The sequence below is a fragment of the Polypterus senegalus genome, chromosome 1, assembly GCF_016835505.1.
Source record: "Polypterus senegalus isolate Bchr_013 chromosome 1, ASM1683550v1, whole genome shotgun sequence".
Taxonomy (NCBI): Eukaryota; Metazoa; Chordata; class Cladistia; order Polypteriformes; family Polypteridae; genus Polypterus; species Polypterus senegalus.
In genome coordinates, this window is record NC_053154.1 from 48,194,700 (window position 1) to 48,266,788 (window position 72,089).

The window sequence follows — 72,089 nt, forward strand, 5'->3', positions numbered from 1 at the left end:
CAAAAATAAAAATTAGAACCCCATTGAAATGAGAATTTCCTTATAATTTGTATACATGTGACACATTCATTACAGTATTAGCATTTATGCGTGTACTCAAAGGCTATAAAAATATACTACAGATCAAATTTAAACAATCAAAACTTACACTGCCTAAGCTTGTGTTGCTTAAGCGTAAATATATTGATTTCAGCAGATAAAAAAGCAGCAAAGTACATGCCATTTATAGAAAAACCCCCTCTCTTGGACTAATGTAAATTTAGGCAAGTGACAAACACTGGAATTATTAAAAAAAAATACTTTGAACAAAATTAAAACCTTGTTATTTTTTTAAAAACTTTTGATTTTTCTTATTAAAGGTAACATTTATTGTTACAAAGACAAGTCATATTTAGAAATAAGATTTTTGTGAACTTCCTGCAGGTAGGAGTAATGACATGTGTCACCAAGCCGCTGCAGATGATTCAAAATGGAGTGGGCATGTCTAGTGTTCATCCAGCTGAAGTGGGCACATGTCACTCTTCTTTTCAGATCACTGCGTCGAGTTTCTATGGTGGCACATATTAAGTTCAAATCTTGATGCTTGCCAACCAGGTAGCCAATGGGTCTGCACTGCACTGGAGACACTTGCGAGGTCCGATGCTCCTTTTTGCCCACTCGTGTCTTTTGGTGAACAATGTCGATGCCACCTACAGAGGACGTCATATTTCAATCCAGACTCTTCTCGTGTGAAGCTCCTCACTAGTGGAACGAGCTGCCCATCTCCACTCCTTCAATGTGTTTAAGACGTGTTTGAAGACTATTGCTTAGAGAATTTCTGTCAAACTGATATTAGCCATAGGTTTTGTAATCTAGGGACTGTGACTTGCTGCTATTTCGTCCTGAGCTTTTCACTTGTGAAGGTCAATTTTGTAACCTTGTCCTGTCACACTAGCTCCCCAACACTCTACCAGACTGATGTTACTCAATTATGTGGACCTATTTTACAGGTGACTTTGGAGGAAAGTGTCTGCTAAGCAAAGAAATGCAAATGAAAGTGAACTCAGCTTATGGTAAAGGTTAAGACTTTGGACTTGCAACCCTGATCTTGTGGATTTAAATTCTGCTACTCACACCAAGACTTTGTGCAAGTCATTTCACCTGCCTGGGCTTCATTTAGAGAAGCAAAAGAAATGTAACCAACTGTACCTCAAATGTTGTAAGCTAGCATGGAAAAAGGCATCAGTGAAATAAACACACTCATGGACACACTTATCGTGGACAAAATAGTAAAATGGAGTTTAGAAATCCAAGTTCATCACAATACACGTGAAAAAAAAAACAATTTTATTTTTCTCCCAAGGCTTGTGGAAAAATGTAAAAAGAACAAAAACCATTAGGTACCAGTGATGTATGACACCCAATAAAAGGCAATAAACATTAAAACACATTAATTGGGGTGTATCTAACTAAAAGAAAATGAATCACAGGCAATAAAAATGTTTATTTTAAGAAATATGTACAAAAATCAGAATTCCTTAAGCAGGTTTCTCAAGCTTTATTTCTGTTAGGCTAGTTTTGTACTGCCAATGAAAACTAAGCGAGGCAGGCACTGGTTACCTTAATTCTACATCTCCCGCAGTAATCATCTCCCAAATTTCTGTCATGATGTATAACAATTACCATTTCTTACACCATATTGCCATTTTCCTCCAAGGTATGAATTCAGGCAGTATAAACAAGACCAGTTCTTCACTCCTAAAAACGGCACAGCTCTCCACACTTCACAAAGACATACAGATACACTGCCAGTGTTTTATAGCATCAACTACACTACAGTAGACTGTGGAAGGGAAACCTCGATATTTTTAATAAAATAAAAAATATAAAGCTATTGTCAACACAACTGTCCTGAGAATCATATTACCATATAAATGTTAAATACTTGAAACTTGATGGTAATACAGTATATACGCTCTTTTTAAAACTAAAATTTTGCATCATATTTAAGCTTCAGAATTGATTTTATCCTTTGTAAATAAAAAAGATAACAATCTGTAAAAACATCACAGAATAATGCAAGGGTCAATTAAACACTGGATAATCAGACACCCACCTAAAAAACAGTGTCCTATTCCATGCACAGAGGCCAACCCATGATCAGTCAAAATCTCAGGGTGAAAATCTACAGTGGAGAGGAGTTTTGTAAAATACAGTCAATCAGTTTCTGGCCTAACACTCAAACATGATATTTTTATGTAAGGTTCTTCTGAAGATCTTTGGGTTTTAGCTTTTGCCATGCACATGACGCATGAAGAGTACAGTTCTTTATCTTGTTCTTTCATTAAGACATTTTCCAATACGTCATAGCGCCAGTGAGGATTCCAGCTACAAACAGTGCAACATTTTGCCAGTTCAGACTTTGAAAATAGCTTTGAACTGCTCCCTAAGAAAACACAAACAGTAGAAATATTAGATGTTATTTAAATACTTTAACATATTATTAAAAATAATAATAGGTAGAATGCAGCAGTCTCCATTTTCTTGATTAATAAATATCTAGGATCAGTGACAGCCCGAGATGGAAAACTAGATGCAGAGATAACCTGTACAGTGCAGTGTGGATGGAATAATTGGAAGAAGATATTAGGAGTGTTGTGTGATCAAAGAATGAATGCAAAGGTTAAAGGAAATGTTTTTAAGACAGTGGGAAGAGCAGCAATGACATATGATGCTGAGACATGGGCAGTAAAAAGGGCACAGGAGAAGAAGTCAGATGTGGCAGAAATGAGAATGTTGAGATGGATATGTGGAGTTACAAACAAGGACAAATTAAGAAATGAGATAATCGGAATTACAACAAAAGTAGTGGTGATATCTAAGAAAGTACAGGAAAGCAGATTAAAGTGTTTTGGACATATAATGAGGAGACACAACCAATATTTGGGGAAAAGGGTGATGGGAACAAATGTACACGGGAACAAAACGATGGGTGGATGGATGAAGTACAAGAAGATCTGAAGGAAAAGGGCTTGACTGGAGAGGAGGTGCAGGACTAAGCTGTTTGGAGAAGAACGATCAAGCACCTCAACCCCACACATAAGTAGGAAAAGGTGAAGAGGAAGAAGAAGTGTCTTGAGGAACCTACACTTGCAAAAAGTAAGAACCCAACCTTTACGGGATGTTTTCATCAAGGAGCAAACTCGTACAAACTCTCTCTTACACGCTTGCACATACAGTACATTTATTTATTTACTTAACCCATATCATCACATTGTGGGGATGGGTGGAAGGCAGGAACCAACCATGATTTGGGAATCAGGCCATGGCAGAACCGTCTCATGCATATGCCATCTTTCTCACTCAAAGTGTGACGCTGTAGAGAGACCAATTAATTTGGCCTACACATCTAAGATATGAGTGGAGACCCTTTTGGAAACCCACATAAAAACATGTGCAGATCATGAAAACATCACAAAGACACAAACAGATGGGAATCAGGTTCAAATCCCAAGAATTGTGAGCCTCTATTCTTAAAAAGAAGATCTACTAAAAACCACACATCATGGAAACAATTCTCTGCCATTTCTGTCATTTTACTCATAGCTTATATATTGTAAAAAGATCAATACTGCATGATAGTGGGACTTTTGATCACTCGTAATATGAACTGGGGTGAAAAAATAACTGGCCTCATCAGAAAAGCTCTGCAGTGGACGTATTTTTCTTTGTCATATTAAACTGTCTCAATCAGTGTTGGTACAGTTTTATAGAGCTGTTATTGAAAACATCCTCACTTTATCCATAACAGTCTGTTATAACAATGAATCTGCTGGATCCAAACATCAATTACAGCATGTTCTTCAGACAGCATAAAAGATTGTGGGCCTGAAACTGGACTCCATTGAGTTCCTGTGTACATCACCGGTCAGGAAATGTGCTGCAAATATAAGCAAAAACCTCACTCGCTTGGGCAGCCATCTCTGTGAATTAAAGCCATCAAGGAAATGTTACTGGTTACTAAAGGCAAGAACAACTAGACATAGAAACTGTTTCATTCTTATTCCAGTCACCCAGTCTCTGATTCATCTGTGTTTTTTCTGTTTATTTTATAAAGCCTTACTTGATATTGTGTATTACTGGGCTGGGGTACTAACTAATTCCTACATTAATATATTGCTTTATATTTGTGTTTTGTTAAATTATTCACTAATGTGCTATATAATGTTGTGATGGTGTCATGTATTGTGTATAGTACACAGCTTGAACTTACCTAATCCAAAATGCTTGAGACCAGAAGTATGTTGCGGTTCGGATATTTTCAGATTTTGGAATATTTGGATATACATAATGGTGATGAGACCCCAGTCAATACACAAAATTTATTTATGTTTCATATACATCTTATAACATCCAGCCTGAAGGTAATTTTAGGCAAAATTATTAATTAATTTGTGTATGAAACAAAGTTTGTGTACAGTGGCATTAGCAAAATACCGGTAAGGTGTTAGCTGTTAACCAACAAACAACGGCAAGCTTTCAGTCTCCCCCTACGATGTTATGTTTTGATTAAAATGTTACCGTAAATAAGTAAAAACAAAATAAGTAATGGATATGTGGGTCTGGCTGTGACAACAGTTGATAAATTGGCACCAACAGAGAATTTAGAGCTTGTGTTCCCTTTAGACACTTTTTCCCCCCCAGTGTGCTGCACAGCCTTCACGCTGCTCAACTGACCATTTCTAAGCAGCAGTTTGGAAGTGCTGAATTGCTGCAATTGTGCCTTTGGTAATTCACTCATGGCTTCTACTGTACATGTCATTTGTGTGTTTGTGCTTTACAACCCTCAGTACTTCACAGGGAATTGCAGAAATCAGTCGTAAGTGGCAAGTATCAGATGATGTGTTATTCATGTCCGCTCATCAGTTAAAATAAATAAATAAAAACTTTAAGGGAACTTTGGTCAAAGCCCCACTTGGGTAGACAAAGGTAACTAGTACAAATGCAGAAACGTCCAAAATAAAAATATGGGTTCCCTATTATTTAACTGAAAAGACAGCTTGAAGTAGCATCACAGCAGTCAGACGTCTGTTAAATAGGCAGCTTCATCAAGATCAGGTCTGCTTGAGAAAACAGGGCTAATACCATACTCTGGGCATTATAGGCACCCGGGCAAAACAGTGCATTGGGGCCACTAACCTACACAACCACTCAGCAAGTCACAACATACATAGATTAGCATGGGGACCACGGGCAAATACCCAGCGTGCCCATGTGTTAAAATGGCCCTGTACTCAGTCTGAGAAGAAAGAGCTCAACAGGTCCTGAACACACAGCATTGAAAACCTCAAAAAAGCCCAGACGCCTAAACAAACTGGTTCACTGGGAAATATTCATAAATATTGAGAAGAATAATACAGTGTAGCACTACAAAAAAAGATGGAAAGGCACTGTAAACTAGTGGGCCTATTAAGCTGGGAGTGGGAGCCCCTAGTAAAAAAAGCCACCAATCTCTTAACCTTGTAGCGCAACTGCCATGTGCACACAATTCAATTGATCTACTGCCAAAGCACTCTTGCCTTTTATATTTACAACAATAAAATAAGCAGAGATGTATGATTGAGCTAACCTGGTTGCTCATAACAAATTATTAATCTTTCATTCCATATTTGTGTTTATAATTTTCTAAAAATAGTGTAAGTAATTTTGATGAAGTACTATATGTCAATATACAGTACCTATGGCTAACACAGATTTAACGTGAACATTCTAAAGGTGACAGAAATGTAACTTTAGAATGTCCGAGAACAATCTATGGGTAATTATAAGCATTTGCCTGTTTCCATTTGTTGTTTGAACATAACTGACCACAAAATGTATGGGACACTCAGCGTAGCTTTGAAGTCAGCAAAACATTACTTCCTTTCAAATGTGTGTCTGCACAGTAAATCCACTGTACCCCCACATGCTATTAAAAGCTTCCGGATATACAGGAATACATATGCACAGAAAGCTAGGGGGGGAAATTTTTTGAGGGGCATTTTAGACACTTACCCATCCTCCTTGTTCTCTAACCCACCAGGAAATGCGGGTCCTAAAAAATCCTAAAGCCCAGTACATTACTCTTCTAACTATCTCTTTGCAATTTGAAGTTATGGCCTGTAAAAAAGTAGAAAAGCACAATTAAGTTGTTTGCGAGCTAATGCTATGTTTACCTCAAATAGGCATACTACTTACTTTGTTATAGGGTAAGAGGTAAAAGCATGAACCATTAGATTCAGTGAAAATCAAATTATGGTGACAAATGAAATAAGCGTATAGTTTTTTTTCCAATTGTTACCAAGCTTTTTTCAAAACTGAAGCCATGTTTTCAAAACCCTTCACACACAATGAGTTTAACTGTAGCCTATGATGGCTAAACTGTGGATCGGCTCTTATTGCTTTCACACAAAAGGCATTCAACAACTAAGGGCTTTAAACTTCACAGATTCTTTTCTCACTTGAAGTGCACCACCGACATATTCTCATGTATTTGGAGTCCACTTTCGAAAAAGCTTACATACAGGTTTTTAAACTGTTAACAACACATTCAGAACTGAATTGCTGCAGTTTGTTACATGAAAACAGTATGACAGTTACATCAGTTATAAGATTTTACCATAAAACCAACAGGCACAGCACAATGCACATTCCAGAGTGGTGTCAAAAAGAAGAGAATATTGCAGTAGTGCTATACGTGAATTACTGTGATCAAACCATTTGGACATGCATCGAGTTGTATTTTTCCTCTTTAGGACCCAATGATTACTTCCTGCAGAGTGAAAAGGGGTTCATGTTTTCTAATGCAGTTTTTGTAGACATACGATCATTGCCTGTCAAGTAGTTTTGAAGATCCATACTACAGTATATTATTCCTAATGTTGTCAATTGTTATTTAGGTCATTCTTCAGTGCGGGACCAAGTGGTTTTGCTGAAATGGAAACATGGTAGTGTTTTGGTGGCATAAGTGGATTCTAAGACATGGATTAACTAGTTTGGTGGTTGTAGTGCATTTTGGCGGTGGGATCCTATATTTGGTCATGTTGTCTGTTGATAATGCAAACTGTGTGTAGAGGTCTGAAAAAGTAACTTCAGTATTAATAAAAGCTTGTTAGCAATTGAAAAAAAAAAATCACTAAATAAAGACACAATTAAAAAATAAAGTTGATTTGTTTAAAGGATGCTGAAATAAACAATAGTAACGGGATATTATATTTCATAAATGAAACAGTCAAGTAAAGATTTCTAATTACCTTGCATATTAGTTTGTAAGCAAAATGAAAAAGGGCGACCACTCTGCCCCAGTTAATTCCATCTTCAAAAATTCTCTTGGCCACAACATTAAAAACTTCCCGTGCTGAGCTAAATTCAATGTGTTCAATAAGACTGTTGAGACAAGAAATTTAAAAAATGTTTTAATGGTAAATATCCATAAAAGACCACATATTTAACTGCACTGTAGCTGCTTTATACCCTAAATGAGATACACTGCAAATAAACCACTTAAAAGCTAAACTGTCCTCCTTTATTTTTTGTAATGCTCTTTTTTAAAAATAGGAAAATCAAACTGTTTTTCTGCTTTAAAATTGCAGATGAGCCAAAGTCTGGGGAAGGTTACAGAAAAATTTCTGCTGCTTTGAAGGTCCCAATGAGCACAGTGGCCTCCATCATCCGTAAGTGGAAGAAGTTTGAAACCACCAGGACTCTTCCTAGAGCTGGCCAGCCATCTAAACTGAGCGATCGGAGGAGAAGGGCCTTAGTCAGGGAGGTGACCAAGAACCCAATGGTCACTCTGCCAGAGGTTATCTGTGGAAAGAGAAGAATCTTCCAGAAGGACAACCATCTCTGCAGCAATCCACCAATCAGGCCTGTATGGTAGAGTGGCCAGACAGAAGCCACTCCTTAGTAAAAGGCACATGGCAGCCCGCCTGGAGTTTGCCAAAAGGCACCTGAAGGACTCTCAGACCATGAGAAACAAAATTCTCTGGTCTGATGAGACAAAGATTGAACTCTTTAGTGTGAATGCCAGGCGTCATGTTTGGAGGGAACCAGGCACCGCTCATCACCAGGCCAATACCATCCCTACAGTAAAGCATGGTGGTGGCAGCATCATGCTGTGGGGATGTTTTTCAGCAGCAGGAACTGGGAGACTAGTCAGGATAAAGGGAAAGATGAGTGCAGCAATGTACAGAGACATCCTGGATGAAAACCTGCTCCAGAGCACTCTTGACCTCAGACTGGGGTGACAGTTCATCTTTCAGCAGGACAACAACCCTAAGCACACAGACCCCAAAGTTGAAAGTCAATACTACCATCCACTGAATCACTGTACTGTCCTTAGATAATTAGTATGCAATTCAAAACAGAACCAAAATCTTGCACTTGCACAGTTAATTGCTGAAGTTCTTTATATGCAATGACACATATGGATTTGTCTTTTTTATTTTGGCCACTTACTACTCAAGTTCAGTGTTCCTGCTTAGTTCATCTCCAATTTGTATCAAACTTCGTACTATGTCCTTTACTTCGGGATTTGCGATTTCACTTTCAGATCCACCCAAATCTTCTGCACTGATGTTCACACCTGGACAATTGTCGTGCCTCATCGACTGTAAAATATATCTTTTATAGATGGGGGGAAAGCAAGAGACATTAACCATTTTAATTGTGTTGCTTTGAGCAAAAAATAGAACAATACACAACTTAAACGATATTTCTAATTTAGATGTTATGCTGCCTTCTTATATTGTAAATCATTTTATATTAAAAAAATATTACTTACCCAGTTATAAGAACTACCACACCAACACATTAAAAATTACATAACTAGTGTTTGTAATGGCATTTCTTCTCACCTAACTAAAGCTGAAATCATCGATTGAGGGTTGGGAATAAATTAGGAAATATTACAGGCCGTTTATTAAGTTACAGAACAAACTGGGAGAAATAAAACTGAAAAATGGAATGCATTTTAAAAAGGGTAATGCCTATGGTATAAATAGCAACAAAGGTGATCACCCCTCATACCTCAGTTGCTCATTACAAAGGTCAAATTTGCAGCATTGTATTACAGGACAAACACTCTGAGGTCCTTGTCTTTACCAGCACTAGTAATGTTGCTGGCAATATATCATTTGAAGTGCTGTGAAATAAAACAATAGGCACAATTTTGACTAGAAATCAGCAAGGAAAACCAAAATGTTTAACTTAAGTGGATGTTGTACATTGTAAACAATTAAGAATCTTGGTTCCAGAGGGAAATGCTAACAGATGTCTACCTGTAGTGTTTAATAAATCATTTTTCTAACCCTTCCAACTCATACATTACTATACACCAATGTGATTTTGCTAGTTTCTTTTACAAAACATCCATGCTTTCCAGTCTTGTTTCCCTCAGCTGTTAGCCTGTTTAGATGTTGCAAACGTCAGCTCTCTTTCCACCCCATCATGATCTCCTATAACTTCTCTGACTTTGTCCTTGTTGTAACTACTCCTTGACTTCAGAAACTGTATGTCATTTCCCTGCTATTTATCCCCCAACTAATGTCACTACTTGTTGTTATGCATGACAAAAGTCTTTTCACCCATTCATTTTACTCATGTTGTGCCATAATCAGAACTTCAACTGGTACTGTATGCACTGAAACTGCCAGTCTATGTCTAACATCAGCTTGTTGTGTCAGTTTTTAATTATTCATAATCATTTTCATCTTACAAACATTCCTTTCAGTTAAACAATAAGTTGGAGTTTTTTTTTTTCCATTTTCAATCAAAGGATTCTTTTTTTTTTTTTTTTTTTACAGTCATGGCATACATTAACTTCCCACAGGAAATTGTGTTCTTAAGCAGAGCATTTTTCATTACATTTTTAAAAATACCATAATACAGTCCAATTTATTGTGGTTTAGCAAGGCCTTGATGAGGCATCAGTCCAAATATGAAAACAAAAGACTTAAATTAACTTTATACCATGCTTTGAATTTTTGCAGTTGGGCAGAACAATCTCTGCAAAGCCAACATTGCCTTGTCCACTCAGTGAAGGATAGTGTCCACAATGTACACACTAGACTATATTATGCTTCTTTATTTTAATGTTGCTTCATTTTATCCTATACAGCACCATAATCACCTAAACAATTGATAAAATTACTTTGAACTGACTGGAATTTGCAAAACTTGGGCACAAGACAGTAACCAAGCCTGTATGTAAGGCTCATTCACCACAGGACCCACATATGGCCATTTTACATTTGATATCCAATATAATAGGCATATCTTTGGAATATCTACGGAAAGCCTCAGTGCTTTGGAGTGCTTGGAGAAAACCCACACAAACAAGAGGGGGAAATGTGTAAACTCCACACATATCACAACTGGACACATAATTCAAATTAATGATACTAGAGTATAACCACCCTCTGCTGTAGTAACTTATTTCTGGATTAATAAAAAAAATAAAATACCAGCTAAAATAAAACCTTGTAGTTTAAAATGCTGTTTGCTAAACATTCATTCTCCTAGAAATAAATCTGCTTTGTTGAATGATATTATATTAGGTACAAAATCAGATTTGTGGTGTCTTACTGAAACCTGGCTTAGTAAATCTGACACTTTTTCTTTAGCTTAGTCAGCACCAAATGGCTTTACATTCCTTCATAACTGAAAAGATACTGGTTGATGAGGTGGCCTTGCGATAATCCTGTGTGATGAACTGCAAAAAAATAAAAACCCTATGAGGCTCTTATTTTTGATATTAAAACAGATTGCAGTTGTACACTGCACAATTGTAGTACTAGTCTAAAGATAAACAGCAATGTCCATCTAATTTATTTATCTAATTGAACCAATTATAAAGTGACTCTGAAAGAAGCCTTGGATACTGTAGCTCCCCTTACAACAAAAGTGATTAAAGCATATAGAAACTCACACTGGTTTAATGAGCACTTGTAGTCTTAGATTGCTGAGAACTATAGCATCTTCTGAACTGCATGGACATACAGTTTTAAAAAGGTATAAAAAGCTATTTTCATGGCCCACTCTAATTACTTTTCTAAATTAATAGATGACAACAGAAATAATCCTTGTGAACTGTTTAGAACAGTAGCTATTCTAACAAATGGAAGTTCTTAACTGAAACGTAAAATATGCACCAACAAATATGAGCTGGGCAGATTTTGTTAACTTCTATAATGATACATTTTACAGTGTAAAATGACATTTCAGCATTATTTCATGGTTGACCAACAAAAGTGCGATAGACATATGCGCCCCGACAAAACCGCGATGGACAAATGAGCGCCAACAAACCCGCTAACTGGTTTTCGACAAATGCGCAAGAGAGGCCAAGAGAGTGGGACGCCCTTGCTGAAATTCTTCCTACCTATGCAGGGCGTGATATTAAGGACTATCTGAGTGCTGTGCTAATGGCACGTCTCATAATATTGACTTCTAAAATAAACATTATTATATATGCTTTAAACTAGTAATTCATATTTAATGAAACTTTCACGATTTTGTCGGCGCACATATGTCTATTGCGCAAATGTCGGGTCACATTATTTCATAATCAAATACTGCAATGGCAACTCAGGTCTTTCTCTATGCACACCACTTTACTAATTTTAAGTTAATAACAGAACAGGGAGTCATAACTTAAATTTCCAACATTAAACCTACTCCCTACCCCTTAGGCCCAGTCCCAACAAAACTAGAGAAAAGCTCAATGGCTGTTGTGGCAGCACACATTCTTAATATTATCAGTTCTTCTTTGTTGACTTGTGCAGTTCCTATTGCATTAAAAATTTCAGTTACCTGCCATTGTTTGGAGAAAAACCAAAAACATAATTCTAAGCTAGATCTACATACAATTACATACAGCATTAAATCGTCTCAGTGAATAAAAAGAATGGATGGATGAAAACTACTTGTCTTGAATACAGTAGCACAGAAATGTTAGCTATTGGAGTGAATAATGTAAATCACAACAACATTCTGTCACTTTTTAACTCAGTTGATCTTCATGATACTTTTACTGATTCAATCCACAACTTACACCAATATGTCTTTTACACCAGTATCCCTGGCGAAATCATGAAAATATTTGCAAATTGCACCAAACTCCACAAAATGCATTGAAGTCAATGGGGAAAAGAAGAACTCAGCAAGTTCAGATTGGGTAAAAATGGTGCAATGGTGTTTTAAATATCCCTGACGGCAAGAAAGTGTCTGCCAACTATGCTGGACAATTATTATGGCCAAAAATATGATCTAAGTCGTGAGGCAGCAAGGCCTACCACCGTGCCATCTTGCTTCAAACATCAAAAGAAACCAATGGAATGATAATCACAAACAAAATACAACAAATTGCCAAAAACTTCAATACATAACACATATATCTATCAATGCACTCATAGAGTCCCAGTCTTGTGGTACATATTAGCTGTGCAACGAATCAGTTCATTCCATTGTATGAAGTTGTAGCACTGGATGAAGTGGCTTGTCTTTTTTATTTCCCATTTTTATGCAGGTGTCTTGTATACAGTAACAAATCTTTAATTATTATTATTGTTATTTCACAATACCTCTTGTGTTTAAGTTGGAATTGCCCTTCAAGTCTTGTTCGGGATCATAGCTCCAGCACATTGCTAATAATGTAAGGGTGCTAAGGGTAAATTTCGCACAAACATTAGGAAGTTTTTCTTTACACAAAGAACGATAGACACTTGGAATGAGCTACCAAGTAGTGTGGTAGACAGTAAGACTTTAGGGACTTTCAAAACTCGACTTGATGTTTTCTTGGAGGAAACAAGTGGATAAGACTGGCGAGCTTTGTTGGGCTGAATGGCCTGTTCTCGTCTAGATTGTTCTAATGTTCTAATGTTCTAATGCATGCACAGCAGTCATGCGGCACTGCACATGGATCAGTGCTATATTTCTGGAAACAGTACACATAATATTCTCATCATAGTCAGCTAATCTTCCCCCCAAAGGAAAACACTGCTTTTTTTTTATATAAACACACTTTGGGTGTCTGGAGCCCAAAGCAGCATTGCACAAGCTTACAGGCATGAAAATTCTGAACATGGTTGCTACAGCTCTGTGATGTCTTGCTGGCCTCTCATGGGGCAATGGTGGAAAAAAGCTTGCCTACGTTGACTACAGGGTGAACTCCTTGGAAAAAACATTCAGCAAAGAAGGTCACCATCGAATACAGCAAATTTGCTGTGAGAAACGCTATAGTGAATTTCATCGATCATCACTATTACTTGTAAGCTAGAGAGTACTTTAAGATCTCAAGATGCTGGTCCACTAAAAACCCCAAGGATTAACAAAACAACAGTGGGAGGTTAAACTTTTTGTTACAGGGCCCCTAAGCTGTCTCATTCTCAGTCTCAGCTTTTAAATCCAGGATGAAGACTCACTACTTTGTCCAGCATACCATGATTAGCTGTGCATACTGCATTTGTGTTTCTTTGCCATCTTTAAAAAACATCAGCAATACAATAACCATGTACTGATACTAATACTCCACTTTTCTGTTTCTCTTCTTAGTATCTTACTGTGGTACTTCGTGTCACTGCTCTACTTCCAAGCTGTCCTTCTGCCCATGGAAAGACATCAGAGATAGCAGGAGCTTTGGAATTAAAGAATTAATGCTGTCATCAAATTTGATTTCCAAGGTCTCCAGGACTCTGTGTCTGTTTAAGTGTCATAACACATCATGGAGTCTGCAGAGGATTATTTTTCTCTAGAGATACTGCAAACTGGAATTTTTGTTTTCCTCTCCTTTACTGTTAACTGGCCATATTGCTAGGTTCCATTCATATGAATCACTTTCAAACAACTTTGTGTTCTTGTTTGGTTAAGCAAATTGTGTCTTTATGTGTACTCATTGTGTAATCAGTAATTTTTAAAAGTTGCACTTTACCTATGAACCAATTACAGTGAACCATCTCCCCAAAAATCTGCTCCTTGCCTTTTATTACTGTTCCATCGAGTGTGCTCACGTACGGACTGTGTGTGTGGTACGCCAGCTGCACTTCCTCAGAAAGGAAAGCACTCCACAGGGTCATCAGGACAGCAGAGAGAACAATTGGTTGTACCCTCCCCACTCTGGAACAAATGTACACCTCCCGATGCCGCAAAAAAGCAATAGGCATTTCACAGGATTCATCACATCCCAGTCATTGCCTCTTCCATCTTTCGCTATCGGGCAAGAGATTCAGAGCAATGAAAGCCAGGACAAACCGCCTTAAAAACAGCTATTATCCAAAAGCAATCATGGCCCTGAACTCAAATAAAACTGCTCCCTCTCATTCTCTCCCAATGTGCAATATAGACCTTAAGGCAACAAGTGCAATTTGCATATTTTGTAAAGTACTTTTATTACTATTCGGTTTATTATTATTTTCTCTCTTCTTGTCTTTTTAACTCTTATGCCTCACACTGAGTTGACTGCACCTTCAGTTTCGTTGTTCCTTTGTAAAACTGACAATGACAATAACGATCTATCTATATTCTGCTCATTCCGTGGTGAAGACAAGATTTCATCACAACTCTTTTTTTAAGAATAAATAACTTCTAAATAAATGCTGGGTTTAGACTTTATATTCTTTTATATGCTTTATATGTTCTTTACCAAACAAAATCTTTTTTGTGTAAACTGTTTGAAAATGAGGGAGTTCAATTCCAGTAAACCAGTACGACAGTATGTAGCGAGTCCTCCATCAAAGCCAGACAGGCTGAGGCAGAATAATAATAATAATATAGTCATGAACCCAGTAGAAAGAAAGTATATATCCATGGAGACAAACTTGTCAGAGTATTTCTAAAAAGCTTTGGTAACTTTCATACCTGGCAATTCAAAAGTCATAAATATAAAGGAGAACATGTGAGTAGATTAACAATGGAATTAATGCAAAAAGAAGGCCTGGCCATTTATTTAAAGACTGGTTAGAACAAAAACTGGTAACCATCCTGCCACTTTATAAGCTTCAGATTTACAAAGCTCAGGTTGAAACAAGTATCTGCGTGAACGTCTGCTTCAATAAATGGACTTTCAGCTTCAAATACAGATCCCAGTTTAAAGCAAATGGAAACTGAGATTATGTTTTAATTATGAAAGAAATCAATATGGTACACATCACTTATTATTTTAAAACAAGCTCTTCAACCCGAATACAAGGACACAGATGGAAATTTATTAAGGGTAGATTCCACACAAACATCTGTCTTTTAGTCTTTTAGAACTAACCTTGATGTTATTTTGGAAAAAAATGGGCAAATAGGATCAATGCTGGGTTTAGGGGAAGTGGAGCTTGTGGCTTGAACCAATGTTTGGGCCCTGCCTAGCTGTTCTGTAGGAACCACAGCAAAACTGGAAATTAATGAATAAATGTAAACATTAATAGGCACTACACGTGTACAGCAAGTAGTATGAAAGTATGCATTAGGTGTTTGAATAGCCACACACAAATTTACCAGATAATAATGACCACCAGTCTAATATGCTATTGCTCCTTCATGTGCTTCCAAAGCAGCTCCATACTGCTGAAACATGGATTCTTCAAGACCCCTGAAGCAGGGGTGTTTCAAAGCTTTAATGTCATCAGGGTCTTCAGCCCCCTTTATGGGGATCCCCTTAGTGGCGTTAAGGTCATTGATAAAGGTTTATAACAACGCAGACCGTGGGGTGTTTGGGGAGGGGACAGAAATGGTCCCTCTTAGGGGTTTCAAGTTCAGTTCAAGTTTAAATGACACACAAAAATGTCAGGGGCTTGGCACAGTATATCATGGGGCTTAAGCCTCTAAAGCTCCTCCCTCATGACACCACTTCTCTGAAATTTTCCTGGGGTATCTGGGAGAAGGACATCAGCAGCAGATCCTCTAACTCATGTAAACTGCAAGGTTATTTTTTCCCCCCCTAACACCCCACAGTTCATCGACTGGATTGAAATCTGGGGAATTTCGAGGCCAGGGTAACATCTTCAACTCTTCATCAATGTTCCTCAAATAAATCCTGAACAATTTGTGCAGTGTGACAGGGTGCATTATCTTGCTGAAAGATGCCACTTCCATTGGCTAATACTGTTGCCAAGAAGGAGTGTGTGATGATGCGGCTTCGCTCCAAGCTCCCATTCGACTTCCGGGAGCTCTTGAACCCAACACCATTGGTAATGTCAGCAAGATGAGCTGACAAATGAGGACAATTCTCAAATGAAGCCTGGGGATAGTGCAAAAAGTGCCAAGGTGCTTTTATTAAAACAAACAGTTGTGTCCAAACAAAGTGCGGTGCATCACAGTTTCAATAAATTATCCATAAAAACAGTGCAAAGGGGGATAAAAACAATAAATAAATGATTCTTAAAAATCTGAGGTTAAAAATGCAGTCTCACTCTTCACGATCTCAGCACACCTCTATCTCTCACTCTCCCCGGTTCACCCATAACTCGTGTAGTCGACGGAGACCCAACAGCCACGACTGTCTTGGCCTGAGACATTAGCGGAAACGCTATTTAGTCATGATCTGCTGTCCACAAGGAGTTTCAAATGAAGGTTTTACTAACCAGTGCCTTTTAATTTCAGACTTTTCAAATATATAATTGCAAAGAAAGCCAGCACTGACCCACTGACATCAGATCACATGTACACCCTGTAATTTGCTTTCAGTCTGTGTTGCCGGAACAGTCTCCGAGCATGTCTTTTGCTCTCAGTCTGGTCATAATTAGATCTAACTCTTATGAATACATTGAGATTCTGTAAGGAATCACCTGTATCTGATACATCCGTCTTGGACTGAATGGCGGCCTTGAAAGTTGACGGGGACTTGTTACCCCATGCATATTAGAAATGGCGTCATGGTTTGCCGTTTGTGTAAAATCTGTTTCACTTTCACTAAAACCAGAATTTAAAATGGTGCCACTGGCCATTTCTGAAGAACTCTCACTACTACAACATAATAAACCACTTTGTTCTTAATGCACTTTATATTCTAGCACCCTGTATACAGTTGTCCTGATGCCACAAACCTGCTCCTTGGGGATGACTGTGTGTGACGACTAGTAGTGGACGAGCTATCTCAAAAAAATGGTAATGGGATTAAAGACGAATCCATCATACACATCCTGTGTGAAGACTGCTTATTCTGAACATCTCACCTGATGTCTGGCTTAGTGAGATCCATACTGTGGCGGGCGGCTGTACCCAGCCGGGACGCCTAGAAGGGTTGAGAGAGGGACTATGCCTCCCCAGACCACAACAGGGCAGCCTCCCTGGTTGGTATGGGGGTCACGGGAATGCAGCATGGAAGCTCAACCGTATAGATAACTGAGAAGCCCTAGACGTCAGCACTTCTGTCACACCCGGAGGTGCTGGCGGAAGTATTAACAGGGACACCCTAGTGCTTCCAGGTGCTCGTGCGCCACTACCGCCACACCAGGAAGCTCATCAGGAGGCACCTGGAGCACATCCGGGTGGACATAAAAGGGGCTGCCTCCCTCCAGTCATTAGCCGGAGTCGGCTGGAAGTAGACGAAGCTCGGAGGAGAAGAGTGGAGGTGGTGAAGGAAGGACGGACTAGTGGAAGGCCCAGACTTGGGGGTGTGTAGTGAAGGGACACTGGGTTGTGTGCGAGACTGGAAACTTGTATATATTGTAAATAAACGTATGTGTGTTTGGAACATTGGTGTCCGCCTGTCTGTGCCATGGCTGGTCTTCCACAATACGTGATCTTAAGTTTCTTCTGTGTGTGATGACTAGTAGTGGATAAGCTATCTCGGCAACAATGGTAATGGGATTAAAGAAGAACCCATCAGCCAGAATATTTCTTGGAAAAACAAACAATTTGTACACATGCTGGTTAATTTCATGGCACCTGCAAGGGCCCCAGGCTGGAGTTCAGATTAGCCTGTTCATAAATCTAGTCATAAATAGGATAGGCGAGCTTTGCTGTGCTAAATGACCTGTGCTCAGCAAAACGGTTCTAATGATCAAGAATGTCAACATCTCTATGGTGGGGGTTGAATTCTGCTTTGTTAAGTTTTGTCTCTTTTTGAACCTGTTTTCTTTTTTTAAATTTAATATTTTTGTTTTCTTTTAGTATTTTTCTAGTTTGACTATGAAGTAATTTGTTTTGTAAGTTTAACTTGATTGTATGGAATGGTATTTTCCTCAAATAAAATAAAAAAAATGTCAACATGTGCAAATGCTGTACAATCTAATAGAAATTAAAATTAAAGAATTTGCCAAGTTGTTACAAAACTAAACTACTAAATTTTAGACCTGGCCAACTGTATCCATCCACATTTGTTGGTTCACCTTGTTGTCAGTTTTAGCAGCAGCCAACTTTCATCCTCACACGTCAGCTTGCATTACCAGATTTTATTACGCACAGGATGGCTCTCTGACTTTACCATTTGAAGCTTAAAGTACTCAGCAAATATTTTCATTGTATTTGTACATATTAGTCTAAGTAGATTTTTGGTGTAAAGCTCTATTTTTGAGCTTACAGGAAAAGACTTTCTTTTTTGTGCTCCTTTAATGCGATACAGCATTCTTCAACCACACAATCCTATTATTTGTAAGAACACTAGCCAGAGCTACAGGTTTATCTTGATTTTCAAGTTGGGCTCCCTTTTTCTGACCTGATGTGTAGCCTTCTTAAGGTAAAATGCTCATTTATACAACAGCTAGAAAAGTTTTCAAATATAATTTCATGATCCACTTTGATTAAGAGGAAAGTTAAGTAGTGTAATTGTTATCTGGCAATAGTTTAGACCTGAACATTTATGTTATGATTTCATACTGCAATTTAATGTTCTTCCCATATTATAAAAATCTTTAGGCTCACTTGACCGTCATAAATTTTTACAATTTCATTTATATGTCTAAGTTTGAATTTGCAAATTTAAAATACCACAAATGTTTATACAATCAGGCATAATTGAAGAATTAAAGTAAAATGAAACAATGAAAGTAGAAGATAATGCAACACAAACTGAAGAATAACTAAAAATTAAAAGTTTTAGTAAAATAACTCTCCAGAGAGTGGTGAAGTGTTACATAATTGTTAAAAATTTCACTGTACTTTGTACACATTACAACACTACTGCTACTACTACTAGTAGTAAAGGAATGCTGATAAAAAGCTCCTGTCAATGCTTTCCTAAATAGCGTGACAATGACACTGCTGTTGTTATGAGTGACTCACCTAAATAATTATGTCAAGCGAGATCTAAAAGGTATACATTGTCTGAGCCACATACACACACCCATGGATACATCAGCAAAACACTGGCAGATAATGATGTCAGCTAAAACCCGAACACCAGGTAAATATTCCATGAATTGTAAACCAAATGTCTAATAGATTTATTTTACTCTTGAAGTGCATGAGTATTACAATAAATGAAATCAAAGCAGGTACAAATGACAAAAAAATAAAAAACAGTAAAATACTCAACAGAGAACAACTTGACTGACCACCAGACAGGACAGCTTCCCTAGCTAATAACCAAAGTGACTCACTTTAACGAGTCATTTCTAAGGTCAGAGGTCATCCTAAAGAGACCCACATCTACTATATACTGCTGCTACATGGCAGGCCTAGGGAACAGTTCTGCTTACCTGCTTTCATGAAATGTGAGGCATTCCTGGCAATTCCCTGACGTATGGGCTATTACCAACAAGAACAAATTCAAATGTTCTCAAAGTATGCAAAAACAATGTGACATTCTTTTAGCAAACACTAATTTGGGTTATACATTATGACAATACTTTAAAATTTGACTCCTGAGCTCCAAATTATAACCCTAACCTGCCTCTTCACAGAAATAAAAGAACCAAGGCAGAAAATTTGAAATTTCAAACAAACACATTTGAATTATTTTTTCCAGCTCTTTAAATGAGCATTTGGTTCATCAATGCTTTTGGTCATTGACACGGTATTATAAACTTTGTATTGTAACAATTTGTTGAAGCTAGGTTAAGAAGGGAGGTGATGATTAGTGAACAGCAGATGATCTGTGGTGGCAAACCCTAACGCGAGCAGCCGAAAGAAGAAGACGACGTTTAATGCAATCTTGCAAAGTGAGAGGATGCCTGAGGAGTGGAGAAAAAGTGTACTGGTACCGATTTTTAAGAATAAGGGTGTTGTGTTTTCTTATTATTTTTTTTCCAGTAGTTAAACAAATACACTAATCAAACTTCCACCAGATTAACAACTCCAGATTGAACAACAACCACCACTGCTTGCACATACTACATACTGTATATTTACTGCCCTACTGAATGCACTCCTCCACTAAAGAAACTAGTGCCAAAAGTCTTGTACATTACATTTCCTCCCGACTTAAATTAACTTTGTACAGATAATACAAATGCAGAAATACATATAAAGATATATTAGGAAATAAACTTTACAAATCAAGCCTCTTAGGGGCTTTCTATACCCAACGGGGTAACGTCACTCAGTATCCTGTACAACTGGGGTTTTGATGTGTTCAGGTACAGTTGTCTCAGGTAATCTATACTGCTGTTCAGAGGCTACAGTATGAGCATAATGGGCTTTTCAGTTGCCTCTTTAGCTTTATCAGAGGGTTCACAGACAGCAGGCGTGATGGGTCTCACTTGTGTGTTTACTATATAGTCTGCATCCCACCTCCAGGGATTAAAGAGGAATCCACTGCACAAATCCTGTGTGAAGACTGCTTATTCTCAATATCTCGCATGATGTCTGGCTTAGTAAGTAAGCTCCATACATAATCTTAAGTTTCTTCTGAGAAACATCATAGCTGGAGTTTGTCCTGTGGTGGCATGTACTCCATTTCTGTACACAGATAAAGTAATCTATTTTGTGTAGAAGTGCAATTTTCTCATTATCCATTGCTTTAATTGCCCTTTGAATGAATCTTTCTTCTAGAACATTAGCAGCGGGATGATACGGGCACATTTAAAATGTCTAATACCATTTTTCTTCATAACCACATGAAAACTCTTCTGCCACAAATTATGGTCCATTATTAGTGCAGACTTGTTCAGGTAATTCATTCCTTGCAAAAATAGCTCTTGGCACAGAAACAGTTCTCTCAGAAGTAGCGGTTTTCATTGAAACTACTTCTGGCCATTTAGAATGGGCCTCCACTACAATTAAAAACATTAAATCTTTAAAGGGTCCTGCAAAGTCAACATGTACTCTTTGCCAAGGTGTCGAAGGCCATTCCCACAGGTGCAGGGATGACAAGGGTGGTGCATTTTATACTTTTTGACAACCAGAACATGTCTTTGTTAAATCCTGTTTGTTTATTGATTCCTGGTCACCACATATAGCTACAAGGCAGGCTTTTTATTTTAACAGTGCTTAAATGTCCCTCATGCAGTGCGTCAAACATTCTTTTATGCAGTTTAGCTGGTATGACAACTCTTGACCCACACATAAGGGTACTTTGACACACTGATAGTTGGTCTTTTCTCACTGCAAATGTGGGATACACGTCTGTTTGTGCTGGTCAGCCTTTTAGGGTAATCTCATACACTCATGAAAGAACTGGATCATTTAATGTTTGCCTTTGTATAAGTCACATCATGACAATCAGACTCCTGTGGTCCTCAGTAGCAAAGTGACAGCCCATCTATCTGCATTTCAATGTAACTTAGTCCCTTTATATTTAATATCATATTGATGTGCACCCAGAAAAAGCATGTCATCATTGAAACACCCTTTCTTACATTAAATATTGTGACTAGGGGTTGGTGATCAGTTATCAGAATAAGCCTTTGTCTATAAACGTAGTGGTGTAATATCTTTGCACCTCATATTAAACTAAGAGCTTCCCTATCAATTTGAGCATAATTGCTCTCAGCTGTTCTTAGTTAGCTAGATGCAAAGGCAATTGGTCTTCCTGAACCATCTGGGAATGGATGTAATAATGCAGTGGCAATTCCATATGAGAATGCATCACATGCCAATTTGATAGGTAAAGATGGATTGAAATGATTCAGCAATACATCTGATGTTATAAGTTTCTTTGTCTTTTGAAAAGCTTGTTTGTAGCTGCTGGTCCACTTCCACTCTGATCCAGTCTGTAGCAATCCATGTAGTGGGTTTACCACTGGGGACAGATTGGGAAGAAACTTGTGGTAACAGTTTATGAGACCAAGTTAAGAATAAAGCTGAGATACATTCTCAGGTTGTGGTGCTTTAAATACAGCCTCAGTTTTATCTTAAGACATATGTAGTCCATCTTTGTCAAGGACATGTCCACAGTAAGATATCTTGTTTTTGAAAAATTCACACTTATCCTTAATCGTTCTCAAACCATATTCATGTAAGCTGGTCAAAGCCTGCTGTAAATTATTTAAGAGGTCCTCATTATTCTTCCCTGTTACAATGACATCATCCAGATAACATTGTCTTCCTGGAATGCCTTGTAGCATTTGGTCCACGGCCTTCTGCCAAAGAGCTGGAGCTGAGGCTAGTCCAAAAAACACACGATTATACTGATAAAGCCCCTTGTGTGTATTGTTAAGCATTCCTTTGAGGTATCTTCCACTTCCATTTGAAGAAAAGCTTGAGGTAAATCAATTTTTGTAAAGTGTTCTCCACCTGCAAAACAGCCGGATATTGTATATCTTCAATACATGTTAGGGGATAATGTACTATATGTAGTACTGAATTTATGGTTACTTTACAGTCTCCACAAATGTGCACGTTTCCTTCTTTTCCTTTATTTATTACGGTTACAATGGTGTTGTGTATTGGTATTGTAATGCACCATTCACTTCACTCTGCCACTTTGTATATGAGAAAGTAAAAATGATTTCTCCTGTGCGAAGTATAGAGAAAGTATAGTAATCATGAAGAAATTCGACCTCGAAATTTTGAATCTTGATGTTATAGACCTCCCAGAGTCCAAAAACACAGTTTTTTTTTTTTTTAAATTGTGTGTGTGTGCGTGTGTGTAAACATGATACCTCAAAAACGCAACTAGATAGATGGATGAAATTCGGCATGTGGTTGTAACACCACAATTGTAGATCTATATTAACAATTGGGCCAAATGCATCACCTGGAATTGGTACTTTACATGAACACATACTCGATTTTTTTTTTTTTTATTATTCATGCAGCTGCAGAGTCCGATTTTTTCGGCTTAACTTTTATAATAATTGTTCAATATATTATTAATTTGATTTGATGTTGATGGCTCCTTAATGTAAATAATATAAAAAATATAATCATTGTCTTGCGGTTTACTTCTCAAATATCCATCCCTATATCTGAGTATACAAGAAAGTTTAGGGGAGACCACTCCCAGTTTTTGAAAATTAAATGGCACTGATCAAGAGACTGACTAGGTCATCATACAAGATCAGCATATTGTTGCTGACCAATCACTTTTACTTTAAAAACATTATTTAACAACGAAGCGATACAAAGGTAGGTAGGCGAACAGAGTCTGCCAAGTGATGAAAAACTAAACATGCTAATGGGTTTTTGCATCTATTCTATATTTATTAATTTATCTTTTTAAGTTCATATTCACAACTCAAAATACCTGATATTGTGAAAGTAATCAATTAGAAGAATTATATTTTAAAATATTTGTCACCCTTTTATCAATGTTTTTCACTCTTTCTCAAAATAGATAGTTGAAATATCATATTATTTTTGTTCTTAACATCAGCCTTATCATACATATTGCATACCTGGAATTTTTCCTGCCTTACATCCAAAACTGCTGCGGCAGGCTCCATGTTCCTGCGATCCTGCTCTGGATAAACAGGTTTAGATAATGTATATATTGTTCTTAATCTCAGATGCTGTCTGTCGTTTTATTCTGTACTCCCAATACCTGTTTTTGCTATGCTCATTATGGGTTTACGGTCCTTTATGATGGGGTATTCAAGTCTCACTGCCCCTAACCTTGACACTACATGCTTGTTTTTCTTTGGTTTCCCTCAATACAGCTAGGTGGGTTCTGCACACTGATTCAAGTCTAAGAGCCCTGTTCTTCCTAAGCCCCCATGATTTTCATGAGAAAATATTTTAAAAATTGTAAAATTGTTTATATTCAGTATCTAGTTTTGATTATTGGATTATTTGATTTTGATTATGCTTGTTTTTATATGACAAAAACAAAACCAGATAGTAAACCATGTAGTGTAGTAAGCTTCCACTAACATTAAACTCGTATCCAAATCTGTTAAGTGTACAGTTCTGATTGTGACACAAAACTAAACTCTGTAGGATCTCCAGTCCATAATTACTAAGACTAAAACTGAAACTAATAGATATAAAAATAAAATGGAAATGTCTTTGTGAAATAAAAACTAAACTAAAACCAAAAATACATGATGAAGGACAACTAAAACTAAACTGAATTTCCAAGAATGTTCAGAAACAATATAGAAATAAAAACTAATATAAAAAGGCAAAACTATAATAATCTTGCTGCCTAGCAAACACTTTGTTAATGTTGTTCCATGTCGTAGTTGTACTGCATCTTTTGCAGCAGTTTCCATTGCTACTGCGATGTTTAAAGCATACTCCAGTGTTAAATATTTTTCTGTTAAAAAAGTCTTTTTTTGTATGGTTTCACTATGCAATCCATATACAAGTTTGTCTCTTAATGCCTCCACTAGACTGGCTCCAAACTGGCAATGCTCTGAAAGTCTGTGCAATCCGGCCATGTATTCGGAAATGCTCTCACTGTTAAATTGATTCTGTTTGTGGAAGCAAAACCTTTTAGCAAGTACTAGTGGTGTGGGGTTTAAATGCTCTTGTAGAATTAATCTCCTTAAATGTTTTACCCGCAGGTTTGGTGGGAATTAACAAACTACGGAGTAATCTGTATGTCTTTGTGACCATCACAACCAGTAACCAGTTACAGGAAACTTTTTTTTCATTTGCTACTCTATTAGCTTCACAATACAATTCAACTCTTTTCACCAAAGTTGCCCAGTCCTGAATATTACTATCAAATTCAGCAAAGTTCCTGTTAACGACATTTTGCCTTGTTTCACTCTCAAATTAACTTGTTTTCAACAGGCTCACAGTTCACTTGACGTTGTTAGCATTCTCAAAGCTTCTTCGTTGCCATCCCCTTCTCCCTTCAATACTTTTTTATACTCCTTCACTAAAGAAAATAGTGCCAAAAATGTGTACATTACAAAGGGGGGTGTGTAGAATTGTAGTAACTACAGAGGAATAAAACTGATCAGCCACAGCATGAAGTTATGGGAAAGAGTAGTGGAAGCTAGGTTAAGAAGGGAGGTGATGATTAGTGAGCAGCAGGCGATTCACTGTTGTGACCCCTAACGAGAGCAATGGAAAGAAGAGGAAGATTGCACTTCCGTTATCATTTTCTATATGCATTAAGGAAAAGGTACTGGTGGGCCTCAGTGGCTGTAGGTTTTTGTTCCAACCCAGTTGCTTAATTACAAAACAATCCATGCCGATAACAGATCTTATTTAATACTAGGCTGACCCGCCTTTTAAGGCGACCGACTTTTAAGTTGACCACTTCTTAAGGCAATTCAATATGTAGATCAATTTGATATTTTATACAAACTCATTAATTTGGTTATATCGCATTTGAGCGGTATTACTTTAATACTCATAGTTTCTGTTATTTTTGTGATGAAATTTAAACTTTTTTTCTATATTGAGGTCGCCCTTTTGAACCCCCTTGATATTTACTACGCGGTGAGGCATTTGTACTTCATTAACATTAATTATTTCCAGAGACATAATTTTGTCTATTTTTCTAGCGCATCGTGCACAAAAGCAAGGGAACGATGGGAGCACCAGAACTCTGCTCACATCATGTCGCTTCGTACAGCAAGCTGCAAGTAGCAAGTCTGTGATAAGCGGAATACCGCTACGCTTTCCACTCACGGGACGGAAGGACAATCCCGACCACTTTTATATAGTAAGATAAGAAAGAAGAAGAATATATCGCACAGTCTGGAGTAGAAAATCATCTTTTACCTGGAAAAACAAAACTACAAATCCCATCGTGCATTGCAAAATGGACGGGCGTGTGTGAAACTCCGCGCCTGCATAGCATTCACGGGACGGAAGGACAATCCCGACCGCTTTTATATAGAAGGATCATTACTTGTCAGTGTTTTAACTCTACAATGTCCGGTTATTGTTAAATCGATTTCTTTCCTGTCTAATATTACCATCCAAATAATTTGAAGCCAAAAACGGATTAGCCACTGTGGCCCTCCAAGATTGGAGTGGGGCACCCCTGCAAACAGGCATGTAAACAGATTTTCTTAAATTGAACTAAATCACAAACAGAAGCACGTTCTTAAAATGTCAAAATGATACATGTGAAATAGAAAATGTTACTTTACATCCACAAAATATTCAAAATGGTCTTTATCACATGAATACATACCCACGCAAGACAACTTCAGCTTGTTCACTGACTTGATCATCACCTTTGAAAACAAAACAAATAAACACATTTAGAACAGACTTTGCCAGAAATGATTGCAGGCTTATTGGTGCAATTATTTCATTACAGATAACAGTTCACAATGAACATGAGAGTAAAAGGTTGTGTGGCCTTCTTATCATCACAAATAAGTGCAGGGGTTATTTATTTTTATTATCTGGGAAGTGTAATGGCACAGTTGCTACTGCTGCAGCTTCAGAAACCCATCGCTCTGGCCTCAAATCAAACACCCTAGTGTCAGCTGTGTGCAGTTTGCACATCCTCTCAATATCTACCCGAGTTCTTCCTTGAACATTTCAAAGAAGCTTGTGGAATGTCAGTTACTGATTGAAAGTTAGCCTCTTGTGAGCTTGACAGTGAATGAACCCTGTGATGGATTGGTGCTGCAGTAGTCTCCTGCCTTATGTCTGATATTACAGGGATAGATTCACCAGCATTTGACCCTGAAAAAAGAGTAAGAATTTATGTTATCCTATGTAGAGAAGATTAATCAGAGCCAAAACCAACTTCAATACCAAGCCTTTTTGAAAACTGTATTCTCTCATAACAATAGAATAACCAACAAATTAATGTAGGCAGAATCATAACACAGTAGTTAGCCGCTGCCTCTTCATTTATTTATCCATAGAGAGTTTGCATTTCCTTATGTCTATGAAGACATTCCCCGCAGGTATTCTGGTTTTCATCTCACATTCCCAAAGATGTTCTTTTCAAATTAATGATGTTGGACAAACTGGGCATTGGCTACTTTGCTATGCTTTCATGGCACACCAGTCCTGTTAAGAAAGCAGATTTAACAGGAATGCAGGCATCCAGCTGCACAAAACCCCCAACTTGCATTCCAAGCTAAGTGACTGAACTCTAGCCTGTACCAGGAATTCATCCGATAACAAAGGTGTCACTGCCACCTCTCCAGAGCTCTGCATTTCTCTTCAGCCAAAAGGTGCAAAATGGAGTCAAGCAAATACAAAGACCTATAATTCATGGGAAGACCACTAGGATGGACAGAAGAACCCACCTAATAAAAGACACTGATGTTGTAACTGGAAGTGCCTTTAATCCAAACAGGAGAAGGTTAAACCTTCCTTTAAAACCACATGCACCTTGTTTCTCAAAGTAAATTAGAGGAGACAAGAGAATGAACTTCTCTCATCTTGCCAGGGATTCTCTCTGGGCACCCTCCCTGGGATTCCTTTAGGGATGGGAAACTCCAGAATGACTAAAAAAATCTGAATCCTGATCTCTGAACTGAAAAGCTATGAGCCTCTTGTCTGAAGAGCTGGAGCCGACAAGCTATTCTTTTTCCAACAGCCGAGATCTACAGTAATCTGCAAAGATAAGCACAGAGTCCTGTCTGCTTAGGAACAGCTGTTGCTTCAAGAAGGGAACTTCAGCATCTAAACTCTTTTACCAGAATGAGTAAAGCCTTTTTCCTATGAAGTGACAAAAGACAGCAGAAGGCAAGCTGAGGAAACAACAGCACAGCACTGAGAAGGATCAGGCAGCAAAGAGAAAGAGTGCACTCCAACACATGAAGAATCCTTCACTTGAACCTGGAGCAACAACAAAGCAACAACTCCACACAATATCGGACATCATCCATAAAAACTTGGAATCGTAAATCTATTTATCTGTGTCAAGATAAAGTAGAACATAAGAAAGACACTATGTAAATAAAATGTATTATTTGTAATTCTAAATACCAGTAAACAACCAGCATACTGTATATGTTATATGTTTGTGTGTCTAGCATGTCTGCATCCAGTCTTACATGTCAATATATATGCATTTATCATAGGTCTTTAATTCTTATGTTTATCAATAAATTTTATTATTCTGTTAACAAGTGTGCCTCAATTCCCTTTATACAAGCCTAAAGGCTGGAGTCTAATGTCCTACAACAGAGAAAGGTAAAGATAAATAAAGTAGGAGCCTTGCCAAATTACAGTATCTGATTAATTACCAGCATTGCTGAAGGCAAAACTGATGATTAATTAACCAAGTTAAAACATCTTTTTCAAATCTTTATTATGGCATCCCACTGGGTGGCCATGTTACTGATTAATAATCTTCAAAAATTCCTAAAATGGATGATTCAAAACAGGCCCTGTGTGAGTAGGTCCTGTGATAAATGGTCTTGTGCCTTGCAACCAGTGCAACTGGGATAAGTTCCAACCACCCACAAGTTGAAACTGGATAGAGAATGGCATCATCCAAACTAATCTGGCAAAACCAAAATGTTGAAATTCTCTAGAGTATTATATGGATGCTCCCATCCTTCTGTTTATTGTGAAAGAGGCTTAAGCCATTTAGAGGCAATGCAGTTTTTCTTAGTACAAAGTGCCAGTGCCAAAAATGGATGAAAATAAATAAAAGTTTCAAGCAATAAGGCTACATTTCAGCCAGCTTAAGTACGATTTAATCCATTTCATGGTTATACTCCTAGTTTGTCAAAGAAGCTATATTTTTCAGTTTATTAGAAAACCAGCCAAATAACCAGTCGAGGACAGGTAACAGAATACATTTTAAAATATTAGATATTTCTTGCCTTACATGTACCTTCAGTGCCTTTCTTCGGTATCCTCGTTTATCAGAACCTTTCAAGACCGGCACTCAAAGGAGTTCTTATAAAGCCTGCTTCTCAGAATTAGTCATTATTTTCAAAGTACCTTTGCTGCCTGTTCGCTTTTATACTCCCCATTTTTGAAGGAGACTCTCACAGTGCCACCTAAATCTTTATTTCTCCTTGTGTGTCTTACACTTGCCCTTCCTTATTTGGTCACATCACCAAGGCCAAACTGACAACAACAACAACATTTATTTATATACCACATTTTCATACAAAAAAGAATGTAGCTCAAAGTGCTTTACAAAATGAAGAATAGAAAAATAGAAGACACAATAAAAAATAAAAATAAGTCAACATTAATTAACATAGAATAAGTAAGGTCCAATGGCCAGGGTGGACAGAAAAAAAAAAAAAACTCCAGAGGCTGGAGAAAAAAAATAAAATCTGTAGGGATTCCAGACCAAGAGACCGCCCAGTCCCCTCTGGGCAAAATCACCCAAGTGACCAATCACATTGCTTGGAGGAAGATCACACACACGCACACGCACACGCACACACACACACGCGCACTCGCCTTTGCATTTTATTATATAGTAGACAGATGATCCTCCGGTTAAATTTTTCAATACACCCCTGAGCATACAACAGTAGCAAATAGACTTTCTTTACAAATTGTATATCTGTACAATTATTCTTAAATGCACATTTTGATTATTATGATTTTTCTAAATGAGAAATACTTCTTCTTAATCACCACATATACTTATTTGTGCCCATATTACTTAATTTCATTGCAGAAAACAGTATTTAACAAATCGTACTACTGATGAATTAACAGATCAAGTAATTAAAAGATTTAATTAAATAAATGTTACAACACATTCTAATGGTGCACGTTACCAGAGTCCCTTAACGTTATAATTGTCATTATTGCCTCTCCCTTCCCCACTCACCTCCTACATGCCACTTAATGGTTTGCTTTCTCCAAAACAAGCAAGTATACAATATTTCAATAAAATTATTTAGTGCATACAGTAAGGAATTAAACACAGGCTAAATTAAACAAAGTCCATAAGGCTAATGACATCTGCAGTATATTGTGTGGATAGCTTTACAGAGATTTGTTTTTTAACAAAATGTACTTAGCATTTTATTTTCTAGTTCTGCCCCTTTTCTTTTATGTTGACTCATTTAATGTGTGTCCATACATTAAATGGATTTATTTCTTAGCCCATTTTATGTAAACCATGCTTCCTGTTTCTTTCATTTACAATTTCTTCAAGTTCTCTTTGTTATTGATTTTAATTGTTACTTAGTCCAGTGTTACTCACACCGGTTATTCAACAAACTGCTTATCAGAAAGTAACCCATTTTCTCATATTTATTCAGTCTGTTGCTTTTTTGTTCTCTTAATGTTACTTTATATGGTCTTACCTTATTATACTTATGTCACAACTGCCATAAAATGTATACATTCTATTATTTCCCATTTTCTTCCTCTTTTAATTTTCCCAAGACACTGCAAAAATGTTGATCTCCATTAAAGCTTCATAAGTTGAAAGTTACCAGGTTAAAGTGATATACATGAATAAGTTAATCAAATTCATCTGAATTTACTTGTAGCCAGAAATGTATCTATAGATATGCAACTAATGTTAAAGATGTCACTAAAACACAAAGTTTCATTTCATATTCGGACTCAGCCAGTGTCTGTATTACCAGTTAAAATTACTTTATATATTATTTTTGATTTCCAAAAAACACCCTATCATAGCATAGTTAAAGGAGTTTCAGGTGTTTTAAAAATGTAATAAGCCTTTATAAAGCTATCTGAACACCTTAATTTCTTAGTCTGAGCTGAATCATATCATTATTCAGGGAGCATTTTGAAGCCACACAGGGAGTGGAGAAGCCAAGGAAATTAAAATGAGATTTATAAGAAAAAAAAACAATAGAAGTGAACCATACTCTGTGTCCAGCTACTAAAGGGCAACTCAAGACTTCGGTCTTACTGGAGCTTTGTGCTTTACAGAAAACCTAACCATGGCTAGAATTCATTTACCTGGTATCCTGAGTTTCTGCATTATGTCACAACGGTACTACAGTCTCAAAACTCTCATACTGTATGACTTAGCTGACTCGGACAATTGGAATTTTCCTGATAAACACCATGCTATGTAAGCATTAATCAAGCTGCCACAACAATGTCTGAATATTCTCTCTCTTTTCTTGATTATACAGTTTTACAAAACACTTTTCAAAAACACTAAATGAATTGACATTTTAACTTGTTTACTGTAAAATGATAAAACAGCTCAACAACCACATTGGTCTTTCAGACATGGTTACTGTACTAACTAAACTCTCGTATGTACACTGGAAATTGTTCTCATAAATTCACTTATTCTTAGCATTTGACGGGTCCCATGGGCCAAGCCCAAAGTAAATCTTAACAGTCTAACAAAAGTGAAACCAACAGGTTGGTTTTACCAGAAATGATGATTTCATAGAAAAAATAAAACAAAAAAAATAAGGTAATTATTTTACTTGTAAATTTGTTAATCGAAAGGTGCCAGACCAATTTCACTACTATTCAGTTTAAATATTTCAAATAAATATAATTTTTGCAATGATGTAGGACACTTCAATATCTTAACCAACATGAATTTTGAAGAGCAGGAAATATAAAAATACATTATAATGGTTTACAAGAATAAAACTTCAAAATTATTAAGGGCAGGAAAAAAAACACTCCATCAGGCTTTTCTGCTTGCCTAAACAGACATTGGAAGAAGCCCCTGTCCTCGTCCTGTATATACTTGACGTGTCCGCATTGCTGCAAGGGTCCACGTAATATAAATGTTGTCAACAATCAGGGTGCACGGATTCTGACTTCGGAAAATGCATGCCTCCAGGATTTTGTGACCAAGCGGTCCTGTGTGTATTAACTGTGCACGTTCTAGAGAAGAAAATACGGGCTCACTAGAGAAACAGTTGCGTGAAAAAAAATGAGTCGCTACTTGCACCAACACAATCGAAAAGTACACAGACACAGCCAAATGTGCATAAATTCATGGACAGAAATCACACAGACAGGCAGAAATGAAAAGATCAGTGAGACCACTATGTAAAGGGAAAGAAAAAATTCAAGAGAATTTTACAACCACATACACTGAACGCTTGTACTAAAAACAGACGAGGGTGTGCACCTCTGTACATGACATCATCTGTGCTTTTACCCTCAGATAGCTGAAGAATCATACTACTACCCCATAAGCCATTTTTTTCTTCCATCTTAAATACAAATTGGCTGCCAAATAAACCTTACTGCCAGTTTACTTTATTTAATTGCATCCCTAATTATTTACAAATGCATTTACAGAAATCATAGTCATAGCTAAATGTCTACATATATGACCACAAGCTAGACAGAAGGATTAAAGAATAATAAATAATAATAATAATAACTAGCTAACCCGCGGCGTACCATAAGCCGCATGATCAGGCCGTTTTTTTAATGATCTCTAAGCACAGGTAGAAAATTAACATTGGAAAAATCAGTAATGTAACAAATCAGCAAGAAAAGCAACATTGTAACAATGCACGGAACGAACCAACACACGATCGTCCGTGACTGAAAACTGGCGGACCACCATCGCTCATGTGCCCACCTCCAACTCGTCACTTGAGTCTTTGTCATCTTTGCACAGTCCAGATGCATCTGTGACTCACGTAGACTTTCCGTGTTCCTGCAGGAGCATCTAAGAAGACGCATGTTTGTCGCGGATGCGAATTGCTATATGTAGCGTATAAAACAGTTTGCTATGGTGCATGCGGTCGTGCGTCATAACCGAAAACTCGGTTTTTAAAGACTGCTTACTTCATTGTGTTTTAACCTCAGTTGTAAAGAATTGTTTTAAGGATCCCATGGGATACCCCTCGCAAACTGTTTCACACGCTGCATATGGAGATTCACCTCCGGCGTGGCTCCTTCCTGCGTGCACCATAGGTGTCTTACTTGTTGGCGGCTTAGTGAATCCACGCCCCTTCCGGCGTTCTTTCCATGGTTGTCTTGCCTTAGTGAATATATATATATATATATATATATATATATATATATATATATATATATATATATATATATATATAATCTGGATTAATTTAGCACCTAGAGCATCAGCAGGTCTGACATTGTGTTCAGCAATACAGGGACGCCGCAGGGGACTGTACTTTCTCCAGTCCTGTTCAATCTATATACATCAGACTTCCAATATGACTCGGAGTCCTGCCACGTGCAAAAGTTCACTGAAGACGCTGCTATTGTGGGCTGCATCAGGAGTGGGCAGGAGGAGGAGTACAGGAAGCTAATCAAAGACTTTGTTTAAATGGTGCGACTCAAACCAATTACATCTTAACACCAGCAAGACCAAGGAGCTGGTGGTGGATTTTAGGAGGCCTAGGCCCCTCATGATCATCAGAGGTGACTGTGTGCAGCGGGTGCAGACCTATAAATATCTGGGTGTGCAGCTCGATGACAAATTGGACTGGACTGCCAATAGTGATGCTCTGTGTAAGAAAGGACAGAGCAGACTATACTTTCTGAGAAGCTTGGCATCCTTCAACATCTGCAGTAAGATGCTGCAGATGTTCTACCAGACGGTTGTGGCGAGTGCCCTCTTCTACACGATGGTGTGCTGGGGTGGCAGCATAAAGATGAAAGAGGCCTCACGCCTGGACAAACTTGTTAAGAAGGCAGGCTCTATTGTAGGAGTAAAGTTAGACAGTTTAACATCTGTGGCAGAGAGACAGGCATTAAGCAAACTCCTGTCAATCATGAAGAATCCACTGCATCCACTTAACAGTGTCATCTCCAGGCAGAGGAGCAGCTTCAGTGACAGACTTTTGTCACCGTCCTGCTCCACTGACAGACTGAGGAGATCGTTCCTCCCCCACACTATGCGACTCTTCAATTCCACCCGGGGGAGTAAATGCTAACATTACTCAAAGTTATTGTCTGCTTTTTTATTTTTTTTTTCATTTTTATTACTATTTAATTTAATATTGTTTCTTTGTATCAGTATACTGCTGCTGGATTATGTGAATTTCCCCTTGGGATTAATAAAGTATCTATCTATCTATCTATCTCACCTTTCACAAACCCAAGGTTGCTTCATCAAAGAGGAAAGTTTTGAGTTGAGATTTAAAGGTGGAGAAAGTCGAGCAATCTCTGAGAGACTGAAGAAGCGAGTTCCAGAGTTAAGGGGCCATAACACTGAAGGACCTGCCTCCCTAGACTCTAAAGTTAGAGATTAATTAACAGAAATCCAAAAAGTCCCTCACCAAGATCTAGAACAGTCTTTTTTGAGCACTAGTCCAGCAGAGTTTTATCTTTCTATACATCAAAACTTTGAGATGTTTAGCTCACATTAGAGCTTTATGAGAAGATATTTTTAATCTGACTACACGCAAGTTTTCACAAACTTATACAAAACCAACAAAGTTAAAAACATGTCATAGCAACTTAATACAATTCAGTGTCATAGTGTTGCCATGGTAGGAAATGAACCTATACGGTGGCCCAGATCTAATTACGCAATTTTCATTACGCTATAACTTATTAAGTTTATTACATAGAAAATCACCCGAAAAATCCTGGACCATCAAGAAGTGTGCGAACTGACAACATCAAGAATCGTCTTCGCGCTGAACTGGAATCGTTGCTGCAAAAATCAAAATCATCCAGACAATCTGGATCTGCATAAATTAGATCTGGACCACCCTGTACATGGAAAGCAAGACCAAAAAAAAAAAAAGATGCAGACTTTGCATTTTTAAAATGAAGCGCAAAGGCCAAACAAATATGCACAAATACCAAAATCCCTAAGCTTTCAATACTTTAAACAAGAGGTTTAAAAAGAAAAGGACATGCTGATCACAAACAGAAAATCGAAGGATTAAATTAAATATGTTTTATCATGTGTAAAGGCCATTGCTGGATTGTTTTATCTGGAAAGCGTACAATTCACAAATGTAAATATCCTAAAGAGAAAAAAAACACACAAAAGCAATATGATACCCAGCCTTTATAGTACACTCTCCATTATGAAGGCAACTTCAAACATGGGAACAGTTTCTTTTTTACTTTCTCGTATATAAAAGTATAGGGAAAGTATTGTATTCATCTAAAAATTCGATATTGAGATTTTGATAAATTGACATTTTAGACCTCCCCGACTTTCTCGTATACGAAGTATGGGGAAAGTATTGGAATACTTTAAAAAGTCCATTTAGAGATTTTGATGAATCTCGATGTTTTAGACCTCCCCGAGTCCAAAAATACCACTTCTGGAATTAGGTCTGTGTGCGTGTATGTAAACTCATGATAACCTGAGTACGCTTTCACTTAGGTCAACCAAATTTTGCATACAAGTACTAGGTATAAAACATACATTTCTATCAACGTTTGGGCTATTTCTGCTAACAGGAAGTGGTACTTGACCTTTTAATCATGCCGCTGAAGAGTCAGATTATAAAAATAATATAAAAATATAATCATTGTCTTGTGATTTACTCCTCAAATATCCACCCCCATATCTGAGCATACAAGAAAGTCTGGGGGAGACCACTCCCCATTTTTTTTAATTGCCAACATAACATTATCAAACCCACTTCATCCAGTTAAGCCTATCTGAGTAGCACTGGGAAAAAGGTAGAACTCAGCCCTGGATAAGACAGCAGGTCATCGTGGAGTCCACTCACTCACACACACACACACAGCCAAACTCACACTTATAAAGGGGCCAATTTGGAATTGTCAATTAACATAACATGCATGTGTTTGGGGCTGTTGAAGAAAAAAAAAAAAAAAGTATGCCTAGGAAAAACCTGCATAGATAAGGAGAACATGCCAACTCCAAACGGACAACGACCAAGTGCAGGATTTACACCCAAAATGCTTAATCAACACTTGACAATACTATCCATTGTGGTTTCATTTTTTTTTTTGTACTTCTAAGTAGCAGTTTGTGGATGTTTAAATCTTAGCACACATTTTGGACACGTTCTGGGCTTGATCTAACACAGCATTTTCTTGCTGCCAGTCTGACATTTGAGTTACTCTGAGCCTGTGATGGAACCTCTTCCCTAATATTACTTCTTGTTTACAGGTTTCTGTATTTTGAAGAAGACAAAAAAAAAAAAAATTGGTCAGGGGGAGTTTTATCTTTTAAAACATCAATGCAAATTTGTATTGTTTGTGAAACCACAAGACTGTACTTTCTGACAGGCTATTCTTTTACAAAAGGGCAGGTTACTTTTGTTGAGCAGACACTAATGATAAATTATTGTGTACTGGGGGGGTTGTGCTCCCCTTGATCCACAGTCCATGGGTATATTCCAACACAGTCAAAACTCTGGCCCTGAGATTTAGTTATAGCAAATTCTAAAACTATTGGAAATTGTTGTCCATGCAAAATGAATGGTAATCTACTTGCTGAAGTATCACCAGTATCTAACTTAACATGTAGAAAGAATGCGACCTTTCCTGCACAACCACCACTCATAATTTTGTCAGCAATTGAATGTTTATGCAGTTTTACAATCTGTAAGCATGTACCATTACATAGGCCTTAGGCCTTATTTGACGACTGATAACACACAACTGAAATACTACTGTTCTTCGTGGAATGGATGTATATAAGGTATTTTGTTTGTGCATTTGCTCATAAAATTGGTTGTATCTGACATGAGAGTATCATTGCTGTATTCTAATGAAGACAAAAAAATGATGTATAGATGTATACTATATGACGTACAGTTTTGAAGAAAAATGAGCATTGCATGAAATAAAAAAAAATCACATGAAAATGTCACAAGTTTTCCTAATCTTTTTATATAGAGAGAAGATTTGTCATTTGTCTTTATTTAGGAATACTTAAAAAGGATACAAAAAAAGTGTTTACTTAAGTTTTTTACAGCTTAAGAATAGGCAGCTTAAGTGACTAGATCAGAGTCCGAACATGGCGCTGTTGGCGGGATCAGGGGGCTATGCCAGTCCAATCAGACTGATAGGCCCAAACATTAATGATTTTTTAAGGAAGAACAAAAAAACACTTTTTCGTATAAATATGTACAAGCATACTTTTACATTCACACACAAAGAACTGAATAGGGGATTTTTCTTTTTCTTTTGACAGGCGCTCTTCTAGCGAGTCTGACAAAATCATACCAAGCAGTTATTTAGCGTGGAGAGTAACTCAGCATTGCCTTTGGCAGGAGGTTCTGCTTATGTCCAAAGTTACCAATGTGCAAACCCAGATTAAGATCCACCCTAAATGACTTATATTCATAACTGAGGGTTGATCAAACTTAACAATGCAGCACACGGACTCCGAATAGTTTAATGCAGGTCCGTCATAATAAATGGGCACAACTGGCACTAGCAGCCAGGTGCCCATGATGTTTCTGATGCCTATGTGTGTTTCCGTTTTGCTATCAAAACAGGGGCCCCAGCGCACTACTTTGCCCAGGGGCCTGTGATGCTATTAAGACAGTCCTGGGTCCCCCATGTCACCCTTGGTCATCCTGGTGTGTGGAGACAATTGTTTCATCTAACTAGGGGTGGTGAGGAGTGGGTGAAGCCTGACTAACATGAAGGCACCAAACAGAGCTGGCCCAAAACACATATGCCACGTTCAACCACTGTGGATGACATGGGCACAGACAATCCTAACCATATTGTGTTGAACAAATACCGACGGACCTCCTGCTGGACAAATTTTTACTTTGCATTGCTTTGCTGTGTGTGGGTGTGAGTTCTGCAGCCACCGCATTGTCTCTTTTTGCTTTATACAGATGAGCTGTCTGGCTTGGTGATGCACTATTCTGATGTTGAGGGTGTACTTTTATAGTCTGAATAATCAGATTAATACATATTAAGCCAAAAATGCATTTATTGTCCTGATTGATTATTATTTTGGTGGCCTTGGCTGTTAACTCAGTTGTATGACGTCTTGACTGAGAGCTCTGCTCTGTTGATGTGGCTCAAAGTGGCTCAGACCTCTCGTTACAAATCACCTAGCACTTAATTGATTACCACATCAGCATCTCCGCCAATGCTTTATTGAAATAGTAAAATAGGGTTTATTTTATTTAAAATTGAAAACTGACTAGTACCTGCCCCCAGAAATGCAAAGCCCACCTGAAGATTTGGTCTGGGCAACGGGTCTGTCAGGGTCGCAAAGGGAGCCACAGACATGGACTGAAGGGTCATGAGTGTTATTTAAAGTCTCAAGCCATAATCTCCAAACCACGCTGCCAGCCAGGATATGAAAAGTATTAATGTCTGTCATTACCATTTTCACTAATATCTGCTCTTCGGAATCCACTGCTTTTTTGAAACCTTTACAAAAATAAAAATCCTGACTCATACCAAACAATTCGAAAGGATTACACAGTTCAAGAAGATAAAGTCATGTAAGTATATGTTAGCTAGCCAAACAAAAGTCAAGAAGCACATTGAACATGGCAAAATTCTAGATAGTTTGCAGGTGTGAATTGGCTTTTGATTTCCACACCAGACAGGATGAAAAACACGGGCGAACTGTGTTCTTGACTTCGTGAATTTGTGCCATAAAATGGACTGTCACATTGGCACCTGTTATTTGAGCACCTCATGCCAGGAAAAGCTTTGTTGTTTCACTAACCTGCACTGGAAACATTATGTATCAAAAATAGATGAATGAAAAGAAAATATGACTCTGGCAAGGGAGAAAATCCAAATCCGTATACGTGGATATACCTGCCATCCAAAAATTGGATAAGAATACTGCTAAAGATTACAAATGTGCTCAGATGTTCCACAACCTATAAAACATTCAATAGAAATGTTTTTTTGTGCACAGATCTATACACAGTGACATAATGGCAAGTAATTTCTGCCTGTCTTATTGGTCCAGATGCTTTTCCAGAAAATGAAACTACATCCACCCTTTAATGTCATTTCTGGGAAGTACTGCCATTACAACAGAAACATTCCTGTGTCGGAGACAACTATACCGAATGTAGGCTATGTTTTTATTGACACAATTTCTACGAAATGTGTCAATACAAAATTGAAAAGAAGTCAAGGGTCTCCTGAAGTTTACAGTTGGTTACTGTTTTTAAGAAAAGAAAAATAAATGTCCGCAACTCACCTTCAGCACAAGAACATCCACACTCATCTTCCGGGGCTGAATATGCCATTCTACTCACTCGCTGACAAGCACGCCTTACGTTTACAGAGGCGAACTGTCAAACCTCAGGCGTGAAGGAATCCAATTGAATATCCAGCAAGTCCGTTTCACTTTGTATTCCGTCGACCAAACACACACATTGCTTTACTTTTCAATACCAAGAGGCCCGGATAGCACAGACACCATGGGAACCCAACTGGAATCTCATGAGCGGCGGCAGCGGCGTCGCCGTGGGCTGCTGGAGTGGGCGTGATCAAACTCACCTGGGCGCAGGTAAATTTCTCCACACTGCCGATTTTGACATCGATGATGTCGCAGGGCCCCGCCCTCGGTAATTACTACCGCATGACGCTCATCCCTCCTCCTCCACAAGGTAGCCTGCCCGACCTTTGTGCTCTTGGATATGCGACACCTTAAATAATGCGTACTGTAGGACTATTTGTAATAGTGGTAAACAATTTTAAAATGACGTAATGGAAATACGCACGATTTAAAAGACACGCATACAAAAAAGTTTTTTTTTTTTAAAGGTGAATGAAATTTTTAACGAAGAAGACAATGTCTCTCTTGCTTATTATCTCAGAGATGTACGTCGACTTGTAACTTAATATACCGCAATATTCATTAGCCGCAGGTTATATAGGAATACAAAGACATCGAAACAAAAGACCCGTTTAGTTTATCACCCACCTATTCTTTAAACGCTGAATAAAATCACCTGAGTGGTTAGCGCCCTTCCCGAAACATTTCCGTACTCGTCTGGTATACAGATGGAAGTCCAGGCACCCCCTCTTAAGGAGTTTTGCGCGAAATCTTACATGGAATAATCGAAGAGGCTGGATATGATATTTGAACTTTAAACAATGGGAACGGAGATGTCACTAAAGCGGTGTGATCGTCTATCTAGGCTATATAAATTTGAAGAGCTGTGATCAGGGGCAGAATCAAACAGGGTATGTTGACATGTAGACTAAATGTCCTTGCGATGGCAAGAAAATTATTAACAGCGTACGCTTGGGTAATACACTGACGTCGGAAGAATAACAACACTCTCTGAAACTTCTTGGCCAGGGTAAAAATACACCAGTCACTCAGTCTCCTTTTATTAAAAAAAATCGTTTACTTGCACATGCGCACCACCATGCACCAAAATCTCGCGGGCACTTAATCAGGGGGAACACCTCTTTCAATTGAGAGCATTTTACATTTATATGTCAACACCCCCACTTGCTCTTACATTGCTATGCATTTTTGACAACAGCCATCCATAAAAACAAAATAGACTTCTTAATTTACATACCGAATACAAATCCTTTGAACCTTTCCAATTTCATCTTTGTTACAGGTTTTGTCATAATATCAGCAACCATTTCTTCTGTTGGACAGTACTTCAGAGTAATTTTTCCATCATTTAACATTGCTCTGACAAAGTGGTACCTAATGTCCACATGTTTGCACGTCTGTCTGCTTACAGGGTTCTTTGCTAGGGCAATTGCACTCTGGTTATCCTCATAAATTTCCACTGGTTCATGCTGAATTTCTCCATGAATTCCCTTCAAGAGCTGGATGGGATGCATACCCTTCCAGTACTGTGGCAGTAAGTGCCATATACTCCGCTTCACATGTAGATAATGCCACAGTGGACTGTTTCTTTGTTTTCCATGAAATTAAAGCCCCCATTTTATTTAGACTGAAACAGTATCCAGTCATGCTGTGTCTATCATCTGCATCAGTTGCCCAATCTGCATCATTATAGGCTTGTAATTTTAATTTCTCTTCACATTTTCTATAACATATAGCATAATCAGCAGTTCCTTTCAAATATCGTAACTCGTGTTTTTCTGTCACCCACTGTTGGGTACTTGGTTTGGACAAGTACTGTGATAGCTTACTGATGACAAAACTTAAGTCTGGTCTAGTACATGTCATTAAACAGATCAAACTGCCAACTAGTTCTCTAAACCTTTTGGGATCAACTGACTTATCATACTCCTGGTTATAATCCAGCTTCTGCTCACATGGTGTTGCTCTTGTTTTACATTCTGTCAAGTCAAACCTTTCCAAAATTTTCTTAATATACCCCTCTTGGTCCATTTTTACAAAATCATCTCCTTGCTCAAAGTTTAGAGAAAAAAGTTAAGTCCTAAGAAATGTTTCAGTTTTCCCAGGTCTTTCATTCTTAACTTCGCTGTTAGCATTTCTTTTACCTTTTTCATTACCTTTTCATCACTTGCAGCTAGTATCAAATCCAAATAATGATTGCTATTTTGTCATATCCAGTTTCTTTGGTATACACACAATGATCAGCCAGGATTTTTTTTCTGATCCATTTTGACACAAGTGATCATGTAACATTTTGTACCAATTCCTGCCTGACTGTTTTAACCCATACAATGATTTCTCAAATTTGCATACTAATTTTTCTCCTTTCTCAGAATCAACCTCAAATCCTTCTGGCTGTTCCATATACACTTCACGGTCTATCAGTACACCTAACCCTAACCCATCTGATGTAACAACATACCATTCTGTGTACTTATTTGGATCAAAACTCTTATGCTTGTAATATTTGCAGTTGGAGAAAAAGTCTCTTTATAATCTATTCCTGCCACCTGATTGTACCCTTTAGCTACATACCTTGCTTTGTATGCCTCAGAACCATCAGGATTGTTCTCAATGGCATACACCCATCGACCTTCCACCGCATTTTTACCCTCAGTTAAGGTGGTTAACATGAAAGTGTTATTTTCTTTCGATGAGTTCATTTCTTCCTTCATTGCATTCTTCCACTCACTGGATTGATTGGAATTTACGGCTTCTGTAAATGTTTGTGGCACCTCACTTATAATATTGTAACTATAATCAATATTAACTGTTGTTTGGTCATTGTTACCTATATCAAATACATAATCATACAAGTACGCTGCCTTCCTATGCTCTCTGCTGGGACAGCATGTACCTGAATTGGTTTGTGAATTGTCTTGGTTATCTGCTCCAGTTTGATTTCCATGAACCTGAACTGGCTCTTCATCAGTAATGTCAGATAGATGATTCAAATTTTGTATAGATCTTTATAATGATAAAAAGCAAACAGATGTGAAATTTGAGAAAAATTACTCAACCGGAAGTAGTATTTTATTTAAACAACCATCCAAATTTTTGTATCATGGAAATATAAATGTGTACACAATATTAAAAACTGTATTCAGTATAACGCATATTCTTTCAATAACTATTATTCATTTTATTTTAATGTATATGTCATCAGTTTAACAATAACGTGTAAACATTGAACATGCCATGTACAGTAAATATAAAGATGTATTGGGAACAAGCTGCTACATCCCTGTCGTGTTCCAGGTAACACATTTAATATTATATATATTTTTTTATTTCCGCCATCATTATCATAATTAAATGTAGCTCAGTGCAGTTTTACCTATAGCAGTTTATTGAAACAAATACACTTTTTCAAATTTTTAGGTGACTATGACTCTTTTTACTTTGCACATAATCTAGGTAATGCATATGTAATCATGAAAAAATTCCACCACCATTTTTGACCTCCCTAAGTATGAAAATATCATTTTAATATAAAGTTTGATTATAAATAGGGATAAATGATTGTGTATCAATGTTATCCATTTGTTATGATGAGAAACAAAGAGATATGATATTTGAGAAATATTGCACAAGTGGAAGTGGTTCTGATGACCTTTTCCTCTACCTCAGTATGTGAGAAAGTCGAGGGAGTACACTCCCGATATATTTTTTTTAATTAATACTTTATTTATAAATCTTTCTACATTTTACATTTCCTTTGAGTGTGAGAATTTTATAGTTGGAACTGGAGACAGTTTCTTTGGAAAGTGATGCTCTTGCTCTATGCCCACACCTTTCAGGTCCTTACATAATGTAAGGGAAAATGAATAGATGACCAATTGTTTTAGCGGGTTTGGGGAGTGGGGCTAAGAACAATTTCTATGTATTACAGCCTCGTGCATTTCATTCTAAAGTGTGAGAATAGAGGTCTGATGTGTCACCTCCAGCATTTTTGAAAACCAAGAGTATATCCTTAAAAAAGTTTTTATTATTATTATTGCTAAAATTGGTGTTGTATTACTATATAGTGCCCTGGCATCCACTCCCACGTCCCTTCACTGTTGGGGCTTCACTCCTTGTACGATTTTCCAACTTGCAGACCATAATTGTGCTCTAATTTGTTTTGTGATTATTATGTAATCCTTGTTGCACATAGGCATAATATACATCAAATCTTATTTTTTATGGTCTTCAATCAGCTGTGTTCAACATATCATTAGACGACTGGACTGTTGTTATCATCATAATTCAAAATGAACTCTCAGATTCTCTTTCTGAAACCAGTATTATGGCACCAGAATAAAGCTGGTACCTGTCTTGTGTCTAATGCTGCTCCCTGAAGCCCTAAATAATTTTTTAAATATATTTATGTGTAAAGAACTATTATTAAATTGTCACATAACACCAGTGTTTATTCATATTGTAACATCTTTGGTCTGAACTTGAAAGGGACACATTCCTTAGATGACCAAGGACTGTTAAAAGAAACTGGCCATAAAAGCAGTTCCCAAGCATGGGCCATGGGGAGGTTGTATGCTGCAGATAGAGCACTTAGAGAAGCATTGCAGATACATTTCACGGTTGCTAAAGCCCATCAGTCTGTTGCCTGTGTAGCCTCCTTTGAGCCTTGGTTTTCGACCCTGGCTTTGGTTTGGCTCTTAGAACTGGGGTAAAATGTGGACCCTTGGTGAACAGAGTTGGTAGCGCTGGTGGAGTGTATGCAGAGCCACAGGGATGAAGCGGCTGGGAGTATATAAGCCTCCAGAATACTCGAATGGTGCTGAGGAGAAACTGATGAAGGATGTAGTCAGTTCAGCCTCATGAGAATCCAATAGTCCTTTGTGATAGCCTGCTACTACCATCTTGTTAACTTATTCATTTTCCACTGCTTATGGGAGTCTGGGTTGCAATGGTAGCAGTCTTAGCAGTGAGGCCCATACATGCCTTTCCCGAGCCACACTTACCAACCACTGTGAGATCCCACAGCGTTCCCAGACTATATGGGAATTATAATCCTCCCAGCGAGCACTGGGTCTTCCCCAGGGTCTCCTTCCAGCTGGTTGTGACCTTAAATCACTGCAGGGAGGAGTCCAGGAGGTATCCATATCAGATGCCTGAACCCCCATTAACTGGCTCCTCTCAATACAGATTGCCAGTGACTGCTCTGAGCCTGTCCCGGATATCTGTGCTTCTCACCCTGTGACTAAGAGACAGCCCAACCACCTTGTGGAGAAAGCTCATTTTGGTCATTTGTACCTGTGATTTCATCCTTTCAGTCATTACCCAAATCTCTTTACCATAGGTGAGGGTAGGGACACAGATCAACTAGTAGAACAAGAGATTTATCTTCTGGTTTAGCTCATTCTGCACCACTATGGAATGGTATAGTAACTGCATAACTACACTTGCCACCCTGATCTTCCATTCAATCTTGCCATCTCTGTTTCCCTCACTTGTGAACAAGACCCCAAGGTATTTAAACTCCACCTGAGGCAGTAACTCACCTCCCACTTGAAAAGGACAGTCCACCTTTTTCCTACTGAGGACCATGGTCTCAGATTGGGAGGTGCTGATTCTCATCCCTGCTGCTTCATCACATGGGTGCAAATCATCCTAATGCATGCTGGAGTACACAGCCCAATAAAGCTAACTGAGCCCCATCGTTTGCAAAAAGCATAGATGCAGTTCTGAGGCCAATGATCTGGACAGCATTCCTCCCCTGCTAAACCTTGATAACCTGTCCACGAAAATCACAAACAGGATAGAAGACAAAACTCAGAACTGGTGGTGTTCCATACCTATGGGGAATGGTGCTGATATTTTTCCAAATATACAAACACAGCTCTCAGGGGCTGGAACCCTGTACTCTTTCAGCATCCCCAAAGAATCCCCCAAGGGACACGGTCATACTTATTTTCTAAGTCCAAAAAATGTATGTAAACCAGTTGGGTGTACTCCTCCAGGATCCTCATGAAGGTAAAGAGCTGGTCCACATTGGTCATCCTGGACCTGAGGTTCCATGACTGGGCGGAGTCTCCTTTCCAATACCCTGCCATAAGCTTTCCCAGTCAGGCTGAGGATCCCCAATATGTTGGAGCAGACACTTCGGCTACCCTTAATAAAAATGGGGACCAACTGCCATTCCAGTTAACTACCTCAGGGACCTCCCTCAGGGAAATGGGCTGTAATCCCCCACACGCTTCTGGCTCTGCATCCTTCACAAAAAGCATGTCTGTTGGGTTTAGGAGCTCCTCAAAATGTCACTTCCATCATTAAACTACATCCTCAGTCTGTGTCAGCATTTCTCCACCCTTGCTGAGAACAGCCTTGGTGAAGACCTACATTCTCTTTCTAACTTGCTTGATGGTTTGCCAGAACCTGTAGTTCAATCAATTACAATTTTCCATGGTATCTTGAACTCCTCCCACAACCAAGATTTTTGCTTCCCTGACTGCTGAGGTCACAGCCTTTTTGGCTTGTCAGTACATCTCTGCTGCTTTGGGAGTCACCCATGCTAAACATACATGAAAGAACTCCTTCCTCAGACAGATGGCAACCCTCAGCACTGTTGTCCACCACTGATTTCTTAGACTGCCATCTTGAGAGGCACCTATGGCCTTCACGCCACAGCTCATGACAACCGCTTTCGACCGACTCGAACGGAAGCTAGCATGTTAGTGAGGAGGACTCTGCCTGGCTCCCCTCTCCTGACGTCCCCCTCCTCTCACCCCACAGTCTTTGTCTCAGATTAGTGCGAATAAATCGTTCGTGCAAGCGAACTGCAAAACTTAGTGTGATGAGAGAAGTCACAAAATCAACTGAAATGTTCAAGCAAATTATAGAAAAGCGGACAGACATGCAGACAGACAGACAGATGTTGGATTTTATATATATATATATATATATATATATATATATATATATATATATATATATATATATATATATATACTGCATGCAACCCAAACTTATTTATAATATTTTGAAATATAGTAAATAATTATTACGTTTGGAATCACTCAGAAATTTTCATGTTTTTGATTGAAACTGATACCTTTCTTTAACAGTACCACTAAAATGATTTAAAAATATTGACAAGATATTGTTAATTTTGCAAATGGCTATTTTTGCTTGAAATGACAAATTAATTTTTCACAATTAAATGCAAAGCACCTTTTTCGTAGCTACTACTACAGTGCCCTAATGGTAAACTCTCATAGCCCCTCCTTAATTAGTTATATTTAAATGCTAACTAGTTATTACAGAAACCTTTATAATTGTGTTAGTACAATTTAAACCTGTTTCTGTGTTCAATAAAGCAAATAAATTGTCTTTCCTTACATTGCAAGGCATTGGCACGCCCAAAATTCAGTTTTGGGTAAAGGAAACTGAAGAGTTTATACAATGGTGTCCGCTACTGCCTTTGAGGAAAGATGGTAAAACAGACCAAATCAGGATAGAAAAGAAGCAGAAGGCAGACATAAACTGCACAAGAGGCGACATATGTCAGAGTCTGCACTGAAAAACAAGCACCTTACAGGTCCTCAGTTGGCTGTTTCCTTAAACAGTACCCACCAAATACCTGTGTCTACTGAGTGTCTGCACAACAGCTTTAAGCATAAAATCATTATCTAACATGCTTAATTGAGACATGGTTATGGATAAAACCAATGTGATATCCTAGTTGTTGATTATATTTGCTGCGGTAGGTTGGCACCCTGCTCAGGGTTTGTTCCCTGCCTTGCGCCCTGTGTTGGCTGGGAATGGCTCCAGCAGACCCCCATGACCCTGTAGTTAGGATATAGCGGGTTGGATAATGGATGGATGGATGGATGGATAATTATATTTACCATACTCTACAAGTACAGGTTCATAACACGAAGAAAACCCCTGTATGTAATAACATATTCTGGCCTTTAAAAGATCCTCATGTTGGCGCAGCCTTCTACAATATTAAACAGCGGCTACGGTAAGCAAGTGTCAAATACGGCCTCCTGTATCCGGCAAAACTGAAAGTGGAATGGCAGGGTCATTTCTATGTTTTCGCTAGCAAGGAAGAAGCAGAAAATGAATTAAGAAAGCTGATCCCGGGACTATTCTGATACATAATTGTGAGTCATGGCGGTAAATGATAATGCTAGGATTAATAATCTACTGTCTGATCTATTTGTTTTAAAATACGGGTTTTTTATCAGCATATATTCTCATATATTCTTATTATTACTTACTTATTACTTATTATTACTTAGTATTACTAGGGCGCTAAATGTTTATGTTTTATTGTGGTTAATTACGTTTTCCTCCTTTTTTTTTTTTCTTTTTCTTTTCTAATTATTTCATGTGTACCCTAAACGAGACTGTTCAATATCATACCCTTGGTTTACTGTTATTGCTATTACTGCATTAAGACTTGTTATGCTTATTTTGGACACATCTTTAACACCATCACCTGGGTTTATTATCTAGGGGTATCATCTTAATGCACTAAAATTGCTGAAGATTATATATATACTGTATATATATATTAAGTGCAAAATTCTTTTTTTTTTTTTTCCTCTTTTAAAGACTATATTGGTAACAGATATCTCTATCTTTAACCTAAAGCCACTGCATGGGGCTTGATGTGCTTTGGACGTGCTCTGTCTCTGGGTATGTCAGAGGACTGGGACTGCTGAAGTGGGTTTTAGCCTCACCTGGGGAGGCAAAAGGGAGGGTGGGGGTTAAGGGGAAGAGAAAGAGAGCAGGCTTGATCTATACCTAATCTATCATCTCAATCTTTATAATTATAACTATCAACGTAATAATAAGCTGCATGGCAACAACTCTTGGGGAATAGGAAATTAAGACCTAAACTATTTCACTTCCAGTTAAGACTATAAAATGACATCAAAAACTCAGAATCAGTGTCTCCATGATGGGACAGTTAACTTCGTAAGCTGGAATGTTAAAGGCCTGAATCACGAATTAAAGAGAAAGAAAGTACTTTCTCACCTAACAGGTCTAAATGCTAAAATAGTATTTTTACAGGAAACCCACTTACTAAGTAAGGATCAGTTCCGCTGCAAAAGACTGGACTGGCCAAATGTTCCATTCTAGTTTTACAAAGAAAACTAGGGTGGGAATTCTCATACATAGAACAGTACCATTTGTAGCATCAGATGTAGTATTGGATCCTGAAGGGAGATATGTGATGGTCATGGGAGACTTATCTAACTGTAAAATGATTTTGATAAATGTTTATGCACCTAATGTTGATGATAAGGAATTTATACAAAATTTATTTGCATCCATTCCCAATCTGAACACTCATAAACTTATAATGGCTGGGGACTTTAATTGTGTTCTAAATCCACTTTTAGATAAGACTTCCTCCACAGGGGAACGCAACTAACACCGCAAAGATAATTACAAAGTTTATAACTCATCACAACTTATCAGATCCCTGGAGGTTTTTAAACCCAAATTCAAGAACATATTCTTTCTACTCACCAGTACATCATTGCTACTCAAGGATTGATTACTTCTTTATAGATAATAACTTCTTGCCTAAGATTAAATCTTGTAAATACGATGCTATTGTTATTTCAGACCATGCACCTATGATCTTGGAGCTGAAATTACTAAGCCCCATACACTCACCCCGCAGATGGCGCCTCAACCCGCTTCTATTAGCTGACGAGAATTGTACTGAATTTATATCCAAACAAATGAATTCTTTCTAGAGACAAATACATCCCCTGAGATCTCTGCAGGAATACTCTGGGAAACTCTTAAGGCCTTCTTAAGAGGACAGATTATCTCATATCTTTCCCACAGAAATAAATCCGAAGCGAAGAAAGTAGCAGAGATAAAAAGAAATTACTAAAATAGATGAAGAACATGCCAGACTACCAAGCGAGACTCTACATAAGAGGAGGCAGGCTCTACATTCAGAATTAAACCTCTTGACAACTAAAGAAACTGAACAACTAATTTACAAATCCAGACATCATTATTATGAACATGGAGAGAAAGCTAATAAGCTTTTAGCGCAACAAATTCACAAGCAAGATGTACGCAACGCAATCTCGGAATCACTAACACTAACGGAGATAAAATCATCGAACACAAAAATATAATGTACACTTTTAGAGACTACTATAAATCCCTATATACTACTGAGTTTAAAGAAGACAATATACAATCTAATGCATTTCTGGATACATTACAGATACCACAAATTGACGCTTTTAGTGTGGAGGAACTCGATAAACCTCTGTCATTATCAGAATTACTGGATGCTATAAAGTCACTCCAAGGTGGAAAAGCAGCAGGCCCTGACGGCTACCCTGCAGAGTTTTACAAGAAATTCTCCTCTCAGCTAGCTCCCCTCCTATTAGCAACATTTACAGAAGCCAGAGATAACCAATCTCTTCCACAAACCTTTCGCCAAGCACTAATCACTGTCTTTCCAAAACAAAATAAGGACTTATTACAATGTGCATCATACAGACCAATTTCACTTCTGAATAACGACGTTAAAATACTCTCTAAAATCATAGCTAGAAGGATGGAGAAAGTGCTCCCTAGTAATATCACAAGACCAAACTGGATTTATTAGGGGCCGACACTTATCTTCAAATCTTCGACACCTGTTTAATGTAATATACTCACCAACTAAATCAAACACCCCAGAAATATTATTATCATTGGATGCAGAAAAGCATTCGACATGATTGAATGGAAATACCTTTTACTATTTTGGAGAAGTTTGGGTTTGGCCCAACATTTGTGCATGGATTAAATTACGGTATACTAACCCAGAAGCTTCAGTTTGCATCAATAACATTTGCTCAGACTACTTTAAACTAGAACGTGGCACAAGACAAGGATGCCCTTTGTCACCACTGCTGTTTGCAATTGCCATTGAACCACTGGCAATACATTGTCGAAATACTGATCAGATAAAGGGGATTAGCAGAGAAGGACTGGAACAGAAAATCTCATTATATGCAGATGACATGGTACTGTATATATCGGACCCAGAAAATTCTGTGCCTGCAGTCTTAGCAGCACTCACAGAATTTCAAAAGCTCTCTGGTCTCAGAATTAATCTGAATAAAAGTGTACTCTTTCCGTGAATTCTCAAGCATATAATATTAGATTAGACACCCTACCTTTTATCATTGCAGAACAGTTTAAATACCTAGGGGTAAACATCACAAGTAAACATAAAGCTCTTATCAACAAAATTTTCGTCTGCATGGAAAAAATTAAACAAGACTTGCATAGATGGTCAACCCTTCATCTCACACTAGCTGGAAGAATTAACACTGTTAAGATGAATATTCTTCCTAAGCTCCTTTTTTTATTTCAAAACATACCAATATACATTAATAAATCGTTCTTTAAGCAATTAGATTCAACAATAACCTCATTTATTTGGAATTCTAAACATCCACGCATCAAAAGAGCGACCCTACAAAGACAAAAGGCAGAAGGCGGCATGGCTCTACCTAACTTCCAGTTTTATTACTGGGCGCAAATATACAGTGATAAGAACCTGGACACAAATAGAAGAACATACACAGGCATGGACCGCAATAGAAGTAAAATCCTGCAGTACTTCTTTGTATTCCTTGCTCTGTGCTCCAATAAACACACGTTATCGGCAATACACTAATAACCCAATTGTGCTCCACTCACTTAGAATCTGGAACCAATGTAGAAAGCATTTTAAGACGGAGAAGCTTCTTTCTGTGGCACCCTGCAAGAGAACCACCTCTTTCAACCTTCACAAACATATGCAGTTTTAATATCTGGAAAAATTTGGAATTAACTTGCTTAGAGATCTTTATATAGACAACGTCTTTGCATCCTATGAACAATTACATTCCAAATTTAACATTCCAGCTACAAATTTCTTTCACTATCTTCAAATCAGGAACTTTGTTAAACAGAACCTTCCAGATTTTCCTCATCTTGCACCCTCATCCACGCTGGAAAAATATTGCTCAATTTCAAGGAGTTAGACTCCATCTCTACAATATATAAAATCATTTTACAATCCCTTCCTTTCAAAGATCCAAGAGGACACTGGGAAAATGACCTCTCAATTAATATATCAGAAAAGGAGTGGAAAGTAGCAATGCAGAGAATTCACTCAAGCTCCATATGCGCAAAGCATACAATTATACAACTCAAAATTATATATCGAGCACATCTGTCTCGACTAAAACATGATCCAACCTGCGAATGTTGCAACCAAGCCCCAGCCTCACTGGGTCACATGTTCTGGGCCTGCACCAAATTAACATTATTCTGGACAAAAATTTTTAATTACCTCTCAGACAGCCTTGGACTCACAATCCCTCCTAACCCATTAACAGCTGTGTTTGGGGTTCTTCCAGAGGGTCTTAAAGTGGAGAAAGACAAACAAATTGTGATTGCATTCACTACACTGTTGGCACGCAGACTTATTCTGATAAACTGGAAGAACCCAAACTCTCCTCTTTTAAGTCAGTGGGAAACTGATGTGTTATATTATTTAAAATTGGAAAAATCAAATACTCAGTTAGAGGATCTGTACAGACTTTTTCAAAACATGGCAGGATCTAATCAGTAATATTTTAAAATAAGTTTATAAAGCACAGAGAATTTATTAATTTAGGTATTTTTACAAGCCTTAAATTTTACACCATTTGGCTTGCTCTCTCTCTCAGGGGTGGGGATCGATCTGTTCTTAACATAATTCTTTTTTTTTGTAAAAACTTGATTGCTATGTATTGATTTTAATAAAATTAATAAATAAAAATTTAAAAAAATAAATAAAAGATCCTCATGTTAAGAATTAATTTCAGAATCAGCATTACTATGGTTTTAGAAGACTGACAAACAGGGCTGATTTGAAATGCGTAATTCAAAAAAACAAAAAACAGGGACCATTCACACATTCAATCTTTCATACTATCACATAAGCTCTTTTGTGCTACCACTAAACAACTAATTTTTAAACAGTATAAGAAAAAGGAAATGATGCATTGAATGATATAAGATAGTAAGTGGTTACACATGCATGTAAATTCTGTCTTTTCTGGGGTCCAACGTAAAGGGTATTGTGAGGGAACAATTCTTGATTGTTCTTCTTGGTTAGTTTTAACATCATTGATAGAATATAAACACTTAGGACTTTAGCGAGTATACAACAAATTTATTTACAAAAGATATCACAGGAGCATACCATGCAAGATGTCAGTTGCTAACAATTCTTTGTTCAGACAATACTTTTATAGACATGAATACAAAAAGGCATCATTAGCATATAGCTGATAGCATGCAAATTATAGGCAAATACTTTAAAAGGAAGGATAGGATGACCCAAACATGAAGAATGGAATATATACAGGTCTACAGTGTTGAGGCTTAAGGTCAGAGGCATCTGCATACTTTAAACCAGATAAATAAATGTCAGTATAATGCACTTTTGTTATATTGGCAATCTTATGGAACTCGCTCAAGGATACATTATATGGTAAACCAGCTGCATTTTTTAGAATAATATTTGCTTATTTAACACAGTTAGAACAACCTTCAGAGCCTAAGAGTCCAAGATGCTAGTATTATGAAAAGACTTTTCCAACAGCATACAGGGGAAGTAATTGAGTGCTACACTGCAGCCTAACTGCTCCTTACTTCTACCTTCTACCAAGAAAACATCAATCAACCAGATGAACTGTGATGTCATCTAAGCTCTGCCTTTTCACCCACTTTTTCCAGTCAATCCAGTATTTAAAGTTGTGATACCAACTTACCATTTCCAGTTATAACTAACACAGGAGCGAGGCACCTACCTGTCCAAAGGATTGTACTCCCAACACTTTCTGATGTTTCCATTGATTTTATTTAACCGATCACAAGATGAAAATAATGATCAGGACGATAGTGGCTGGTGCTTCTGCCTTAAAGATCCAGCATTCTGCGTTCAAATCCCTTGTCTCACTGTAATTTCATGAGTGGGCCTTTTGATGGACTGGTGACCCATCCATGCCTGGCTCCCACCTTGTGCTCAATGATGTTAGGGTAGCCTCTTGAGCAATGTCACACTGAATTGGATTAAGCAGTTCTGGGAATTTTATGCCCTATCAGGAATTATTCAATGAAGTCAATAGTACAATACATCAAAACACCAAGAAGAAATTGTAAAAACATGTTTCAGCTTAAATGCAAAATGTCAATCAGTCTTTATTTTAAACAGTTTCTTTAAAAGGGAAAAAATGCTATTTCAAGATTTTTTTGTACTAGTACCATAAAAAAAGCACATTCTAATGTTTATTTCTATTAAGAGGAGTCATAAGAAGAGAATGACAGCAGTCCAACCAAGACATGTAAAAGGCATGGCGATGTGTTTATATAAACAGTTTCAAATAAAATCCCTCAATATGAGACATCCATCCAATCATTTTCTTAATCTGCTTAGAAGGGTCACAGGGCAGCTAGCGTCTATCCCAGCAATCACTGGGAGCAAAGGCAAGAATGACACCTGGACAGGGCGCCAGTCTATCAAAGGGAAAACACACAAACACACACCAATAGCAGTTGAGCATATTCTCTCATTTTCTGTCTTTCTTGGCATGTGCAGACTTGAGAAGGGTAATTGGGGATGTCAGCTTGCAGGAAGGCCTCACCTTAGATGGCTTCCTGTCTAAATGAATGAACACATAAAAGTGACGTTTCACTAACACTGGATGGCAATGTTAATGCTAAGTCATCACACCCATAGAGAATGTGTCAGAGCACAGCTGCTCATAAGCTGGAAACTGATATTGTTCACTGAGGTTTGAGAAAAACAAACAAACAAACAAACAATGATTACTGCATTATACGGCGTAACTCTTAAATGGCCTTTTAAATGAATGTGGTTAACTGCTATTCAGGAAGCTAAACCTTAATGTCAGGAAGTTGTGACTCATTATATGAGTCATCAGTGGATGAAGTACAGGAAGGGGTGTCCTCTTTTTTTAAAAAAAGTAGGTTCGCTCTTACAGTTAACAGTGCCTGATTAACCACCTGATCTATAAGAATTTAAAAACACCTCCTAGCTGTACAAGTGACTCCTGACTACCTTGTTACTCACCTAGTACCAGGCGTCTTGAGAACACTAGGCAGGTATGATGGCAAGAGTCCAGGGGACAAGCCCATCCCAGGAAGGCTGTAAATGAGGAAAGAAGGTCACCCTACTGATCATGACTTGTGGTGGTAGTCTATAAAATGAGGCAAGCATAGGCAAATGGCAGTACACCATCCTTCATGAGAGAAAAGAACTCCAAATTTGAGTCTTCTCTGAACATTCTGCAGTGGACGTAAACTGCATCTTCACTTGAAAGACATTAATTAATTAATTAATTAATTATTGTAACAAGAGGGAAGGGGCTCTTATAGAGAGACTGCGTTGTAACATTAAAAAGACAACTAATAAGAACCCAGCCATCGAACAAACTTTGTACAAATAAATAAAATATAAAAATGAATATAATACATATACAGTACCTTGTGATACAAAAAAAAGAGTTCCACAACTAAGAAAAAAGAGTTGGGGACTTTCCCCGTATAATGTCCAATGGACAATAAATACAAAAAGTTAAAATTCGTGATCAAAATACTTTACAGTACTTGATAAAGGTACATGACATGTTTTATACAGTTGAAAAATGGCTGACGGAAATGAGTTGGCAGGAGATGACATCTTAGCTGTAAGAGTCAGAAGCGGAAGTGACGATTGGAAGCCATCTTGGGAACTTGGAAATATGGAAAGTGATTCATATTTCTTCTTTTTGACTAGCGAAAGAGAGAGAGAGGGGCGTTATTACTGTATATCAACCCCTTGTCTCATGATATTTCACTCACCTCAGGGCTTGTTGACTGCCTCCTAAGCGCACGTGTGTGACAACCTATGTTGCTGAAAATACACAGTTAACAAAGAAGAGTCTTGACGTGGACGTTCTTTATTTACACCGCTAAGTGGAACCCCAATATACCATGCTCAAGGCAAATAATGGCGGGCTGAAGAACTCTAACAGAAAAGGTTCCTTTAATCAGCTAGCTTAATTTACATTACACATTTGAATATATATTAATTTTCACCAATCAGCTTTATATAAATGGTATAGTTCAGAAGCATACCCCTGAATTAATTATCATGTAAAGTCTCAAACTAGTTAAACGTATTAAAGTGTTAAGTATAAGAAATAAGACTTCTCACAATGAGACTATTATCAGAGAGCAAATCACAAAGTTATGTTATATATGATATCAGTTTCCAACTTAAAATATGCTGGTAAAAATAAAGTCAGGATGTCCTAGTTTAATAGGCAGGCAGTTTCAAACACATGTTTTTCTTACAACGTATTTCGTATAAAAAATAAACCAACAAGGTTAAGGTTAAGACCCTAATTGATAAATTGTGATAACTTTACAGCTCACATTTTAAGTGTGTGCATGTTTATTAATGAGAAACTAATTTAGAAAATTGATAGCAGTGAATTAATATTTGTACTGGTTGCTTTTTATGCTGAGAAACTTAAAAATTTGATCAGATGGCACAAAGTGGAACTATAAATATCATGGGTGAGTTCTGTCTGAGAAATATATTAAATCTTAACAATTTCCACTGCCTCGTCTTTGATGATAGATTCTTGTGAGATAGTGGCGTTTCTTCTGAAACCAATTATTAGTTCTTTAATTATTAACAGGTTGTTAAATGTTATACAAGACATTCATCACACCAGTTAATAAAGTCATATACCAATGGACCATTATGTATTTTGTTCTCGTTAACTAGGTTTACAATCATTATATCATTAGCAAATTTTCAGATGAACCTATTTTCAATTTTACTAAGAGAGTGTCTATAACGTATCTATCTATACCATTTTCAATGCCTCTTTCAACAGTGACTAAAAGTTATGAGGTTTGGTATAATGGTGTAATTTCAACGATAAAGTCATGGTCTATTATGACATATTATGAATATATTTAAAACATTGACGTTTCCTAAATAAAATGCATATGTGATCCCTATGATGTTGATTAAAATGGCGAATATTGTGCATGATAGACCACAGAATTGCTTGGCTTGAATTTTCTTCAGTTATCTTTTGACAGAGGTCTGGCTGCACCAGCAATTTGGCCAACCTTTTCTATGCCTTTAGCAATATGAATGACCTTGTCAATCACTTCTGCTATTGTAGAAGGAAAATTTTTTTTAGCATAAGAGAATAGGAAATTAACATATAGAGCCATTAAAAGTAATTAAAAGCTTCTAAAACATTAGATTAAGCATAAATTAGAATATTAAAGCAAATACGATAGGTCTAGCAAATAGTTAACTAAAAAATTTGTTATATTGCATTATTTTTTAGGCTTACATTAAAATTTCCAAAGTAAGAAAAGAACAGCTAATTGATACACCGAGACCAGCTTTGGACAGGATAAGAGTTTGAGAACACCTGTGAGTCAAGGCTAGGAAGAGATAAAGATGGCTCTGTGAGCAGCTGGGCTGATGAATCAGCAGAAAGGCAAGAAAAGGCTTTTGCTATAAGCAGGTTCACGCTGACCTAATGCGTGAAGAGAAAATCTTAGTAAATTCAGGCATACACAAAAATACTATAAGGATATATTAGCAATTAACTTTAGTGTAGAAATTAAGACAAATCAAGCATGCCAAGCAATGATCAGATGAAGGCACATACTATACTTCTTTTTAATTAAAGCTTAAGCTTCAGGTCACTATTGTAAAAAGTTTGGAAGGCTTAAGAGAGGAAACGATGAGAGGAAAACCCATATATGGAATTGAAGCCTTGGCCCGTGTGGTGTTAAGGGTCCACAGCTCACTGAGCACAGGCCATTTTTAATAAATAAACGATGTGCTCGCGGCTTAGTGAGGGGTAAAAACGATTGGAGAGAAAAAGGAGATGAGGAAAGAGGATGGAGGTTACAGAGAGGAAAAAGAGAAACGATCGGAGAGTGAAAGGAAAGGAGAGGACGGAGGTTATCGGGAGCAGTAGAGGAAGCAGGTCGGTGAGAGAGAGCCGCGAAGAGCGAGCGGACGGCGGCGAATGAGCCGTGGACAGCTGCGTGGAAGCTGGGTGTTAGGCCGACACCCAGGTGTTTGTGTTGATGTCGCTCCCGCTGAGCGATCAGGTAGCGGGATTGACCAGGGAAGGCGACTGGCCGCAGAGAGGCCATGGAAACGCAGCGGAAGTCGGGAGACTTGGTGCTGGAATCCCCAACGTGGGCGACCTGGCCGTTGGTTGGAAACCAAGTTCTCCGGGACTGGGATGAGTGCCATACGGCCAGGGATCGGGAGGTCTCCAGTCTCGTGCGTGTGTTTCAGGAGGGCAGCTGCAGAGAGCGTCTTGCCTGCTGCGATGCCCAAACGGGATTAGCAGGTGAGACGCTAACAGAAGAGCACCGAACTTGTTTGTTGTTTTAAGACTGCTTCCTGATCATTTTAACCTCTCGTTTTTAAGGATTGTTTTTTTCTATTTATTGGTTTTACTCCCACGTTCGTTTTATGGATTATTCATTTAATGAAGAACTGCACTATTTATTGGAACACTGTTTTTGATTTGTGGACTGTTTTAATAAAAGCACTTTTGCACTTTTTACCTTCCCCTTGCTCAGATGCTCAATTTGCCTCCATTGACTAGCTCACTCGGTAACATTATCGACGGTGTTGGGTTCAAGGGTTCCCAAACATCAAAGGGAGTGTGGAGCCAGAACCCACATCGTCATATTTGGTGGCAGCGGTGGGATGAGCTAGCAGTGGAGGCCAGAAGAGGAGACAGAGCAGCAAGCGGGATTGGTAACTGACTTTTGGAAGGACCCACGTACCCAAGCCGGAGGAGGACATTGTTAAGAGACTGAGCTTTTTAAGTACATTTATTTATTGCTGTCGTTTTTAATTGTCTTTTAAAGTTCTTATTCTTTTAATGTCCTGTTTTTATGAAGGGGGCTTGGGTTGGTTTGTTTTAGTGGGATTGTTTTAGTGCTTTTATTGGTTTTAGTGCAGTGTAGAGTGGCCGAGCTGTGGACCTGAGCTCCAGTTGCATTGGGTTGGCAGTGGTGTGGAGCCTTCCCATGCAACTGGAGTTTTATGGGGGGTGGAATGTGGTGTTAAGGGTCCACAGCTCACTGAGCACAGGCCATTTTTAATAAATAAACGATGTGCTCGCGGCTTAGTGAGGGGTAAAAATGATTGGAGAGAAAAAGGAGATGAGGAAAGAGGATGGAGGTTACAGGGAGGAAAAAGAAAAACGATCGGAGAGTGAAAGGAAAGGAGAGGACGGAGGTTATCGGGAGCAGTAGAGGAAGCAGGTCGGTGAGAGAGAGCCGCGAAGAGCGAGCGGACAGGCGGCGAATGAGCCGTGGACAGCTGCGTGGAAGCTGGGTGTTAGGCCGACACCCAGGTGTTTGTGTTGATGTCGCTCCGCTAGCGATCAGGTAGCGGGAGTGACCAGGGAAGGCGACTGGCCGCAGAGAGGCCATGGAAAGGCAGCGGAAGTCGGGAGACTTGGTGCTGGAATCCCCAACGTGGGCGACCTGGCCGTTGGTTGGAAACCAAGTTCTCCGGGACTGGGATGAGTGCCATACCGAAGCCAGGGATCGGGAGGTCTCCAGTCTCGTGTGTGTGTTTCAGGAGGGCAGCTGCAGAGAGCGTCTTGCCTGCTGCGATGCCCAAACGGGTTTAGCAGGTGAGACGCTAACAGAAGAGCACCGGACTTGTTTGTTGTTTTAAGACTGCTTCCTGATCATTTTAACCTCTCATTTTTAAGGATTGTTTTTTTCTATTTATTGGTTTTACTCCCACGTTCGTTTTATGGATTATTCATTTAATGAAGAACTGCACTATTTATTGGAACACTGTTTTTGATTTGTGGACTGTTTTAATAAAAGCACTTTTGCACTTTTTACCTTCCCCTTGCTCAGATGCTCAATTTGCCTCCATTGACTAGCTCACTCGGTAACATTATCAACGGTGTTGGGTTCAAGGGTTCCCAAACATCAAAGGGAGTGTGGAGCCAGAACCCACATCGTCATAGCCCGTTAGAGAAAATGGGAAAGGCATAGAAAGATAACACATTCCATAAGGGGGCCAGTAATAGGAATAGTAAGAAGATGATAAGGGTTCCCATGGAAACTCAAGGTACGGCGGACAGGAGTAGAAGGGAGTCAGAGAAGAGGTTGGGAGGAAACCATCCACCCAGTCTTAAACCAATCAAAATAAGCCAAACAGACACCAAGAGGAATAATGGACAGTAAAACCAGGTGCAGAATGAGCTAATTGAATGAGCCAAAATGATAAGAAATTGTTATTAAAACTTCAATTGCTGTAATGATCAGGGCTCAATCTCATTCGGCCGAAATGGGTTGAGTCCATTTTTTTGATTTATTGCAATAAAGCCTTAAAACTCTGTCTGTCTATCTCGAGTCCTAATAGCCTTTATTTTTTGGTAAAAAGCCTTCTGATGATGAATTTTTCACCATGACACTATCCACGTGTTCATACTTGTCTATGTCATGCTTGGTTTTCCACTAGCACAAGAGCCAAGCATATTTTCTTAAATAAGATCATTTTCCATGTACAAACCATGCTTATGACTTCACCTTAGACAGCTTCTTGTATTAATGAATGGGCACATAAAGCGATGTTTCACTAAGACTGGATTGCTGTGTTAATGCTAAGTTATCGCATACATAGAGAATCTGCCAGACACAGCTTCTAATAAGCAGGACACTGTTATTTGGTTACTGAGTTTTGAAAATAATGGAAATATATTAAAAGTAAATCAAGTTCCTTTTTATAGTAAGCTAAAACTCCCTTATGTTTCTACTTTTTGCTCCCTGCTCAAAGCCTGTGATGTGGAGTTTAAATATGACAACTAGGAGACACTGAATGCACAAAACACAATCTCAAATTGGGCATCATGGCTACAAAAAAAAAAACACGGGAAAACCCACTTTGGTGATAACTCATAACCACGGTGCATGTGGCAAGGTATTTAAACAAGTAAAAGGGCAAAGTAACCTATGTAGTAACCACTATGCCTCCTTGCCAGATGAGCTTGGAATTTTCTATGGTTGTCTTGAATCAAATAATCATCAAAATCAGCTCTGTTAGATGACCAGGATCTCAAGCTGTCCACATGTTGACCGAAGCGATCCTTAATGAGATCCCTGCCCATACATTCATGTGCTAATTAGCTGGCAGGCATCATCTGTGACATTTACAGGATGTTCCTGGATTAGGCTACAGTCCCCAAGTGCTTTAAAACAGTGATACTCAAAGTGTTTAGACCGAGGATGACTTTGCTAAAGTACTCTGACAGTCAATGGCTAGTGTAATTATGTTGTTGGATTTGAAATTCAAGATACCAAATTTCAGCACTTGATCTACTGTATAATAACCCTTTAGCCATAAAGATCGATTAGCATTAGGCAGCTTTTTATGCACTGATGCATGCATGACCAGAGGTGGGCCCTTCTGACTGAAATTAAAGTGAGTTTAGACGAGAGACCTGTGTAGTGACCAAGAATGTATGGAAAGACTGAGGTTGAAGAAGTGACCATTGCATGTAAGAGAGAGGGAGAGAAGGGGAGAGAAAATGAAATAGATATAACCACAACCAGTAGTCAGAAACAGAGCAAAAGTTAATAATAATAATACATTTTATTATATAGTGCCTTTCCTATTCTCAAGGCCCTTTACAGAGTCTCAGAAAGAAACAGCTGGTACTGTATATGTATATGTAACATTTGATACAAATGTTTCCTGAATAGAAAGACAGATACAGGATATACAAAGTATTAAATATAAAATAAACTGGGGTAAAATACTAAATTCAATACTAAAAGAAAAAGCCTTGCAAATAACATAATCTGTGATATAACATACACACACACACATAAATTATTCTGAGCATCTGGACTGAGAGGTAAACTAAAAGAAGGGGCAGAATGTCAGATTAAGTTAAATGCCTTCCTGATCAGATGAGTTTTAAGTTGTTTTTAAATGAATTCATGGAGTCAGCAGATCTAATTAATTCTGTGAGGTCATTCCAAAGTCTGGGTGCCATACAGCTAAAGGCTGTGTCACCCATAGAGTGCAGGTTAGTGTGGGGCACAACAGAAGCATCTTAGTGGGCGAGCAGAAGCATAGCAATGGAGAAAGTCACTGATGTAGTCTGGTGTGAGGCCATTTAAAGCTTTGTAGGTTAATAATAGAATTTAATATTCAATATTGTAAGACACGGGGAGCCAGTGAAGGCAAAACAGGGTGGGTGTGATGTGCTTGCAGCTTTTGCCATCTACGTGAAAGTTAGATAACATGCTCCAGAGTGGTAGTTTTAGAACCATTTCTCATGTAATACTGTAATATACTGAAAGTATATTGATTTAGCAGTGCCAGTGTCAGCTAAAAGACTTTACAGTTACATGTAATGCTTAGGTAAGTACATAACAGACTAACATATCTGAGTGATTTAAAAGTCACTTTACCTTGATGACTGTCATCTTGTGGACAACACTTGGTAGTCTATGGAAAACCAATGCTTTAAAACAACCATCAATGTATCCAGTGCCAAAGAAATCTACAGTCACATGTCTCAATGACTACACAATCCTCTATCATTCTGAAGAGCACTGAGTGATACGGTAGGTCATGGTCTATACCAAGTCCAGCATATCAGACTGTAATCACATAATTTTTTCCCAGTACACAAATAGATCTAAAGTGGACCCATTTACAACAGGAAGCAATGCTGCACTGTTTTATGACTTGCTCTCATCATTCAGTTCCATTATTCTTGGACTCCCTACAGGAAGACCTCTGACTTTCAGGCTCAGGGAAGGAATATCTAAGAGTACCCCGCAGTTGTATATTTGGCCTATTACTGCTTTCTTTGTTTTTTTACAATTGCACTGCTAAGTATAACACAGCATTAATTAGCCATGTGTATGGGACAAAATAAAAGAAAGCAGTTACATTTTTCACTAAATGGTCTACCTCAACCAGTGCCAATCAAAGCTCTTGAACTCCTAGATGGGGTGGATGGACATTGCCCCTCGTTGTCTATAGTTGGTAGTCGGTTTTATTAGACCTCTACAACCTGTGGGTGGCGGGAGCCCCCTTCAGTGTCCAGAGTGTGCACATATGACATATAACGGAGCCCTTTCTGTATATACCATAGACTTTAAAAAGCATGTGCCCTCTGGTGTACAGAATGTGCGCACTTCTGCTTTTATAAATGGTGCCCAGCAGGTAACAACACCCATTGAGTATCATCAGAGTTTGCCAAACTTTCCAACTTGGTGTCTGGAGTGTGCACTCCTTAACTTAAATAAATGGTGCCTCTCAGATGACTGTGGCTGCCTATATCACCTAATGGATTGACTGGCTCCAACTTTACCATCAGTAAAACTAAGGATAATGATAGTGGTGTACTTCATAATCTTATTGACATTAATAAGTCTGCTCTGAAAAGGTTAGTAATTTTAAAGTTCTTAGACTTCCACGTCTCTAATGATCTCCCATGATTGCTCAATACCTGGCTCTGCTTAAACTGTGATCTAGACACCATTATGTGAGCACCTGCACTACTAGTCAATTTTCATTGTTAATTTAATTGTATTGTCTTATTGTTTCTTAATCTGTCTCATAAATGTTACATGTTCATACCTGATATTTATTTATTGACAGTTTTTATTCTTCTTTTTAATAATCTGTACATAACGTATCATTCTTCCTTTTATTTTATTGTCACTACATGCTTTTGTAGCACTGTGATTACCTACAAATATTTTCCACGGTTTTGCAATATAAGATTATTTAGTAGTTTTTTGTCATTATTTATAATCAGGCTTTTCCATACTTTCTTCAGAGATAAAACAGCACCTTGTTCTTGCTACACCTTATTTTGCTTATATCTCTTTATGTGTCAGCATTTTTGGTCATTAAAGGAAGAAGGCATCACAGGAAGAAAGCATCTAATCGTTTGAGTGGAGTTCCGTATTGTAGTCTTATGTTCATTATTATCAGCCTTGGCTCACCTGTCAAGTCTAACCAAAAGTTTTTTAAATCTGATTGTAACCTTTGTAAAGTGAGTGGACACTAGGTGGCACTGTTGCCCCTCTTTTGTCCAACAGACAGATGTTAAAACACCAAGCAGTTGTTTTATTTTTCTTCTTCCTTCTTCCCAGTGCTCCAAAGCACCTTCACCATAATAAACCCAATAATCAAACACTAAACACAATACTCTTTCCCATGCACATCTCCCAGCAAGCGTTGTCCACCTCCTCCCGACTCAGGCTCCCTTGCTGGGTCTCCACCAGTCCTTTATATAGTCCTTGACCCGGAAGTGCTTCTGTTCTTCCACCCACGTGACTTGCTAGTACTTCTAGATCAAATGGAGAATTGGATTTTCCTTCAGCCCAGAAGTACTTTGGGACTCCCTTCCTCATGACCTGGGAGTACTTCCGGGCTATAAATACAGCACAATTCCTTCTGTTCCTTTACAGCTCCCCCTGGCAGCACCCAACAGGGCTGCACAACCAGACTCTGAGTTCCAGGATGCCCTGAAGGAATCCGGGGCACAGCCAGATCCCAGGGAAGGTGCCATCTAGCGTTTTGGGGGAGGCAGTGACCAGGAAAAGCTGCCTTCCCCTATCCTTCCATCACAGGGGCGTCCCAGCTGGGATGAGCTGTCGGCCATCTGCTACACCTTCCTAGTAACATGGTATCACTCACATACAGTGCTGGCAGTCTGAAGTATTTCTGCCAGCCAAAAAGTGAAATCATCTGTACTCCCATATTATCACTAACAAGCATGGGTTACAGATTTTCTCACACAAAAACACTTCAATATTATGCCTGACTTTTTTTTAGGCCTACATTTTCTATATAGGTACAGCTTCCAAATTTGACAGATCATCCATGTTTAACATTGTTTGCCACAGCTTTCTAAGAGTAATTAAGTCAAAAGCTTTTTTGCTATTTATGAAACATTCAAAACTCATTGTTGATTTTGTATCTGCTGCATCTGATTTCACGTAATTCCTACTGACCAAAAGCTTGCTCTTCACATAACTTGATGTCTACCGTAATTCATGACAATTCTAGAAAAATACAGATCTGAACATTACTGTCCAGTGACGCTTACACAATGGTTCTATAGTTAATACCTTATCTTAGATGACCTTTTATGATCATACTTGATGTTAGTCATCGCAAGTTCCTCTTTTCCTAATGGCAGGAAGAAATAAGGCCGAACTCTGTTGGCATTACATTTGTAATGTGTTTAACCAAGCATATTTGAACTTTTAAAAAAAATGAAAGGAAACACATCCTGCCACCTAATATGCGTGTAGCGGAAAAGAGAAATTTGATTAATTGGAGCAAGTCTTTATTTAACATTGTCACACACGTGCGCATGGGAGGCAGTTAAAGGGCTTGAGTAAGGGCAATTCCAAGTCAGACTGGGATATGGCGGAGTGCACTGATTGTTTTTCTCGCTTTCCTGCAGACCATCCATGGGAGATTCCACCTGGCCCTGTTGGCGTCACTTCTGGGTCCTATGGAGAAAGACCTTGTGAGCTCCGGCCCCTTTGATGTCACGTCCAGGCTCGAGCCTATGGCTGAAGGCCCTTATGAGCGCGACCTCTCTGACGTCACTTCCTGTCTTCCCCTTTAAAAGCCTCCACATTTTCCTTATTCCCTCAGTTCTGTTTTGGACTTGGTTTTGTGCACATCAGTGCTGTATAACATTTTGCGACTTTGCAGCCAGGATACCAAATATACGGGTGGCTGCCCCAAATCTTGCTGTGACTCTGTGTGGACTTTCGGACAACATATAACTTTTTCCTAGGTGATTTGCAAAAAACATGTTACATATCACACATCTGAGTGTCTAGTAAAGCTAATGGCAGTCAATGTGTGGTTATCTGTTCAAGCCTGCTGGGACTAATCTAGACAAGCAGGATCTGATCAGTTTTAGTATTCCCTTAACCCATTTGTACCTTGTAGGAACATCATTTTATTTGTCTTTGAAAATGTTAAATATTTTGCTGTTGTAATGGTGACTTCTTTGAGGTCCCTTCTTGTTAGTTTTCTTCACAGGTCCCAGTGTTTTGTATTTTGGATGTATTGTTGATAATTGCTGAACGCTTCACTGTTGTTGTTCTGATCTCTTAAGGTGTGAATGGCATTGTTTAAAGTTGGTGGGATGCTGTTTGAAATAAGCACATAATAGATTGATAAAATACTAATGTTTAATTATTTTTTTGTATTAGGAGTTATCAACTTGTTATTAGATATCATCAACTGAAGCAACACACAAATACAAAAAAGAAATGTTGGGGCACCAAATGGGTTTCCCCTTTTCAATTATTTTGTTTTGTAATTGAAATTAATTTAGACCACTTTGCAGAGGTCTGTTTTCACTTTTGACAGGTTGATTAATGTCAAAAAAAGCAAAATTAAATCCACTGTGATTCAATGTTGTATAACAATAAAATATGAAAACACCCAAGGGTTGAATACTTTATATAAGCACTGAATGTTTCCAAAAATGTCTTCTTTAATCATCACCAATTACCCAAACTTTTATAATGTAAATCAATAAGAATGTCACCAATAAATGTAGATCAAGCATGACAAAGGTAACCTGAAAAATTACAGTATAATATATTTAAATGAAAAAAACCCACACAAAATCATTACTTTCATCATTGTCATGCCTGGACAGCAGAGTTCTGTAGTGACAACTGTGTATGGCTGCAGTACAGTATATTATAGTATAGTATAGCATAGTAGAGTTTCAATGTCAGAGTAAGCTGGAGGGTGTCCCATCACCAAATTGTTGTATTCATGTCTGACGGGGGCGACCTGGAGGCCTTTTTCAGCCTGGGAGTGGGCACTTTTCAGTCTTCTGAGTGACAGCAACTGCTGTGGACAGCAGTGCTCAGGCATGTAATGTGGCTGAAAAGTGAGAGCCGGCGACCAGCAATGATATTCTTGACAGGTTTCAGGGTGGTGCAAAAGATGACTATGAAGTTATGCATGAGGCGATACCAGCCAAGCCAGCATATCTGGCATTGGCATCACTGGCAGAAAGACTCAAACTTTTGTGAGTCAGTGGCCAGCATGACCACTAAAAATGCTGTAGATTCTGAACATAATGTACATACTGAATGATGCCAATTAAGAGTGTTGACCTTCAACACCATCCAACCTCTGCTCCTTAGGGATAAGCTGACTGAGATGGGAGTAGATTCACACCTGGTGGCATGGATTGTGGACTATCTTACAGACAGACCTCAATATGTGCGTCTTGGGAACTGCAGGTCTGACATTGTGTGCAGCAATACAGGGGCACCGCAGGGGACTGTACTTTCTCCGGTCCTGTTCAGTCTATATACATCAGACTTCCAATATGACTCGGAGTCCTGCCACGTGCAAAAGTTCGCTGATGACACTGCTATTGTGGGCTGCATCAGGAGTGGGCAGGAGGAGGAGTACAGAAAGTTAATCAAAGACTTTGTTAAATGGTGCGATTCAAACCACTTACACCTTAACACCAGCAAGACCAAGGAGCTGGTGGTGGATTTTAGGAGGCCCAGGCCCCTCATGGACCCTGTGATCATCAGAGGTGACTGTGTGCAGAGGGTGCATACCTATAAATATCTGGGAGTGCAGCTGGATGACAAATTGGACTGGACTGCCAATACTGATGCTCTATGTAAGAAAGCTCAGAGCAGAATATACTTTCTGAGAAGGTTGGCATCCTTCAACATCTGCAGTAAGATGCTGCAGATGTTCTACCAGACGGTTGTGGCGAGTGCCCTCTTTTACGCCGGTGGTGTGCTGGGGTGGCAGCATAAAGATGAAAGACGCCTCACGCCTGGACAAACTTGTTAAGAAGGCAGGCTCCATTGTAGGATTAAAGTTGGACAGTTTAACATCTGTGGCAGAGCGACGGGCACTAAGCAAACTCCTGTCAATCATGAAGAATCCACTGCATCCACTTAACAGTGTCATCTCCAGACAGAGGAGTAGCTTCAGTGACAGACTTTTGTCACTGTCCTGTTCCACTGACAGACTGAGGAGATCGTTCCTCCCCCACACTATGCGACTCTTCAATTCCACCCGGGGGAGTAAATGCGAACATTAATTTTATTTTAATTCTTTTCATTTTTATTACTATTTAATTTAATATTGTTTCTTTGTATCAGTATACTGCTGCTGGATTATGTGAATTTTCCCTTGGGATTAATAAAGTATCTATCTATCTATCATTGTAATTGGAATGACAAGTGTTATTGCCCTGTACTGTACAAGAATACCAGATTTTGAGATGTTTTCATCTTTGTGCTCTGTTGGCAGGCTTGATGTCTCTGCTTTTTGACCAAGTTGGCTACGTAAAACGATCACAGATTAGACAGGTGTCACTGCAGACAGAATCTAGTGTGAAATCGTTATATTACTCCACCATAATTAGGAACACTTCCTCCTCCTATAACATAATGTAATGTGTTCAGAGACAGAACTGAGTTTTTATTTTAACTCCATCTGTCTTTACTTTACTAACACTAGAATGGCTGTTGAGCTAAAACATCTTTGGACACTTTATATTAACATTTGTCAAGTATATTAGTAAGAGCTTCCTGAATTCTATTAATGTTGTGTTTTTTGTATTTGTTGTCTTTTAACTGTATTGATAATTTTGTACATTTGGCAGTGTATTGTAATGCCTTGTCACAGTACATGCTGCTATTTGTAAAATAAATATTGGCCAATTGATTGATTATGCAGCTTTAATAGTGCTTTTATACTGTAGTCTGGATCTTTCTCACTAGACTATTTATACAAAAATAAATTATTAATTTATATAACTAATCTCAAGATCTGGCTGATAAACAGAGAAAGCAAAGCTGCAAAAAAACGTCCAACTTGCCTACCGATGTATAATTTGCTTCAAAACTACCAATAGTAAACACTGAAATCTTCATGGTCCTTAATGTTCAAATACATTTCATGTTAATACCACTAGATGTCACTACAACTTTATCCTTCAGTCTGAAATATTGGTTTTACTTCATGTCTTTAGTTCAAGTGTTTATTAAGGTGCAGAATTTCTGAGCACAGGAACACAATGCACAATCTCAGTGGGTAAATCTATTTAACTGATAAACTAACTCCTTACAAGTCAGCATAATTGTAAAATTTCATAGCAATCAATCACTTAACAAAAACTTTTCTCAAAAGTACATTTTTAATAAAATGACTAAGCATGGTACTTTACAAAGTCTTGGTTATTTGTAATTGCGTGTTTAGCCAGTCTTGCTAATTGTATCAGCTAATGTTGTAATTAACCATTATTGTTATTATTATTATTTCAAATTCTCAGCCCACTTTATTCTTTCTAGGATCAGGGAAGTTGTAGCTGGCAGAATTCGGTGCAAGACAGCAGATAGAGCTGGATGAGATGCTAATACATAGCCGTCTATGAAACAAACACTCTAAAGTGCAGAGCTAGAAGTGCTATTCTGTGCAGTAGTCCAAATTCCCTTTAGTTTTCATTGACTGTTTTCAGTTGTTTAACTTCTTATCATTTATAATAAATTGTGGACTACTGCAACTCAATGTGTACACAATAGGAATCGTAGCATTAAATATTGGTGTGAACCTTAGATTCTTCATAGATTTGTCTTGACACAGTACATTTATTTCTGCAAGATGAATTTGGTTTAATGTGTGTAAAGGTACTTGTGTATAATAATAATGAGTGAATTTATTAAATGCACTGTAGCTCTCATAGTGCAATGAAAATTTCCAAAAAACACTGAAGAGCAAGAACAAAACCATGATTCATGAATCTTTTAGTAAAATGAAAAATATTTTACTAAATCTGTGACCATTACTTTTAACTATCAGTAGATGGCACAAAAGGACCATTAAAGCTGGGGCCTTATTTAATATTTTAACTAGATGTTGTCATTTGGAGGTGTACTCTCTGTAGTCCCACCATGATTTTTTTATAGTACAATAATGGAGATTTGGAATCTCGTGAAGTAGCTCTGAGTGAGATGTCAGGCCATTACAGGACACATTTCTGCACACACCCACGCTGAGTCATTTGCTAGTCAGTCTCACCTCTGGACTGTGGGGAGTGTGGGGTGGAGGAGTAGTTGAAGAAACTCCTCAGAGGGGAACCACACGGACACAGGGAGAATGTGCAAATATCACATTGATTTTCAGTTGAGAACTGTGTACAAATGCATGTCACAGGCGGCTGGGGGTGGAGCCCAGCCGGGACGCCCGAGCGGATCGGAGGAGGGCTGGTGCCTCCTCCCGACCACAAGGGGGCGACCGCCTTGGGTAAGGGGCTTGGAAGCCCAACCCTGTAGGGGCCCGTGGCCACCGCCAGGCGGCGCCCCGGTGCCTGAAGAAACCCGGAGCCCAGCACTTCCTGGGGAAGAAGACAGGGGACACCCGGAGGGCTTCTGGGCGCCCAGCCGGCACTTCCGCCACACTGGGGCGTGTCTGAGGAGGAATGCTGGGAAGCAGCTGGAGCCCATCTGGGGTGTGATAAAAGGGGCCGCCTCCCTTCATTCGAGAGCGGAAGTCGGGTGGAAGAAGGACGGAGCTGGAGAGAGGACTGGAGGCGGCCAGAAAGGCATTTGGTGACTGTGAGGCCTGGACTTTGGGGGATCGGTGTTGGAGGCACAGGGTTTGTGCACTGAACTGTTTACTGTATATAGTGTAAATAAACGTGTGTTGTGTGCAAAACGATGTCCACCTGTCTGTGTCCGGGTCCCGTCCACATGCAATACAAACATTATTGATCTCACATATTTGTGCCACTGTCACACAATTATCTCTACCTATAAGAAACTTACTCTTGATGTCAGGTTGAGCACCACCCAATATACCAACCGATAAGACATAAAACACAAGAGAGAGGGGGCATGGCATTACAGCTACCCGAATTACATCAAAGATCAATGGGTCAGACTGAGGACATTAGTGGCATGGGTGGGCTTCCAAATTGAAAGACACAGAGACTTCTAATGGAGTGCGTGACAGCCATGGTTTAGATCATTTTAATTTTTACAGAAATGGCAGTGGTGATTTATGGGCTATTCTAAAGGTTTACAAGTTTTTTGACTTTTCTTTGCCATCATTTGCCATTTATGTAAACAAATGTTACAGTCTACTGCCATAGTGACATTACAGATACCCTAGCACTAACATCTAAAAAATCCACCTTGCTATGTAAAGTCATTATTTTCTGTATTTTCATATTTATCAAATTATTTATTTGCTAAAGTAAAAATTGCAAAATGTATGTATAAACATCCATCCATTCATTATCCAACCCGCTATATCCTAACTACAGGGTCACGGGGGTCTGGTGGAGCCAATCCCAACTAATAGAGGCCGCAAGGCAGGAAACAAACCCCGGGCAGGGCGCCAGCCCACCACAGATGTATAAACATTACACCTATAAAAAGTATTCACCCCTTTGGAGGTTTTTGCATTTTATTATTATAAACATTGAATCACAGTAGGCAAGTGGTAATTGTAGAATAAGACAAGTTCTCAGTAATGGGCACAGCTAGTCTTCTTTTAAAATGGCCGAATCTTATAATATTTAAATTTTATGTTCAAAAATGACATGTATAAGCTATTTTAAAATGTGTGTGTAATCCCAACACTCGACAAAAGACTTGGTTTGAAAAATGTACATATTTGATAAGTTTTTAGTCTTTTGTTTTCAAACGACAGGATTGTCTATGTATTTTTAAAAAATGTATACAAAATACATAAGTTTAGAACACAAATTTGTGTAGAAGATGCATATATACCATGTTTGTGAAGAAATAACTTTGACTCAAAAAAATAACAAACATATTCTTAAAGCCAAGAATTAAATCAGTATTTAGTACACTCACTTTGGTAACCATGACAGCCTTGAGTCTGTGTGCACATCTGGATGCTGCCATTTTCCCCAATTCGTCTTTGTAAAACTGCTCAAGCTCTGTCATGTTGCATGGAGATTGCAAATGAACAAGCCCAGGGACAAATTCTCAGTTGGACTGACACTGGACTCGGCCACTTCAGGACATTAACATTGTTGTTTTGAAGCCATTCCTGTGTACCGTTGGCTTTATTCTTACAGGAAAACAGAGCCATAGGTTTCTTGCAGACTGCATCAGGATTTCCCCCAGGATATCTCTGGAGTTTGGTGAATTCATTTATTACTCTACCCTCACAATCCTTCCAGGGCCTGCTCCAAAGGAGCATCCTCAAAGCAAGATGGTGATGGGATGTTTTAAAAATATGCAGTGTTCAAACTGCAAAGGTTTAGCCTAATGGCCGAAAATCTCAGTTTTGGTCTTATTATACTTTCCTTCTTCCAGCTGACTTCAGAGTCTCCCATGCACCTTCCGACACACTTTTAGATGTCATGTGCTTTTTGTTTTTATTACAGTGGCTTTTTACTTGCAGCTTTCCCATAAAGCTTCCCTTTTGATGAAGATTCCAATGAAAGTTCCAGAAACTACAACAATATCTTCTTCCATTGCATAACCATTAATCAAAAGTAATAGAACAGTAACCAATAACTTAACAAGGCTCTGTCAACAACAACAACAACATTTATTTATATAG

At 38.3% G+C, this 72,089-nt stretch overlaps 1 protein-coding gene across 1 annotated transcript; it reads right to left on the reverse strand.

Moving 5' to 3' along the window:
* Positions 1-1,309: 1,309 nt before the first annotated feature.
* Positions 1,310-39,553, reverse strand: zgc:153993 (uncharacterized protein LOC767645 homolog). The gene is made up of 6 exons (XM_039748766.1): positions 39,245-39,553; positions 26,423-26,465; positions 8,476-8,640; positions 7,272-7,404; positions 6,034-6,138; positions 1,310-2,425 (listed from the first exon to the last, which is right to left on the reverse strand). The coding sequence occupies exons 1-6, from the start codon at positions 39,291-39,293 to the stop codon at positions 2,324-2,326; spliced, it is 597 nt and encodes a 198-aa protein (XP_039604700.1). The 5' UTR covers positions 39,294-39,553; the 3' UTR covers positions 1,310-2,323.
* Between the last annotated feature and the right edge of the window lie 32,536 nt (positions 39,554-72,089).

Bases quoted from the DNA above. Each gene is read 5' to 3' on its own strand.
- zgc:153993 (XM_039748766.1), bottom strand. From the start codon at position 39,293: ATGGCATATTCAGCCCCGGAAGATGAGTGTGGATGTTCTTGTGCTGAA. The intron at 7,405-8,475 runs GTAAGTGGCCAA...TTGTCTCAACAG, and splicing joins AGGAACACTGAACTTGAGTA to TCTTATTGAACACATTGAAT. The intron at 6,139-7,271 runs GTAATTAGAAAT...ACTTTTTTACAG, and splicing joins CTTACAAACTAATATGCAAG to GCCATAACTTCAAATTGCAA.